Genomic DNA, 70,662 nt, shown 5'->3' with positions numbered 1-70,662 from the left:
TGGTCTCCGCTCCCGGATGGCTGAGTATATGAAGAAGGCAACTAAAAACCTGGAGGCAAGTCAGGAATTACAGAAAGCCTGGCATGACCAAAAGGCTGTCCTGGTGGTGTACCAGCCAGGACAGAAGGTATGGGTGTTGGAGCCAGTGGCCCCAGCAGCTCTCCAAGATAAGTGGAGTGGACCCCATACCATTTTGGAGAAAAAGGGAGAGGTTACCTACCTGGTAGACCTTGGCACTCCCAGAAGTCCCCACAGGGTACTTCATGTGAATAGATTGAAAGCATATGTGGACAGGGCTGACATGGGCTTGCTCATGGCAACAGATGAGGGACAGGAGGAAGAGAGTGACCCTCTCCCAGACCTGCTCTCTCAGAACCCTGACGATGGGTCAGTTGATGGAGTAGCCTTGGCAGGCAGCCTCACTGCCCAGCAGCAAGCAGATTGTAGACAGGTTCTACAAAGATACAGACATATGTTTTCTCTGACTCCTAGTCAGACCACCTGGTGCACTCACGAAGTGGACACTGGGGACAGTCTGCCTGTCAAGAATAAGATCTACAGGCAACCTGACCATGTCAGGGACTGCATACGGACTGAAGTCCAAAAGATGTTGGAGTTGGGAGTAATTGAGCCCTCAGATAGCCCTTGGGCTAGCCCAGTAGTCCTAGTACCAAAACCTCACACCCAGGGTGGTAAGAGAGAGATGAGGTTTTGTGTAGACTACAGGGGTCTCAATGCAGTCACTAAGACTGATGCTCATCCAATTCCCAGAGCAGATGAGCTCATAGATAGGTTGGCCTCAGCCAAATATCTGAGCACATTTGATCTGACAGCTGGCTACTGGCAGATAAGGTTAGCTGAGTCTGCAAAAGCCAAAACTGCATTTTCTACCCCTAGTGGGCATTATCAATTTATTGTGATGCCCTTTGGTTTGAAAAATGCACCTGCCACTTTTCAAAGGTTGGTGAACCAAGTCCTCTCAGGCCTGGAAGACTTTAGTGCAGCATATCTAGATGATATTGCTGTCTTTAGCTCCACCTGGGAAGATCACCTGATCCACCTGAGGGAAGTTTTAGAAGCCCTGCAGAAGGCTGGGCTCACTATCAAGGCTACTAAGTGCCAGATAGGGCAGAGTCAGGTTGTATACCTGGGACACCTTGTAGGAGGAGGCCAGGTTCAACCTTTACAGAGCAAAATCCAGACCATCATGGACTGGGTTGCTCCAACCACCCAGACTCAGGTTCGAGCTTTCTTGGGCCTGACTGGTTATTATAGGAGATTTGTGAAAGGATATGGATCCATAGTGACCCCCTTGAATGATCTCACCTCCAAGAGGATGCCCAAAAAGGTTCAGTGGACTGTCAGCTGTCAGAAAGCTTTTGATGACCTTAAACAGGCAATGTGCTCTGCTCCAGTGCTCCAAAGCCCCAACTACTCCAAAGAATTCATAGTTCAAACTGATGCTTCAGAGGTGGGGGTAGGTGCTGTGTTATCACAACTGAATGAGGAGGGCCAGGATCAACCAGTAGCTTTCATTAGCAGAAGGTTGACCCCCAGAGAGAAACGTTGGTCAGCCATAGAGAGGGAGGCCTTTGCTGTGGTCTGGGCCCTGAAGAAGCTGAGGCCATACTTGTTTGGTACTCACTTCATTGTTCAGACAGACCATAAGCCCCTCCTATGGCTAAAACAGATGAAGGGTGAAAACCCCAAACTACTCAGGTGGTCCATTTCCCTACAGGGGATGGACTATACAGTGGAACATAGACCTGGGAGCAACCATGCCAATGCAGATGGCCTCTCCAGATATTTCCACTTAGAACATGAAGACTCAACTGGTCAAGGTTAGTTTAATGTCCCTGCGTTTGGGGGGGGGTTGTGTAGGAGAGTGGCATCGACTGCATAGTTGCCCCCAACTTTTTGCTGATGTTTTGACTGTTTTTATGACTTTAGCCAGGCTGTGGCCCTGCTATCCAGGACCCCAGCCTATCTGCTTCCTCTGACAAACTATGTGGGTACCCCAGGTACCAACCAATTGGATGCTGGGCATGCCCTACCAGTCCCTTGTAGATGGTACCCTAGGTACCCAGGGCATGGGTCCCCCAGTAGGCCTACCAGGGCTGCAGCACTTATTGTGCCACCCTGGGACAGCCACCCAAACTGACACCACCAGGCCACTACTGTAGCCTGGGTAAGGTGGTGCTAGCACCCCTTACAGGGACGTAGGTACCCTATGTCCCATACCATACAACACATATACTCTCATAGGTCACCCCTATGGCAGGCCCTGGTAATCCTACAGGGCTGGGTGCTGAGGTATGTGTGAGGGGGGACCCCTACGTGAGTAGGACCTCTCTGCAACCTTCGTAAAATCGTTACTGGGTTGTTTGTAGTGTAGCCATACCATATACTCTTAACCGCATTATAAGTTATTGCGTCATCGCTGTAACTTTGGAATGGCTACACCGAACCATATCGTGTTTGGTGTCAAACATGAAGGAATCATACCCCCAGTCCAGCCATGGGCATGGGGGCACGATTCCCCCTTGCTAGGAGGGTGATATGGGAAAAGCGGTAGAATTTGGAAACCAATTTAAAAGTGCACATGTACCACAAAATGGCTACTGTTCGCCACCTACACGACTCTGGCTGGCTGTTGCTGGGGAAAACCCCAGCCTCGCCATCTGGACAATAGGGCTCCTGTGGCAGGGAGGTGCCAGCACCTCCCCAGACAGGATATGTGGATTGGAACAGGGTGGGTGCACCAAAAGTCCATTCAGAGTTGCACGTAGGCAGCTGCAGAGCCCCAATTCTGCATACACCGCCTGGAACCGGTTCAGGGGCATCCTGCCCCTCGCCCAGGCGGGAAACACACAAAGGGGAGTGGGTGTAGCCACCCTTTCCCGCCTCTACTCTGATTGGTAGGCTCTATTTTGGACCATCCCCTAATCTTGGGGATATATGGGAATAACTTTGCCCTAGAGCTTTAGATTCGTACAGGACTTCACAGAACTGACCTTCGACGAGCTGCTGCCCAGCTGACTGAAGAAATCTCCCTTGGGATAAAGGAGTTATCCCCCTGCTTGGCAGGCACCTAAAAGACTACAAGATACCCGGTTGGAACTTCGTTGCTCTCACGACCTTCGACGCCTTCCAGCAACCTCGAGGTGGGTCTCCAGTGCATCCCAGCGTCCTGTGAGCGTGCCCAGCAAGTCTGAGCACCCTGGACCACGTGGGTGCCGAGATCCCCGCATACCCCGAGACACCGGCCACCTCTTGTCCAGCACACGACCCCGACCAGTGGGGAAGTTGTGCTTTGGCCCATTTTTGAGCCAACCTTCACGCAGCATTTGTGCCGACCCTCAGCTCCCTGGCCCGCTCCGGTGGCCCGTGGGAGCCCTTTTACGCACTCCATTTTGCTGCCTTCCGCGGTCCCTTGTCTCTCGACTTGTGGGCCCTGACGGAGGACAATCTTCCTTTCTAAGAGTTCCCCTGGTTGCTCCAGGCCTGCTCTACGCTCCCTGCAAAGGAGAGCACCCTCAGACCACGTGGGTCTGCACCAGCAGCTGCTTCGTTCATCTTGCGTGGGTTGCGGTTGCCAATGCTTAGTGGATCCAATCGGGACACTAACACCGCAGCGACCCTCAGCCGACGTGGGACAGTCGCCCTCCAGAAGCTGGCCTTCCTTGAAGCCTCCCGGAGCCCGTGACTGCAGAGCCCAGCTGTACCTTCCACACCTGAAGCACCCGACATCCACGAGCTCCTTCCTGTGAGCTCCCTGGTCACTGTGCTGTGACCCAGACTCTGTCCCCTCTGCTTTCAGGTTCATCTTTGTCTTTTCTTCAACTTTAATCTTCACGACTTCAGCGACACTTCCAGCTAGCAGCAGTTTGGACTCCTTTTCCATAGAAAATCAGCCCGCGACCCGACACCAGAATCGACCTATGCACCCGGCTTCCCTGGGGCAGGTAACAGTGGTACTTCGGTACTTCCGTGGTGGTGGGCTCTCCAAAGCCTTAAGTCCCAAGCCTTAACTTTGTACTGTTGTTAGAAGTGTCCTTAAACCTTAATTATTCAACCGCGACATTCTCCATAGGCTAACATTGCGATCCCGACAGCAGCTTCTCGCACTGCACACGCCTCCCGTGGGTCCCCTTCCTCTTAACTGTGGGTGGATTCTTAAGGGGCCAGCGATCCTGAATGCCCTAGGCATTGCCTGTAGAATTGTCGTGGTTCTTATACCACTATTTTAGTATATGGTTTGGTCCCCCCCTGGGGCCCATTGATTTCTGTGCTATTTATTGTGTTTAGAAATGCTTGTTTGAATTGTAACTTTGCCACTAGCCACATAAAGTGTCTGTGGGATTCTGTCTAGAATAAATACATATATTTTATATATATACCTGTGTGGGCTACTCTTTCATTTGGTTATTCAAGAGGTTATTATGGTAAAACAATAAGCTTAACACTCCTTCAAGACTTAGCCTGAAGGCTGCTCTCCACAGCTACCACTAGGATAGCTTTCTTAAAGGTTGTCTTAAACCTATCATCAATAGGAGTCGAATTGGACTGGTGCAAGGTGTCCCTATAACTAGGAACAGCATATGCCAGGCCAACTTCTCACAGTAAGAGTTAAGACCTTATCTATTAGGCCAGAGTAAGAGTTAAGACCTTAGCTATTAGGCCAGAGTAAGAGTTAAGACCTTAACCAGTAGGCCAGAGTACGAGTTTAAGACCTTAGCTATTAGGCCAGAGTAAGAGTTAAGACCTTAACTATTAGGCCAGCGTACGAGTCTAAGACCTTAGTTATTAGGCCAGAGTAAGAGTTAAGACCTTAACCAGTAGGCCAGAGTAAGAGTTAAGACCTTAGCTATTAGGCCAGAGTAAGAGTTAAGACCTTAACCATTAGGCCAGAGTACGAGTCTAAGACCTTAAACTGTAGGCCAGAGTAAGAGTTAAGACCTTAACCTGTAGGCCATAGTACGAGTCTAAGACCTTAGCTATTAGGCCATAGTAAGAGTTAAGCCCTTAGCTATTAGGCCAGAGTAAGAGTTAAGACCTTAACCAGTAGGCCAGAGTAAGATTTAAGACCTTAACCAGTAGGCCAGAGTACGAGTCTAAGACCTTAGCTATTAGGCCAGATTAAGAGTTAAGACCTTAACCATTAGGCCAGAGTACGAGTCTAAGACCTTAGCTATTAGGCCAGAGTAAGAGTTAAGACCTTAACCATTAGGCCAGAGTACGAGTCTAAGGCCTGAACCAGTAGGCCAGAGTAGGAGTTAAGATCTTAACCTGTAGGCCATAGTAGGAGTCTAAGACCTTAGCTATTAGGCCAGAGTAAGAGTTAAGACCTTAACCATTAGGCCAGAGTACGAGTCTAAGACCTTAAACTGTAGGCCAGAGTAAGAGTTAAGACCTTAACCATTAGGCCAGAGTACGAGTCTAAGACCTTAGCTATTAGGCCAGAGTAAGAGTTAAGACCTTAACCAGTAGGCCAGAGTACGAGTCTAAGTTCTTAGCTATTAGGCCAGAGTAAGAGTTAAGACCTTAACCTGTAGGCCATAGTACGAGTCTAAGACCTTAGCTATTAGGACATAGTAAGAGTTAAGCCCTTAGCTATTAGGCCAGAGTAAGAGTTAAGACCTTAACCAGTAGGCCAGTGTAAGAGTTAGGACCTTAACCAGTAGGCCAGAGTACAAGTCTAAGACCTTAGCTATTAGGCCAGAGTAAGAGTTAAGACCTTAGCTATTAGGCCAGAGTACGAGTTAAGACCTTAACCATTAGGCCAGAGTACGAGTTAAGACCTTAACCATTAGGCCAGAGTACGAGTCTAAGACCTTAGCTATCAGACCAGAGTAAGAGTTAAGACCTTAACCAGTAGGCTAGAGTAATAGTTAAGACCTTAACCAGTAGGCCAGAGTAAGAGTTAAGACCTTAACCATTAGGCCAGAGTAAGAGTCTAAGACCTCAGCTATTAGGCCAGAGTAAGAGTTAAGACCTTAATCAGTAGGCCAGAGTACGAGTCTAAGTTCTTAGCTATTAGGCCAGAGTAAGAGTTAAGACCTTAACCTGTAGGCCATAGTATGAGTCTAAGATCTTAGCTATTAGGCCAGAGTAAGAGTTAAGACCTTAGCTATTAGGCCAGAGTAAGAGTTAAGACCTTAACCAGTAGGCCAGTGTAAGAGTTAAGACCTTAACCAGTAGGCCATAGTACGAGTCTAAGACCTTAGCTATTAGGCCAGAGTAAGAGTTAAGACCTTAGCTATTAGGCCAGAGTAAGAGTTAAGACCTTAACCATTAGGCCAGAGTATGAGTTAAGACCTTAACCATTAGGCCAGGGTACGAGTCTAAGACCTTAGCTATTAAGTCAGAGTAAGAGTTAAGACCTTAACCAGTAGGCCAGAGTAAGAGTTAAGACCTTAACCAGTAGGCCAGGGTACGAGTCTAAGACCTTAACAATTAGGCCAGAGTAAGAGTTAAGACCTTAACCAGTAGGCCAGAGTAAGAGTTACGACCTTAACCAGTAGGCCAGAGTACGAGTCTAAGACCTTAGCTATTAGGCCAGAGTAAGAGTTAAGACCTTAGCTATTAGGCCAGAGTAAGAGTTAAGACCTTAACCATTAGGCCAGAGTAAGAGTCTAAGACGTTAGCTCTTAGGCCAGAGTACAAGTCTAAGACCTTAGCTATTAGGCCAGACTAAGAGTTAAGACCTTATCTATTAGGCCAGAGTAAGAGTTAAGACCTTAGCTATTAGGCCAGAGTAAGAGTTAAGACCTTAACCAGTAGGCCAGAGTACGAGTTTAAGACCTTAGCTATTAGGCCAGAGTAAGAGTTAAGACCTTAACTATTAGGCCAGCGTACGAGTCTAAGACCTTAGCTATTAGGCCAGAGTAAGAGTTAAGACCTTAACCAGTAGGCCAGAGTAAGAGTTAAGACCTTAGCTATTAGGCCAGATTAAGAGTTAAGACCTTAACCAGTAGGCCAGAGTAAGAGTTAAGACCTTAACCAGTAGGCCAGAGTACGAGTCTAAGACCTTAGCTATTAGGCCAGAATAAGAGTTAAGACCTTAACCAGTAGGCCAGAGTAAGAGTTAAGACCTTAACCATTAGGCCATAGTACAAGTCTAAGACCTTAGCTATTAGGCCAGAGTAAGACTTAAGACCTTAACCATTAGGCCAGAGTACGAGTCTAAGACCTTAGCTATTAGGCCAGAGTAAGAGTTAAGAACTTAACTAGTAGGCCAGAGTAAGAGTTAAGACCTTAACCTGTAGGCCATAGTATGAGTCTAAGACCTTAGCTATTAGGCCAGAGTAAGAGTTAAGACCTTAGCTATTAGGCCAGAGTAAGAGTTAAGACCTTAACCTGTAGGCCATAGTACAAGTCTCAGACCTTAGCTATTAGGCCAGAGTAAGAGTTAAGACCTTAACCATTAGGCCAGAGTACGAGTCTAAGACCTTAGCTATTAGGCCAGAGTAAGAGTTAAGACCTTAACAAGTAGGCCAGAGTAAGAGTTAAGACCTTAACCAGTAGGCCAGAGTAAGAGTTAAGACCTTAGCTATTAGGCCAGAGTAAGAGTTAAGACCTTAACCAGTAGGCCAGAATAAGAGTTAAGACCTTAACCATTAGGCCAGAGTACGAGTTTAAGACCTTAGCTATTAAGCCAGAGTAGGAGTTAAGACCCTAACCAGTAGGCGAGAGTACGAGTCTAAGACCTTAGCTATTAGGCCAGAGTAAGAGTTAAGCCCTTAACCTGTAGGCCATAGTACAAGTCTAAGACCTTAGCTATTAGGCCAGAGTAAGAGTTAAGACCTTAGCTATTAGGCCAGAGTAAGAGTTAAGACCTTAACCATTAAGCCAGAGTACGAGTCTAAGACGTTAGCTATTAGGCCAGAGTACGAGTCTAAAACCTTAGCTATTAGGTCAGACTAAGAGTTAAGACCTTATCTATTAGGCCAGAGTAAGAGTTAAGACCTTAGCTATTAGGCCAGAGTAAGAGTTAAGACCTTATCTATTAGGCCAGAGTAAGAGTTAAGACCTTAGCTATTAGGCCAGAGTAAGAGTTAAGACCTTAACCAGTAGGCCAGAGTACGAGTTTAAGACCTTAGCTATTAGGCCAGAGTAAGAGTTAAGACCTTAACTATTAGGCCAGCGTACGAGTCTAAGACCTTAGCTATTAGGCCAGAGTAAGAGTTAAGACCTTAACCAGTAGGCCAGAGTAAGAGTTAAGACCTTAGCTATTAGGCCAGAGTAAGAGTTAAGACCTTAACCATTAGGCCAGAGTACGAGTCTAAGACCTTAGCTATCAGACCAGAGTAAGAGTTAAGACCTTAACCAGTAGGCTAGAGTAATAGTTAAGACCTTAACCAGTAGGCCAGAGTAAGAGTTAAGACCTTAACCATTAGGCCAGAGTAAGAGTCTAAGACCTTAGCTATTAGGCCAGAGTAAGAGTTAAGACCTTAATCAGTAGGCCAGAGTACGAGTCTAAGTTCTTAGCTATTAGGCCAGAGTAAGAGTTAAGACCTTAACCTGTAGGCCATAGTACGAGTCTAAGATCTTAGCTATTAGGCCAGAGTAAGAGTTAAGACCTTAGCTATTAGGCCAGAGTAAGAGTTAAGACCTTAACCAGTAGGCCAGTGTAAGAGTTAAGACCTTAACCAGTAGGCCAGAGTAAGAGTTAAGACCTTAGCTATTAGGCCAGAGTAAGAGTTAAGACCTTAACGATTAGGCCAGAGTACGAGTCTAAGACCTTAGTTATTAGGCCAGTTTAAGAGTTAAGACCTTAGCTATTAGGCCAGAGTAAGAGCTAAGACCTTAGCTATTAGGCCAGAGTAAGAGATAAGACCTTAGCTATTAGGCCAGAGGAAGAGTTAAGACCTTAACCAGTAGGCCAGAGTAAGAGTTAAGACCTTAACCATAAGGCCAGAGTATGAGTCTACAACATTAGCGATTAGGCCAGAGTATGAGTCTAAGACCTTAGCTATTAGGCCAGAGTAAGAGTTAAGACCTTAACCAGTAAGCCAGAGTAAGAGTTAAGACCTTAACCAGTAGGCCAGAGTAAGATTTAAGACCTTAACCAGTAGGCCAGAGTACGAGTCTAAGACCTTAGCTATTAGGCCAGATTAAGAGTTAAGACCTTAACCATTAGGCCAGAGTACGAGTCTAAGACCTTAGCTATTAGGCCAGAGTAAAAGTTAAGACCTTAACCATTAGGCCAGAGTACGAGTCTAAGACCTTAAACTGTAGGCCAGAGTAAGAGTTAAGACCTTAACCATTAGGCCAGAGTACGAGTCTAAGACCTTAGCTATTAGGCCAGAGTAAGAGTTAAGACCTTAACCAGTAGGCCAGAGTACGAGTCTAAGTTCTTAGCTATTAGGCCAGAGTAAGAGTTAAGACCTTAACCTGTAGGCCATAGTACGAGTCTAAGACCTTAGCTATTAGGACATAGTAAGATTTAAGCCCTTAGCTATTAGGCCAGAGTAAGAGTTAAGACCTTAACCAGTAGGCCAGTGTAAGAGTTAGGACCTTAACCAGTAGGCCAGAGTACAAGTCTAAGACCTTAGCTATTAGGCCAGAGTAAGAGTTAAGACCTTAGCTATTAGGCCAGAGTACGAGTTAAGACCTTAACCATTAGGCCAGAGTACGAGTTAAGACCTTAACCATTAGGCCAGAGTACGAGTCTAAGACCTTAGCTATCAGACCAGAGTAAGAGTTAAGACCTTAACCAGTAGGCTAGAGTAATAGTTAAGACCTTAACCAGTAGGCCAGAGTAAGAGTTAAGACCTTAACCATTAGGCCAGAGTAAGAGTCTAAGACCTCAGCTATTAGGCCAGAGTAAGAGTTAAGACCTTAATCAGTAGGCCAGAGTACGAGTCTAAGTTCTTAGCTATTAGGCCAGAGTAAGAGTTAAGACCTTAACCTGTAGGCCATAGTACGAGTCTAAGATCTTAGCTATTAGGCCAGAGTAAGAGTTAAGACCTTAGCTATTAGGCCAGAGTAAGAGTTAAGACCTTAACCAGTAGGCCAGTGTAAGAGTTAAGACCTTAACCAGTAGGCCATAGTACGAGTCTAAGACCTTAGCTATTAGGCCAGAGTAAGAGTTAAGACCTTAGCTATTAGGCCAGAGTAAGAGTTAAGACCTTAACCATTAGGCCAGAGTATGAGTTAAGACCTTAACCATTAGGCCAGGGTACGAGTCTAAGACCTTAGCTATTAAGTCAGAGTAAGAGTTAAGACCTTAACCAGTAGGCCAGAGTAAGAGTTAAGACCTTAACCAGTAGGCCAGGGTACGAGTCTAAGACCTTAACTATTAGGCCAGAGTAAGAGTTAAGACCTTAACCAGTAGGCCAGAGTAAGAGTTACGACCTTAACCAGTAGGCCAGAGTACGAGTCTAAGACCTTAGCTATTAGGCCAGAGTAAGAGTTAAGACCTTAGCTATTAGGCCAGAGTAAGAGTTAAGACCTTAACCATTAGGCCAGAGTAAGAGTCTAAGACGTTAGCTCTTAGGCCAGAGTACAAGTCTAAGACCTTAGCTATTAGGCCAGACTAAGAGTTAAGACCTTATCTATTAGGCCAGAGTAAGAGTTAAGACCTTAGCTATTAGGCCAGAGTAAGAGTTAAGACCTTAACCAGTAGGCCAGAGTACGAGTTTAAGACCTTAGCTATTAGGCCAGAGTAAGAGTTAAGACCTTAACTATTAGGCCAGCGTACGAGTCTAAGACCTTAGCTATTAGGCCAGAGTAAGAGTTAAGACCTTAACCAGTAGGCCAGAGTAAGAGTTAAGACCTTAGCTATTAGGCCAGAGTAAGAGTTAAGACCTTAACCATTAGGCCAGAGTACGAGTCTAAGACCTTAAACTGTAGGCCAGAGTAAGAGTTAAGACCTTAACCATTAGGCCAGAGTATGAGTCTAAGACCTTAGCTATTAGGCCAGAGTAAGAGTTAAGACCTTAACCAGTAGGCCAGAGTACGAGTCTAAGTTCTTAGCTATTAGGCCAGAGTAAGAGTTAAGACCTTAACCAGTAGGCCAGAGTAAGAGTTAAGACCTTAACCAGTAGGCCAGAGTACGAGTCTAAGACCTTAGCTATTAGGCCAGAGTAAGAGTTAAGACCTTAACCAGTAGGCCAGAGTAAGAGTTAAGACCTTAACCAGTAGGCCAGAGTACGAGTCTAAGACCTTAGCTATTAGGCCAGAGTAAGAGTTAAGACCTTAGCTATTAGGCCAGAGTAAGAGTTAAGACCTTAACCAGTAGGCCAGAGTAAGAGTTAAGACCTTAGCCATTATGCCAGAGTAAGAGTTAAAACCTTAGCTATTAGGCCAGAGTAAGAGTTAAGACCTTAACCAGTAGGCCATAGTACGAGTCTAAGACCTTAGCTATTAGGCCAGAGTAAGAGTTAAGACCTTAACCAGTAGGCCAGAGTAAGAGTTAAGACCTTAGCTATTAGGCCAGATTAAGAGTTAAGACCTTAACCAGTAGGCCAGAGTAAGAGTTAAGACCTTAACCAGTAGGCCAGAGTACGAGTCTAAGACCTTAGCTATTAGGCCAGAATAAGAGTTAAGACCTTAACCAGTAGGCCAGAGTAAGAGTTAAGACCTTAACCATTAGGCCATAGTACAAGTCTAAGACCTTAGCTATTAGGCCAGAGTAAGACTTAAGACCTTAACCATTAGGCCAGAGTACGAGTCTAAGACCTTAGCTATTAGGCCAGAGTAAGAGTTAAGAACTTAACTAGTAGGCCAGAGTAAGAGTTAAGACCTTAACCTGTAGGCCATAGTATGAGTCTAAGACCTTAGCTATTAGGCCAGAGTAAGAGTTAAGACCTTAGCTATTAGGCCAGAGTAAGAGTTAAGACCTTAACCTGTAGGCCATAGTACAAGTCTCAGACCTTAGCTATTAGGCCAGAGTAAGAGTTAAGACCTTAACCATTAGGCCAGAGTACGAGTCTAAGACCTTAGCTATTAGGCCAGAGTAAGAGTTAAGACCTTAACAAGTAGGCCAGAGTAAGAGTTAAGACCTTAACCAGTAGGCCAGAGTAAGAGTTAAGACCTTAGCTATTAGGCCAGAGTAAGAGTTAAGACCTTAACCAGTAGGCCAGAATAAGAGTTAAGACCTTAACCATTAGGCCAGAGTACGAGTTTAAGACCTTAGCTATTAAGCCAGAGTAGGAGTTAAGACCCTAACCAGTAGGCGAGAGTACGAGTCTAAGACCTTAGCTATTAGGCCAGAGTAAGAGTTAAGCCCTTAACCTGTAGGCCATAGTACAAGTCTAAGACCTTAGCTATTAGGCCAGAGTAAGAGTTAAGACCTTAGCTATTAGGCCAGAGTAAGAGTTAAGACCTTAACCATTAAGCCAGAGTACGAGTCTAAGACGTTAGCTATTAGGCCAGAGTACGAGTCTAAAACCTTAGCTATTAGGTCAGACTAAGAGTTAAGACCTTATCTATTAGGCCAGAGTAAGAGTTAAGACCTTAGCTATTAGGCCAGAGTAAGAGTTAAGACCTTATCTATTAGGCCAGAGTAAGAGTTAAGACCTTAGCTATTAGGCCAGAGTAAGAGTTAAGACCTTAACCAGTAGGCCAGAGTACGAGTTTAAGACCTTAGCTATTAGGCCAGAGTAAGAGTTAAGACCTTAACTATTAGGCCAGCGTACGAGTCTAAGACCTTAGCTATTAGGCCAGAGTAAGAGTTAAGACCTTAACCAGTAGGCCAGAGTAAGAGTTAAGACCTTAGCTATTAGGCCAGAGTAAGAGTTAAGACCTTAACCATTAGGCCAGAGTACGAGTCTAAGACCTTAAACTGTAGGCCAGAGTAAGAGTTAAGACCTTAACCATTAGGCCAGAGTACGAGTCTAAGACCTTAGCTATTAGGCCAGAGTAAGAGTTAAGACCTTAACCAGTAGGCCAGAGTACGAGTCTAAGTTCTTAGCTATTAGGCCAGAGTAAGAGTTAAGACCTTAACCTGTAGGCCATAGTACGAGTCTAAGACCTTAGCTATTAGGCCATAGTAAGAGTTAAGCCCTTAGCTATTAGGCCAGAGTAAGAGTTAAGACCTTAACCAGTAGGCCAGAGTAAGATTTAAGACCTTAACCAGTAGGCCAGAGTACGAGTCTAAGACCTTAGCTATTAGGCCAGATTAAGAGTTAAGACCTTAACCATTAGGCCAGAGTACGAGTCTAAGACCTTAGCTATTAGGCCAGAGTAAGAGTTAAGACCTTAACCATTAGGCCAGAGTACGAGTCTAAGGCCTGAACCAGTAGGCCAGAGTAGGAGTTAAGATCTTAACCTGTAGGCCATAGTAGGAGTCTAAGACCTTAGCTATTAGGCCAGAGTAAGAGTTAAGACCTTAACCATTAGGCCAGAGTACGAGTCTAAGACCTTAAACTGTAGGCCAGAGTAAGAGTTAAGACCTTAACCATTAGGCCAGAGTACGAGTCTAAGACCTTAGCTATTAGGCCAGAGTAAGAGTTAAGACCTTAACCAGTAGGCCAGAGTACGAGTCTAAGTTCTTAGCTATTAGGCCAGAGTAAGAGTTAAGACCTTAACCTGTAGGCCATAGTACGAGTCTAAGACCTTAGCTATTAGGACATAGTAAGAGTTAAGCCCTTAGCTATTAGGCCAGAGTAAGAGTTAAGACCTTAACCAGTAGGCCAGTGTAAGAGTTAAGACGTTAACCAGTAGGCCAGAGTACAAGTCTAAGACCTTAGCTATTAGGCCAGAGTAAGAGTTAAGACCTTAGCTATTAGGCCAGAGTAAGAGTTAAGACCTTAGCTATTAGGCCAGAGTACGAGTTAAGACCTTAACCATTAGGCCAGAGTACGAGTTAAGACCTTAACCATTAGGCCAGAGTACGAGTCTAAGACCTTAGCTATCAGACCAGAGTAAGAGTTAAGACCTTAACCAGTAGGCTAGAGTAATAGTTAAGACCTTAACCAGTAGGCCAGAGTAAGAGTTAAGACCTTAACCATTAGGCCAGAGTAAGAGTCTAAGACCTCAGCTATTAGGCCAGAGTAAGAGTTAAGACCTTAATCAGTAGGCCAGAGTACGAGTCTAAGTTCTTAGCTATTAGGCCAGAGTAAGAGTTAAGACCTTAACCTGTAGGCCATAGTACGAGTCTAAGATCTTAGCTATTAGGCCAGAGTAAGAGTTAAGACCTTAGCTATTAGGCCAGAGTAAGAGTTAAGACCTTAACCAGTAGGCCAGTGTAAGAGTTAAGACCTTAACCAGTAGGCCATAGTACGAGTCTAAGACCTTAGCTATTAGGCCAGAGTAAGAGTTAAGACCTTAGCTATTAGGCCAGAGTAAGAGTTAAGACCTTAACCATTAGGCCAGAGTATGAGTTAAGACCTTAACCATTAGGCCAGGGTACGAGTCTAAGACCTTAACCATTAAGCCAGAGTACGAGTCTAAGACGTTAGCTATTAGGCCAGAGTACGAGTCTAAAACCTTAGCTATTAGGTCAGACTAAGAGTTAAGACCTTATCTATTAGGCCAGAGTAAGAGTTAAGACCTTAGCTATTAGGCCAGAGTAAGAGTTAAGACCTTATCTATTAGGCCAGAGTAAGAGTTAAGACCTTAGCTATTAGGCCAGAGTAAGAGTTAAGACCTTAACCAGTAGGCCAGAGTACGAGTTTAAGACCTTAGCTATTAGGCCAGAGTAAGAGTTAAGACCTTAACTATTAGGCCAGCGTACGAGTCTAAGACCTTAGCTATTAGGCCAGAGTAAGAGTTAAGACCTTAACCAGTAGGCCAGAGTAAGAGTTAAGACCTTAGCTATTAGGCCAGAGTAAGAGTTAAGACCTTAACCATTAGGCCAGAGTACGAGTCTAAGACCTTAAACTGTAGGCCAGAGTAAGAGTTAAGACCTTAACCATTAGGCCAGAGTACGAGTCTAAGACCTTAGCTATTAGGCCAGAGTAAGAGTTAAGACCTTAACCAGTAGGCCAGAGTACGAGTCTAAGTTCTTAGCTATTAGGCCAGAGTAAGAGTTAAGACCTTAACCTGTAGGCCATAGTACGAGTCTAAGACCTTAGCTATTAGGCCATAGTAAGAGTTAAGCCCTTAGCTATTAGGCCAGAGTAAGAGTTAAGACCTTAACCAGTAGGCCAGAGTAAGATTTAAGACCTTAACCAGTAGGCCAGAGTACGAGTCTAAGACCTTAGCTATTAGGCCAGATTAAGAGTTAAGACCTTAACCATTAGGCCAGAGTACGAGTCTAAGACCTTAGCTATTAGGCCAGAGTAAGAGTTAAGACCTTAACCATTAGGCCAGAGTACGAGTCTAAGGCCTGAACCAGTAGGCCAGAGTAGGAGTTAAGATCTTAACCTGTAGGCCATAGTAGGAGTCTAAGACCTTAGCTATTAGGCCAGAGTAAGAGTTAAGACCTTAACCATTAGGCCAGAGTACGAGTCTAAGACCTTAAACTGTAGGCCAGAGTAAGAGTTAAGACCTTAACCATTAGGCCAGAGTACGAGTCTAAGACCTTAGCTATTAGGCCAGAGTAAGAGTTAAGACCTTAACCAGTAGGCCAGAGTACGAGTCTAAGTTCTTAGCTATTAGGCCAGAGTAAGAGTTAAGACCTTAACCTGTAGGCCATAGTATGAGTCTAAGACCTTAGCTATTAGGACATAGTAAGAGTTAAGCCCTTAGCTATTAGGCCAGAGTAAGAGTTAAGACCTTAACCAGTAGGCCAGTGTAAGAGTTAGGACCTTAACCAGTAGGCCAGAGTACAAGTCTAAGACCTTAGCTATTAGGCCAGAGTAAGAGTTAAGACCTTAGCTATTAGGCCAGAGTACGAGTTAAGACCTTAACCATTAGGCCAGAGTACGAGTTAAGACCTTAACCATTAGGCCAGAGTACGAGTCTAAGACCTTAGCTATCAGACCAGAGTAAGAGTTAAGACCTTAACCAGTAGGCTAGAGTAATAGTTAAGACCTTAACCAGTAGGCCAGAGTAAGAGTTAAGACCTTAACCATTAGGCCAGAGTAAGAGTCTAAGACCTCAGCTATTAGGCCAGAGTAAGAGTTAAGACCTTAATCAGTAGGCCAGAGTACGAGTCTAAGTTCTTAGCTATTAGGCCAGAGTAAGAGTTAAGACCTTAACCTGTAGGCCATAGTACGAGTCTAAGATCTTAGCTATTAGGCCAGAGTAAGAGTTAAGACCTTAGCTATTAGGCCAGAGTAAGAGTTAAGACCTTAACCAGTAGGCCAGTGTAAGAGTTAAGACCTTAACCAGTAGGCCATAGTACGAGTCTAAGACCTTAGCTATTAGGCCAGAGTAAGAGTTAAGACCTTAGCTATTAGGCCAGAGTAAGAGTTAAGACCTTAACCATTAGGCCAGAGTATGAGTTAAGACCTTAACCATTAGGCCAGGGTACGAGTCTAAGACCTTAGCTATTAAGTCAGAGTAAGAGTTAAGACCTTAACCAGTAGGCCAGAGTAAGAGTTAAGACCTTAACCAGTAGGCCAGGGTACGAGTCTAAGACCTTAACTATTAGGCCAGAGTAAGAGTTAAGACCTTAACCAGTAGGCCAGAGTAAGAGTTACGACCTTAACCAGTAGGCCAGAGTACGAGTCTAAGACCTTAGCTATTAGGCCAGAGTAAGAGTTAAGACCTTAGCTATTAGGCCAGAGTAAGAGTTAAGACCTTAACCATTAGGCCAGAGTAAGAGTCTAAGACGTTAGCTCTTAGGCCAGAGTACAAGTCTAAGACCTTAGCTATTAGGCCAGACTAAGAGTTAAGACCTTATCTATTAGGCCAGAGTAAGAGTTAAGACCTTAGCTATTAGGCCAGAGTAAGAGTTAAGACCTTAACCAGTAGGCCAGAGTACGAGTTTAAGACCTTAGCTATTAGGCCAGAGTAAGAGTTAAGACCTTAACTATTAGGCCAGCGTACGAGTCTAAGACCTTAGCTATTAGGCCAGAGTAAGAGTTAAGACCTTAACCAGTAGGCCAGAGTAAGAGTTAAGACCTTAGCTATTAGGCCAGAGTAAGAGTTAAGACCTTAACCATTAGGCCAGAGTACGAGTCTAAGACCTTAAACTGTAGGCCAGAGTAAGAGTTAAGACCTTAACCATTAGGCCAGAGTACGAGTCTAAGACCTTAGCTATTAGGCCAGAGTAAGAGTTAAGACCTTAACCAGTAGGCCAGAGTACGAGTCTAAGTTCTTAGCTATTAGGCCAGAGTAAGAGTTAAGACCTTAACCAGTAGGCCAGAGTAAGAGTTAAGACCTTAACCAGTAGGCCAGAGTACGAGTCTAAGACCTTAGCTATTAGGCCAGAGTAAGAGTTAAGACCTTAACCAGTAGGCCAGAGTAAGAGTTAAGACCTTAACCAGTAGGCCAGAGTACGAGTCTAAGACCTTAGCTATTAGGCCAGAGTAAGAGTTAAGACCTTAGCTATTAGGCCAGAGTAAGAGTTAAGACCTTAACCAGTAGGCCAGAGTAAGAGTTAAGACCTTAGCCATTAGGCCAGAGTAAGAGTTAAAACCTTAGCTATTAGGCCAGAGTAAGAGTTAAGACCTTAACCAGTAGGCCATAGTACGAGTCTAAGACCTTAACCAGTAGGCCAGAGTAAGAGTTAAGACCTTAGCTATTAGGCCAGATTAAGAGTTAAGACCTTAACCAGTAGGCCAGAGTAAGAGTTAAGACCTTAACCAGTAGGCCAGAGTACGAGTCTAAGACCTTATCTATTAGGCCAGAATAAGAGTTAAGACCTTAACCAGTAGGCCAGAGTATGAGTTAAGACCTTAACCATTAGGCCATAGTACAAGTCTAAGACCTTAGCTATTAGGCCAGAGTAAGACTTAAGACCTTAACCATTAGGCCAGAGTATGAGTCTAAGACCTTAGCTATTAGGCCAGAGTAAGAGTTAAGAACTTAACTAGTAGGCCAGAGTAAGAGTTAAGACCTTAACCTGTAGGCCATAGTATGAGTCTAAGACCTTAGCTATTAGGCCAGAGTAAGAGTTAAGACCTTAGCTATTAGGCCAGAGTAAGAGTTAAGACCTTAACCTGTAGGCCATAGTACAAGTCTCAGACCTTAGCTATTAGGCCAGAGTAAGAGTTAAGACCTTAACCATTAGGCCAGAGTACGAGTCTAAGACCTTAGCTATTAGGCCAGAGTAAGAGTTAAGACCTTAACAAGTAGGCCAGAGTAAGAGTTAAGACCTTAACCAGTAGGCCAGAGTAAGAGTTAAGACCTTAGCTATTAGGCCAGAGTAAGAGTTAAGACCTTAACCAGTAGGCCAGAATAAGAGTTAAGACCTTAACCATTAGGCCAGAGTACGAGTTTAAGACCTTAGCTATTAAGCCAGAGTAGGAGTTAAGACCCTAACCAGTAGGTGAGAGTACGAGTCTAAGACCTTAGCTATTAGGCCAGAGTAAGAGTTAAGCCCTTAACCTGTAGGCCATAGTACAAGTCTAAGACCTTAGCTATTAGGCCAGAGTAAGAGTTAAGACCTTAGCTATTAGGCCAGAGTAAGAGTTAAGACCTTAACCATTAAGCCAGAGTACGAGTCTAAGACGTTAGCTATTAGGCCAGAGTACGAGTCTAAAACCTTAGCTATTAGGTCAGACTAAGAGTTAAGACCTTATCTATTAGGCCAGAGTAAGAGTTAAGACCTTAGCTATTAGGCCAGAGTAAGAGTTAAGACCTTATCTATTAGGCCAGAGTAAGAGTTAAGACCTTAGCTATTAGGCCAGAGTAAGAGTTAAGACCTTACCCAGTAGGCCAGAGTACGAGTTTAAGACCTTAGCTATTAGGCCAGAGTAAGAGTTAAGACCTTAACTATTAGGCCAGCGTACGAGTCTAAGACCTTAGCTATTAGGCCAGAGTAAGAGTTAAGACCTTAACCAGTAGGCCAGAGTAAGAGTTAAGACCTTAGCTATTAGGCCAGAGTAAGAGTTAAGACCTTAACCAGTAGGCCAGAGTAAGATTTAAGACCTTAACCAGTAGGCCAGAGTACGAGTCTAAGACCTTAGCTATTAGGCCAGATTAAGAGTTAAGACCTTAACCATTAGGCCAGAGTACGAGTCTAAGACCTTAGCTATTAGGCCAGAGTAAGAGTTAAGACCTTAACCATTAGGCCAGAGTATGAGTCTAAGGCCTGAACCAGTAGGCCAGAGTAGGAGTTAAGATCTTAACCTGTAGGCCATAGTAGGAGTCTAAGACCTTAGCTATTAGGCCAGAGTAAGAGTTAAGACCTTAACCATTAGGCCAGAGTACGAGTCTAAGACCTTAAACTGTAGGCCAGAGTAAGAGTTAAGACCTTAACCATTAGGCCAGAGTACGAGTCTAAGACCTTAGCTATTAGGCCAGAGTAAGAGTTAAGACCTTAACCAGTAGGCCAGAGTACGAGTCTAAGTTCTTAGCTATTAGGCCAGAGTAAGAGTTAAGACCTTAACCTGTAGGCCATAGTACGAGTCTAAGACCTTAGCTATTAGGACATAGTAAGAGTTAAGCCCTTAGCTATTAGGCCAGAGTAAGAGTTAAGACCTTAACCAGTAGGCCAGTGTAAGAGTTAAGACCTTAACCAGTAGGCCAGAGTACAAGTCTAAGACCTTAGCTATTAGGCCAGAGTAAGAGTTAAGACCTTAGCTATTAGGCCAGAGTAAGAGTTAAGACCTTAGCTATTAGGCCAGAGTACGAGTTAAGACCTTAACCATTAGGCCAGAGTACGAGTTAAGACCTTAACCATTAGGCCAGAGTACGAGTCTAAGACCTTAGCTATCAGACCAGAGTAAGAGTTAAGACCTTAACCAGTAGGCTAGAGTAATAGTTAAGACCTTAACCAGTAGGCCAGAGTAAGAGTTAAGACCTTAACCATTAGGCCAGAGTAAGAGTCTAAGACCTCAGCTATTAGGCCAGAGTAAGAGTTAAGACCTTAATCAGTAGGCCAGAGTACGAGTCTAAGTTCTTAGCTATTAGGCCAGAGTAAGAGTTAAGACCTTAACCTGTAGGCCATAGTACGAGTCTAAGATCTTAGCTATTAGGCCAGAGTAAGAGTTAAGACCTTAGCTATTAGGCCAGAGTAAGAGTTAAGACCTTAACCAGTAGGCCAGTGTAAGAGTTAAGACCTTAACCAGTAGGCCATAGTACGAGTCTAAGACCTTAGCTATTAGGCCAGAGTAAGAGTTAAGACCTTAGCTATTAGGCCAGAGTAAGAGTTAAGACCTTAACCATTAGGCCAGAGTATGAGTTAAGACCTTAACCATTAGGCCAGGGTACGAGTCTAAGACCTTAGCTATTAAGTCAGAGTAAGAGTTAAGACCTTAACCAGTAGGCCAGAGTAAGAGTTAAGACCTTAACCAGTAGGCCAGGGTACGAGTCTAAGACCTTAACTATTAGGCCAGAGTAAGAGTTAAGACCTTAACCAGTAGGCCAGAGTAAGAGTTACGACCTTAACCAGTTGGCCAGAGTACGAGTCTAAGACCTTAGCTATTAGGCCAGAGTAAGAGTTAAGACCTTAGCTATTAGGCCAGAGTAAGAGTTAAGACCTTAACCATTAGGCCAGAGTAAGAGTCTAAGACGTTAGCTCTTAGGCCAGAGTACAAGTCTAAGACCTTAGCTATTAGGCCAGACTAAGAGTTAAGACCTTATCTATTAGGCCAGAGTAAGAGTTAAGACCTTAGCTATTAGGCCAGAGTAAGAGTTAAGACCTTAACAAGTAGGCCAGAGTAAGAGTTAAGACCTTAACCAGTAGGCCAGAGTAAGAGTTAAGACCTTAGCTATTAGGCCAGATTAAGAGTTAAGACCTTAGCTATTAGGCCAGAGTAAGAGTTAAGACCTTAACCATTAAGCCAGAGTACGAGTCTAAGACGTTAGCTATTAGGCCAGAGTACGAGTCTAAAACCTTAGCTATTAGGTCAGACTAGGAGTTAAGACCTTATCTATTAGGCCAGAGTAAGAGTTAAGACCTTAGCTATTAGGCCAGAGTAAGAGTTAAGACCTTATCTATTAGGCCAGAGTAAGAGTTAAAACCTTAGCTGTTAGGCCAGAGTAAGAGTTAAGACCTTAACCAGTAGGCCAGAGTACGAGTTTAAGACCTTAGCTATTAGGCCAGAGTAAGAGTTAAGACCTTAACTATTAGGCCAGCGTACGAGTCTAAGACCTTAGCTATTAGGCCAGAGTAAGAGTTAAGACCTTAACCAGTAGGCCAGAGTAAGAGTTAAGACCTTAGCTATTAGGCCAGAGTAAGAGTTAAGACCTTAACCATTAGGCCAGAGTACGAGTCTAAGACCTTAAACTGTAGGCCAGAGTAAGAGTTAAGACCTTAACCATTAGGCCAGAGTACGAGTCTAAGACCTTAACTATTTTAGGGAGAGTCAACCTGGTAAAAATGTGTATCCTGCCAAAAATTACTTTCATATTTAACTCATTGCCGTTACATTTTAACAATGCTACTATACACAGTATCCAGCAAGCAAGTAACTCCTTTATTTGGGCTAATAAAGGGATTAGGATTTCTTGGAAGAAGCTACGTAGAAGAAGGGAGAAGGGGGGTTTAACTTTACCCGACATTCAACTATATGCGTGGGCCTTCCAATTAAAAAACTCCAGAGTGCTGTTGAAGACCTCCGATAGATCTGTAATAGGTTCAATGTTTACAGCTATGCTAAAAGAGCAAAAAATTAAACCTGATGGCTTTCTTTTTAAATTTGGCGATCCTAAATTCTTCAAAAAAGTTAAATTGAAGGTACTGCACTCAATGGCATCAATGTGGTATCATATACGACGCTCGTTGAAAATGGACTATTATTCTTATTTTGCCCCGATTTGGGATTCCCCAGGGACCCCTGAGTGTCTTAATGATAAATTGGCACTATCAAATCAGAGAAGCCAAATTAAACATCTGGGGGGACCTGTTTAGAGATGGACAATTATTATCTTGGTATGACTTAAATGGATTGATGATGGGCTCCCTCTCAAAATTTAAGTATCTACAATTAAAAAGTTGGGCGCAAAGTAAGACATCGACATTGGGTACTAATTACACCCTGGAAGATCAACTGATAAGTAAGCCACCGGGAAGTAAAGAAATATCTCTTTGGTACTGGCACCTTCAAGACAGCATGGATGGAGAATTCACTTTGGCGGAGAAGCTGTGGGGAAAATACTTGCCTGGCAACCAGTTACAGAATATTTGGCAAGTATCTATGCGCACTCTTTATAACACAGTTAAACCCGCCTTTTTAAGAAGAAACCATCTCTTTTCACTTCATAGGGCTTATATATCACCAGAGAAACTTTCCAAGATGGGGAAAGGAACCCAATCCAGTTGTGCAAAATGTGGGTTGGAAAAGGCAGCCGATGTCCATATGTTCCTCTTATGTCCAGAAATTAGAGAGTTCTGGAACAAAGTAGAAACAACCATGACAGGCATTTTGGGTCGGCCAATAAAGGTAAGCCTCTCTCTGGTTATTTTTGGAGTGGATGATGAGATAACAGGTACTTCTAGAGATCTGCTGTTTTATGCTGTATTATTGGCCAGAAGGGAAATCTGTCGTAAATGGGTAAGCAATATAAACCCACAGCATTCGGATTGGTTGGAATCCCTAACATATATGTCTCGAATGGATCTCTCTGGGAAAATGTCAAAAAAGAAGGCCTTCTGGAATCTATTAACTGTCGGGTTGGAGGGTGAATGAAGTATTGGTTGAGGCTATATTTTACGATATTAGTATGATTTCACGTCCAATGATTACACCGGCTAACACTCCTGCACTGCTTTAGGGCCGGTAACGTTTGTTTTCTTGCAGTACCGGTATAATACCGGGTATGAGATACAGCCGCAGAAAGGTCGGTGTTTATTGGAGTATGCCCGTTAAGAGGCCAGTAACCAAAACAAACGATAAGGGCAGAAAAAATGGACATCTTTCTCTTTTACTGAGGTGAATGAGGACAAAAAAAAAAAAAAAAAAAAAAAAAAAAAAAAAAAAAGAGTTAAGACCTTAACCAGTAGGCCAGAGTACGAGTCTAAGACCTTAGCTATTAGGCCAGAGTAAGAGTTAAGACCTTAGCTATTAGGCCAGAGTAAGAGTTAAGACCTTAACCAGTAGGCCAGAGTAAGAGTTAAGACCTTAGCCATTAGGCCAGAGTAAGAGTTAAAACCTTAGCTATTAGGCCAGAGTAAGAGTTAAGACCTTAACCAGTAGGCCATAGTACGAGTCTAAGACCTTAGCTATTAGGCCAGAGTAAGAGTTAAGACCTTAACCAGTAGGCCAGAGTAAGAGTTAAGACCTTAGCTATTAGGCCAGATTAAGAGTTAAGACCTTAACCAGTAGGCCAGAGTAAGAGTTAAGACCTTAACCAGTAGGCCAGAGTACGAGTCTAAGACCTTAGCTATTAGGCCAGAATAAGAGTTAAGACCTTAACCAGTAGGCCAGAGTAAGAGTTAAGACCTTAACCATTAGGCCAGGGTACGAGTCTAAGACCTTAGCTATTAGGTCAGAGTAAGAGTTAAGAACTTAACTAGTAGGCCAGAGTAAGAGTTAAGACCTTAACCTGTAGGCCATAGTATGAGTCTAAGACCTTAGCTATTAGGCCAGAGTAAGAGTTAAGACCTTAGCTATTAGGCCAGAGTAAGAGTTAAGACCTTAACCTGTAGGCCATAGTACAAGTCTTAGACCTTAGCTATTAGGCCAGAGTAAGAGTTAAGACCTTAACCATTAGGCCAGAGTACGAGTCTAAGACCTTAGCTATTAGGCCAGAGTAAGAGTTAGGACCTTAACAAGTAGGCCAGAGTAAGAGTTAAGACCTTAGCTATTAGGCCAGAGTAAGAGTTAAGACCTTAACCAGTAGGCCAGAATAAGAGTTAAGACCTTAACCATTAGGCCAGAGTACGAGTTTAAGACCTTAGCTATTAAGCCAGAGTAGGAGTTAAGACCCTAACCAGTAGGCGAGAGTACGAGTCTAAGACCTTAGCTATTAGGCCAGAGTAAGAGTTAAGCCCTTAACCTGTAGGCCATAGTACAAGTCTAAGACCTTAGCTATTAGGCCAGAGTAAGAGTTAAGACCTTAGCTATTAGGCCAGAGTAAGAGTTAAGACCTTAACCATTAAGCCAGAGTACGAGTCTAAGACGTTAACTATTAGGCCAGAGTACGAGTCTAAAACCTTAGCTATTAGGTCAGACTAAGAGTTAAGACCTTATCTATTAGGCCAGAGTAAGAGTTAAGACCTTAGCTATTAGGCCAGAGTAAGAGTTAAGACCTTATCTATTAGGCCAGAGTAAGAGTTAAGACCTTAGCTATTAGGCCAGAGTAAGAGTTAAGACCTTAACCAGTAGGCCAGAGTACGAGTTTAAGACCTTAGCTATTAGGCCAGAGTAAGAGTTAAGACCTTAACTATTAGGCCAGCGTACGAGTCTAAGACCTTAGCTATTAGGCCAGAGTAAGAGTTAAGACCTTAACCAGTAGGCCAGAGTAAGAGTTAAGACCTTAGCTATTAGGCCAGAGTAAGAGTTAAGACCTTAACCATTAGGCCAGAGTACGAGTCTAAGACCTTAAACTGTAGGCCAGAGTAAGAGTTAAGACCTTAACCATTAGGCCAGAGTACGAGTCTAAGACCTTAGCTATTAGGCCAGAGTAAGAGTTAAGACCTTAACCAGTAGGCCAGAGTACGAGTCTAAGTTCTTAGCTATTAGGCCAGAGTAAGAGTTAAGACCTTAACCTGTAGGCCATAGTACGAGTCTAAGACCTTAGCTATTAGGCCATAGTAAGAGTTAAGCCCTTAGCTATTAGGCCAGAGTAAGAGTTAAGACCTTAACCAGTAGGCCAGTGTAAGAGTTAAGACCTTAACCAGTAGGCCAGAGTACAAGTCTAAGACCTTAGCTATTAGGCCAGAGTAAGAGTTAGGACCTTAGCTATTAGGCCAGAGTAAGAGTTAAGACCTTAACCATTAGGCCAGAGTACGAGTTAAGACCTTAACCATTAGGCCAGGGTACGAGTCTAAGACCTTAGCTATTAGGTCAGAGTAAGAGTTAAGACCTTAACCAGTAGGCCAGAGTAAGAGTTAAGACCTTAACCAGTAGGCCAGAGTACGAGTCTAAGACCTTAGCTATTAGGCCAGAGTAAGAGTTAAGACCTTAACCAGTAGGCCAGAGTAAGAGTTAAGACCTTAACCAGTAGGCCAGAGTACGAGTCTAAGACCTTAGCTATTAGGCCAGAGTAAGAGTTAAGACCTTAGCTATTAGGCCAGAGTAAGAGTTAAGACCTTAACCAGTAGGCCAGAGTAAGAGTTAAGGCCTTAGCCATTAGGCCAGAGTAAGAGTTAAAACCTTAGCTATTAGGCCAGAGTAAGAGTTAAGACCTTAACCAGTAGGCCATAGTACAAGTCTAAGACCTTAGCTATTAGGCCAGAGTAAGAGTTAAGACCTTAACCAGTAGGCCAGAGTAAGAGTTAAGACCTTAGCTATTAGGCCAGATTAAGAGTTAAGACCTTAACCAGTAGGCCAGAGTAAGAGTTAAGACCTTAACCAGTAGGCCAGAGTACGAGTCTAAGACCTTAGCTATTAGGCCAGAATAATAGTTAAGACCTTAACCAGAAGGCCAGAGTAAGAGTTAAGACCTTAACCATTAGGCCATAGTACAAGTCTAAGACCTTAGCTATTAGGCCAGAGTAAGACTTAAGACCTTAACCATTAGGCCAGAGTACGAGTCTAAGACCTTAGCTATTAGGCCAGAGTAAGAGTTAAGAACTTAACTAGTAGGCCAGAGTAAGAGTTAAGACCTTAACCTGTAGGCCATAGTATGAGTCTAAGACCTTAGCTATTAGGCCAGAGTAAGAGTTAAGACCTTAGCTATTAGGCCAGAGTAAGAGTTAAGACCTTAACCTGTAGGCCATAGTACAAGTCTCAGACCTTAGCTATTAGGCCAGAGTAAGAGTTAAGACCTTAACCATTAGGCCAGAGTACGAGTCTAAGACCTTAGCTATTAGGCCAGAGTAAGAGTTAAGACCTTAACAAGTAGGCCAGAGTAAGAGTTTAGACCTTAACCAGTAGGCCAGAGTAAGAGTTAAGACCTTAGCTATTAGGCCAGAGTAAGAGTTAAGACCTTAACCAGTAGGCCAGAATAAGAGTTAAGACCTTAACCATTAGGCCAGAGTACGAGTTTAAGACCTTAGCTATTAAGCCAGAGTAGGAGTTAAGACCCTAACCAGTAGGCAAGAGTACGAGTCTAAGACCTTAGCTATTAGGCCAGAGTAAGAGTTAAGCCGTTAACCTGTAAGCCATAGTACAAGTCTAAGACCTTAGCTATTAGGCCAGAGTAAGAGTTAAGACCTTAACCATTAAGCCAGAGTACGAGTCTAAGACGTTAGCTATTAGGCCAGAGTACGAGTCTAAAACCTTAGCTATTAGGTCAGACTAAGAGTTAAGACCTTATCTATTAGGCCAGAGTAAGAGTTAAGACCTTAGCTATTAGGCCAGAGTAAGAGTTAAGACCTTATCTATTAGGCCAGAGTAAGAGTTAAGACCTTAGCTATTAGGCCAGAGTAAGAGTTAAGACCTTAACCAGTAGGCCAGAGTACGAGTTTAAGACCTTAGCTATTAGGCCAGAGTAAGAGTTAAGACCTTAACTATTAGGCCAGCGTACGAGTCTAAGACCTTAGCTATTAGGCCAGAGTAAGAGTTAAGACCTTAACCAGTAGGCCAGAGTAAGAGTTAAGACCTTAGCTATTAGGCCAGAGTAAGAGTTAAGACCTTAACCATTAGGCCAGAGTACGAGTCTAAGACCTTAAACTGTAGGCCAGAGTAAGAGTTAAGACCTTAACCATTAGGCCAGAGTACGAGTCTAAGACCTTAGCTATTAGGCCAGAGTAAGAGTTAAGACCTTAACCAGTAGGCCAGAGTACGAGTCTAAGTTCTTAGCTATTAGGCCAGAGTAAGAGTTAAGACCTTAACCTGTAGGCCATAGTACGAGTCTAAGACCTTAGCTATTAGGACATAGTAAGAGTTAAGCCCTTAGCTATTAGGCCAGAGTAAGAGTTAGGACCTTAACCAGTAGGCCAGTGTAAGAGTTAAGACCTTAACCAGTAGGCCAGAGTACAAGTCTAAGACCTTAGCTATTAGGCCAGAGTAAGAGTTAAGACCTTAGCTATTAGGCCAGAGTAAGAGTTAAGACCTTAGCTATTAGGCCAGAGTACGAGTTAAGACCTTAACCATTAGGCCAGAGTACGAGTTAAGACCTTAACCATTAGGCCAGAGTACGAGTCTAAGACCTTAGCTATCAGACCAGAGTAAGAGTTAAGACCTTAACCAGTAGGCTAGAGTAATAGTTAAGACCTTAACCAGTAGGCCAGAGTAAGAGTTAAGACCTTAACCATTAGGCCAGAGTAAGAGTCTAAGACCTCAGCTATTAGGCCAGAGTAAGAGTTAAGACCTTAATCAGTAGGCCAGAGTACGAGTCTAAGTTCTTAGCTATTAGGCCAGAGTAAGAGTTAAGACCTTAACCTGTAGGCCATAGTACGAGTCTAAGACCTTAGCTATTAGGCCAGAGTAAGAGTTAAGACCTTAGCTATTAGGCCAGAGTAAGAGTTAAGACCTTAACCATTAGGCCAGAGTATGAGTTAAGACCTTAACCATTAGGCCAGGGTACGAGTCTAAGACCTTAACCATTAAGCCAGAGTACGAGTCTAAGACGTTAGCTATTAGGCCAGAGTACGAGTCTAAAACCTTAGCTATTAGGTCAGACTAAGAGTTAAGACCTTATCTATTAGGCCAGAGTAAGAGTTAAGACCTTAGCTATTAGGCCAGAGTAAGAGTTAAGACCTTATCTATTAGGCCAGAGTAAGAGTTAAGACCTTAGCTATTAGGCCAGAGTAAGAGTTAAGACCTTAACCAGTAGGCCAGAGTACGAGTTTAAGACCTTAGCTATTAGGCCAGAGTAAGAGTTAAGACCTTAACTATTAGGCCAGCGTACGAGTCTAAGACCTTAGCTATTAGGCCAGAGTAAGAGTTAAGACCTTAACCAGTAGGCCAGAGTAAGAGTTAAGACCTTAGCTATTAGGCCAGAGTAAGAGTTAAGACCTTAACCATTAGGCCAGAGTACGAGTCTAAGACCTTAAACTGTAGGCCAGAGTAAGAGTTAAGACCTTAACCATTAGGCCAGAGTACGAGTCTAAGACCTTAGCTATTAGGCCAGAGTAAGAGTTAAGACCTTAACCAGTAGGCCAGAGTATGAGTCTAAGTTCTTAGCTATTAGGCCAGAGTAAGAGTTAAGACCTTAACCTGTAGGCCATAGTACGAGTCTAAGACCTTAGCTATTAGGACATAGTAAGAGTTAAGCCCTTAGCTATTAGGCCAGAGTAAGAGTTAAGACCTTAACCAGTAGGCCAGTGTAAGAGTTAAGACCTTAACCAGTAGGCCAGAGTACAAGTCTAAGACCTTAGCTATTAGGCCAGAGTAAGAGTTAAGACCTTAGCTATTAGGCCAGAGTAAGAGTTAAGACCTTAGCTATTAGGCCAGAGTACGAGTTAAGACCTTAACCATTAGGCCAGAGTACGAGTTAAGACCTTAACCATTAGGCCAGAGTACGAGTCTAAGACCTTAGCTATCAGACCAGAGTAAGAGTTAAGACCTTAACCAGTAGGCTAGAGTAATAGTTAAGACCTTAACCAGTAGGCCAGAGTAAGAGTTAAGACCTTAACCATTAGGCCAGAGTAAGAGTCTAAGACCTCAGCTATTAGGCCAGAGTAAGAGTTAAGACCTTAATCAGTAGGCCAGAGTACGAGTCTAAGTTCTTAGCTATTAGGCCAGAGTAAGAGTTAAGACCTTAACCTGTAGGCCATAGTACGAGTCTAAGATCTTAGCTATTAGGCCAGAGTAAGAGTTAAGACCTTAGCTATTAGGCCAGAGTAAGAGTTAAGACCTTAACCAGTAGGCCAGTGTAAGAGTTAAGACCTTAACCAGTAGGCCATAGTACGAGTCTAAGACCTTAGCTATTAGGCCAGAGTAAGAGTTAAGACCTTAGCTATTAGGCCAGAGTAAGAGTTAAGACCTTAACCATTAGGCCAGAGTATGAGTTAAGACCTTAACCATTAGGCCAGGGTACGAGTCTAAGACCTTAGCTATTAAGTCAGAGTAAGAGTTAAGACCTTAACCAGTAGGCCAGAGTAAGAGTTAAGACCTTAACCAGTAGGCCAGGGTACGAGTCTAAGACCTTAACTATTAGGCCAGAGTAAGAGTTAAGACCTTAACCAGTAGGCCAGAGTAAGAGTTACGACCTTAACCAGTTGGCCAGAGTACGAGTCTAAGACCTTAGCTATTAGGCCAGAGTAAGAGTTAAGACCTTAGCTATTAGGCCAGAGTAAGAGTTAAGACCTTAACCATTAGGCCAGAGTAAGAGTCTAAGACGTTAGCTCTTAGGCCAGAGTACAAGTCTAAGACCTTAGCTATTAGGCCAGACTAAGAGTTAAGACCTTATCTATTAGGCCAGAGTAAGAGTTAAGACCTTAGCTATTAGGCCAGAGTAAGAGTTAAGACCTTAACAAGTAGGCCAGAGTAAGAGTTAAGACCTTAACCAGTAGGCCAGAGTAAGAGTTAAGACCTTAGCTATTAGGCCAGAGTAAGAGTTAAGACCTTAGCTATTAGGCCAGAGTAAGAGTTAAGACCTTAACCATTAAGCCAGAGTACGAGTCTAAGACGTTAGCTATTAGGCCAGAGTACGAGTCTAAAACCTTAGCTATTAGGTCAGACTAGGAGTTAAGACCTTATCTATTAGGCCAGAGTAAGAGTTAAGACCTTAGCTATTAGGCCAGAGTAAGAGTTAAGACCTTATCTATTAGGCCAGAGTAAGAGTTAAAACCTTAGCTGTTAGGCCAGAGTAAGAGTTAAGACCTTAACCAGTAGGCCAGAGTACGAGTTTAAGACCTTAGCTATTAGGCCAGAGTAAGAGTTAAGACCTTAACTATTAGGCCAGCGTACGAGTCTAAGACCTTAGCTATTAGGCCAGAGTAAGAGTTAAGACCTTAACCAGTAGGCCAGAGTAAGAGTTAAGACCTTAGCTATTAGGCCAGAGTAAGAGTTAAGACCTTAACCATTAGGCCAGAGTACGAGTCTAAGACCTTAAACTGTAGGCCAGAGTAAGAGTTAAGACCTTAACCATTAGGCCAGAGTACGAGTCTAAGACCTTAACTATTTTAGGGAGAGTCAACCTGGTAAAAATGTGTATCCTGCCAAAAATTACTTTCATATTTAACTCATTGCCGTTACATTTTAACAATGCTACTATACACAGTATCCAGCAAGCAAGTAACTCCTTTATTTGGGCTAATAAAGGGATTAGGATTTCTTGGAAGAAGCTACGTAGAAGAAGGGAGAAGGGGGGTTTAACTTTACCCGACATTCAACTATATGCGTGGGCCTTCCAATTAAAAAACTCCAGAGTGCTGTTGAAGACCTCCGATAGATCTGTAATAGGTTCAATGTTTACAGCTATGCTAAAAGAGCAAAAAATTAAACCTGATGGCTTTCTTTTTAAATTTGGCGATCCTAAATTCTTCAAAAAAGTTAAATTGAAGGTACTGCACTCAATGGCATCAATGTGGTATCATATACGACGCTCGTTGAAAATGGACTATTATTCTTATTTTGCCCCGATTTGGGATTCCCCAGGGACCCCTGAGTGTCTTAATGATAAATTGGCACTATCAAATCAGAGAAGCCAAATTAAACATCTGGGGGGACCTGTTTAGAGATGGACAATTATTATCTTGGTATGACTTAAATGGATTGATGATGGGCTCCCTCTCAAAATTTAAGTATCTACAATTAAAAAGTTGGGCGCAAAGTAAGACATCGACATTGGGTACTAATTACACCCTGGAAGATCAACTGATAAGTAAGCCACCGGGAAGTAAAGAAATATCTCTTTGGTACTGGCACCTTCAAGACAGCATGGATGGAGAATTCACTTTGGCGGAGAAGCTGTGGGGAAAATACTTGCCTGGCAACCAGTTACAGAATATTTGGCAAGTATCTATGCGCACTCTTTATAACACAGTTAAACCCGCCTTTTTAAGAAGAAACCATCTCTTTTCACTTCATAGGGCTTATATATCACCAGAGAAACTTTCCAAGATGGGGAAAGGAACCCAATCCAGTTGTGCAAAATGTGGGTTGGAAAAGGCAGCCGATGTCCATATGTTCCTCTTATGTCCAGAAATTAGAGAGTTCTGGAACAAAGTAGAAACAACCATGACAGGCATTTTGGGTCGGCCAATAAAGGTAAGCCTCTCTCTGGTTATTTTTGGAGTGGATGATGAGATAACAGGTACTTCTAGAGATCTGCTGTTTTATGCTGTATTATTGGCCAGAAGGGAAATCTGTCGTAAATGGGTAAGCAATATAAACCCACAGCATTCGGATTGGTTGGAATCCCTAACATATATGTCTCGAATGGATCTCTCTGGGAAAATGTCAAAAAAGAAGGCCTTCTGGAATCTATTAACTGTCGGGTTGGAGGGTGAATGAAGTATTGGTTGAGGCTATATTTTACGATATTAGTATGATTTCACGTCCAATGATTACACCGGCTAACACTCCTGCACTGCTTTAGGGCCGGTAACGTTTGTTTTCTTGCAGTACCGGTATAATACCGGGTATGAGATACAGCCGCAGAAAGGTCGGTGTTTATTGGAGTATGCCCGTTAAGAGGCCAGTAACCAAAACAAACGATAAGGGCAGAAAAAATGGACATCTTTCTCTTTTACTGAGGTGAATGAGGACAAAAAAAAAAAAAAAAAAAAAAAAAAAGAGTTAAGACCTTAACCAGTAGGCCAGAGTACGAGTCTAAGACCTTAGCTATTAGGCCAGAGTAAGAGTTAAGACCTTAGCTATTAGGCCAGAGTAAGAGTTAAGACCTTAACCAGTAGGCCAGAGTAAGAGTTAAGACCTTAGCCATTAGGCCAGAGTAAGAGTTAAAACCTTAGCTATTAGGCCAGAGTAAGAGTTAAGACCTTAACCAGTAGGCCATAGTACGAGTCTAAGACCTTAGCTATTAGGCCAGAGTAAGAGTTAAGACCTTAACCAGTAGGCCAGAGTAAGAGTTAAGACCTTAGCTATTAGGCCAGATTAAGAGTTAAGACCTTAACCAGTAGGCCAGAGTAAGAGTTAAGACCTTAACCAGTAGGCCAGAGTACGAGTCTAAGACCTTAGCTATTAGGCCAGAATAAGAGTTAAGACCTTAACCAGTAGGCCAGAGTAAGAGTTAAGACCTTAACCATTAGGCCAGGGTACGAGTCTAAGACCTTAGCTATTAGGTCAGAGTAAGAGTTAAGAACTTAACTAGTAGGCCAGAGTAAGAGTTAAGACCTTAACCTGTAGGCCATAGTATGAGTCTAAGACCTTAGCTATTAGGCCAGAGTAAGAGTTAAGACCTTAGCTATTAGGCCAGAGTAAGAGTTAAGACCTTAACCTGTAGGCCATAGTACAAGTCTTAGACCTTAGCTATTAGGCCAGAGTAAGAGTTAAGACCTTAACCATTAGGCCAGAGTACGAGTCTAAGACCTTAGCTATTAGGCCAGAGTAAGAGTTAGGACCTTAACAAGTAGGCCAGAGTAAGAGTTAAGACCTTAGCTATTAGGCCAGAGTAAGAGTTAAGACCTTAACCAGTAGGCCAGAATAAGAGTTAAGACCTTAACCATTAGGCCAGAGTACGAGTTTAAGACCTTAGCTATTAAGCCAGAGTAGGAGTTAAGACCCTAACCAGTAGGCGAGAGTACGAGTCTAAGACCTTAGCTATTAGGCCAGAGTAAGAGTTAAGCCCTTAACCTGTAGGCCATAGTACAAGTCTAAGACCTTAGCTATTAGGCCAGAGTAAGAGTTAAGACCTTAGCTATTAGGCCAGAGTAAGAGTTAAGACCTTAACCATTAAGCCAGAGTACGAGTCTAAGACGTTAACTATTAGGCCAGAGTACGAGTCTAAAACCTTAGCTATTAGGTCAGACTAAGAGTTAAGACCTTATCTATTAGGCCAGAGTAAGAGTTAAGACCTTAGCTATTAGGCCAGAGTAAGAGTTAAGACCTTATCTATTAGGCCAGAGTAAGAGTTAAGACCTTAGCTATTAGGCCAGAGTAAGAGTTAAGACCTTAACCAGTAGGCCAGAGTACGAGTTTAAGACCTTAGCTATTAGGCCAGAGTAAGAGTTAAGACCTTAACTATTAGGCCAGCGTACGAGTCTAAGACCTTAGCTATTAGGCCAGAGTAAGAGTTAAGACCTTAACCAGTAGGCCAGAGTAAGAGTTAAGACCTTAGCTATTAGGCCAGAGTAAGAGTTAAGACCTTAACCATTAGGCCAGAGTACGAGTCTAAGACCTTAAACTGTAGGCCAGAGTAAGAGTTAAGACCTTAACCATTAGGCCAGAGTACGAGTCTAAGACCTTAGCTATTAGGCCAGAGTAAGAGTTAAGACCTTAACCAGTAGGCCAGAGTACGAGTCTAAGTTCTTAGCTATTAGGCCAGAGTAAGAGTTAAGACCTTAACCTGTAGGCCATAGTACGAGTCTAAGACCTTAGCTATTAGGCCATAGTAAGAGTTAAGCCCTTAGCTATTAGGCCAGAGTAAGAGTTAAGACCTTAACCAGTAGGCCAGTGTAAGAGTTAAGACCTTAACCAGTAGGCCAGAGTACAAGTCTAAGACCTTAGCTATTAGGCCAGAGTAAGAGTTAGGACCTTAGCTATTAGGCCAGAGTAAGAGTTAAGACCTTAACCATTAGGCCAGAGTACGAGTTAAGACCTTAACCATTAGGCCAGGGTACGAGTCTAAGACCTTAGCTATTAGGTCAGAGTAAGAGTTAAGACCTTAACCAGTAGGCCAGAGTAAGAGTTAAGACCTTAACCAGTAGGCCAGAGTACGAGTCTAAGACCTTAGCTATTAGGCCAGAGTAAGAGTTAAGACCTTAACCAGTAGGCCAGAGTAAGAGTTAAGACCTTAACCAGTAGGCCAGAGTACGAGTCTAAGACCTTAGCTATTAGGCCAGAGTAAGAGTTAAGACCTTAGCTATTAGGCCAGAGTAAGAGTTAAGACCTTAACCAGTAGGCCAGAGTAAGAGTTAAGGCCTTAGCCATTAGGCCAGAGTAAGAGTTAAAACCTTAGCTATTAGGCCAGAGTAAGAGTTAAGACCTTAACCAGTAGGCCATAGTACAAGTCTAAGACCTTAGCTATTAGGCCAGAGTAAGAGTTAAGACCTTAACCAGTAGGCCAGAGTAAGAGTTAAGACCTTAGCTATTAGGCCAGATTAAGAGTTAAGACCTTAACCAGTAGGCCAGAGTAAGAGTTAAGACCTTAACCAGTAGGCCAGAGTACGAGTCTAAGACCTTAGCTATTAGGCCAGAATAAGAGTTAAGACCTTAACCAGAAGGCCAGAGTAAGAGTTAAGACCTTAACCATTAGGCCATAGTACAAGTCTAAGACCTTAGCTATTAGGCCAGAGTAAGACTTAAGACCTTAACCATTAGGCCAGAGTACGAGTCTAAGACCTTAGCTATTAGGCCAGAGTAAGAGTTAAGAACTTAACTAGTAGGCCAGAGTAAGAGTTAAGACCTTAACCTGTAGGCCATAGTATGAGTCTAAGACCTTAGCTATTAGGCCAGAGTAAGAGTTAAGACCTTAGCTATTAGGCCAGAGTAAGAGTTAAGACCTTAACCTGTAGGCCATAGTACAAGTCTCAGACCTTAGCTATTAGGCCAGAGTAAGAGTTAAGACCTTAACCATTAGGCCAGAGTACGAGTCTAAGACCTTAGCTATTAGGCCAGAGTAAGAGTTAAGACCTTAACAAGTAGGCCAGAGTAAGAGTTTAGACCTTAACCAGTAGGCCAGAGTAAGAGTTAAGACCTTAGCTATTAGGCCAGAGTAAGAGTTAAGACCTTAACCAGTAGGCCAGAATAAGAGTTAAGACCTTAACCATTAGGCCAGAGTACGAGTTTAAGACCTTAGCTATTAAGCCAGAGTAGGAGTTAAGACCCTAACCAGTAGGCAAGAGTACGAGTCTAAGACCTTAGCTATTAGGCCAGAGTAAGAGTTAAGCCGTTAACCTGTAAGCCATAGTACAAGTCTAAGACCTTAGCTATTAGGCCAGAGTAAGAGTTAAGACCTTAGCTATTAGGCCAGAGTAAGAGTTAAGACCTTAACCATTAAGCCAGAGTACGAGTCTAAGACGTTAGCTATTAGGCCAGAGTACGAGTCTAAAACCTTAGCTATTAGGTCAGACTAAGAGTTAAGACCTTATCTATTAGGCCAGAGTAAGAGTTAAGACCTTAGCTATTAGGCCAGAGTAAGAGTTAAGACCTTATCTATTAGGCCAGAGTAAGAGTTAAGACCTTAGCTATTAGGCCAGAGTAAGAGTTAAGACCTTAACCAGTAGGCCAGAGTACGAGTTTAAGACCTTAGCTATTAGGCCAGAGTAAGAGTTAAGACCTTAACTATTAGGCCAGCGTACGAGTCTAAGACCTTAGCTATTAGGCCAGAGTAAGAGTTAAGACCTTAACCAGTAGGCCAGAGTAAGAGTTAAGACCTTAGCTATTAGGCCAGAGTAAGAGTTAAGACCTTAACCATTAGGCCAGAGTACGAGTCTAAGACCTTAAACTGTAGGCCAGAGTAAGAGTTAAGACCTTAACCATTAGGCCAGAGTACGAGTCTAAGACCTTAGCTATTAGGCCAGAGTAAGAGTTAAGACCTTAACCAGTAGGCCAGAGTACGAGTCTAAGTTCTTAGCTATTATGCCAGAGTAAGAGTTAAGACCTTAACCTGTAGGCCATAGTACGAGTCTAAGACCTTAGCTATTAGGCCATAGTAAGAGTTAAGCCCTTAGCTATTAGGCCAGAGTAAGAGTTAAGACCTTAACCAGTAGGCCAGTGTAAGAGTTAAGACCTTAACCAGTAGGCCAGAGTACAAGTCTAAGACCTTAGCTATTAGGCCAGAGTAAGAGTTAGGACCTTAGCTATTAGGCCAGAGTAAGAGTTAAGACCTTAACCATTAGGCCAGAGTACGAGTTAAGACCTTAACCATTAGGCCAGGGTACGAGTCTAAGACCTTAGCTATTAGGTCAGAGTAAGAGTTAAGACCTTAACCAGTAGGCCAGAGTAAGAGTTAAGACCTTAACCAGTAGGCCAGAGTACAAGTCTAAGACCTTAGCTATTAGGCCAGAGTAAGAGTTAGGACCTTAGCTATTAGGCCAGAGTAAGAGTTAAGACCTTAACCATTAGGCCAGAGTACGAGTTAAGACCTTAACCATTAGGCCAGGGTACGAGTCTAAGACCTTAGCTATTAGGTCAGAGTAAGAGTTAAGACCTTAACCAGTAGGCCAGAGTAAGAGTTAAGACCTTAACCAGTAGGCCAGAGTACGAGTCTAAGACCTTAGCTATTAGGCCAGAGTAAGAGTTAAGACCTTAACCAGTAGGCCAGAGTAAGAGTTAAGACCTTAACCAGTAGGCCAGAGTACGAGTCTAAGACCTTAGCTATTAGGCCAGAGTAAGAGTTAAGACCTTAGCTATTAGGCCAGAGTAAGAGTTAAGACCTTAACCAGTAGGCCAGAGTAAGAGTTAAGACCTTAGCCATTAGGCCAGAGTAAGAGTTAAAACCTTAGCTATTAGGCCAGAGTAAGAGTTAAGACCTTAACCAGTAGGCCAGAGTAAGAGTTAAGACATTAGCTATTAGGCCAGATTAAGAGTTAAGACCTTAACCAGTAGGCCAGAGTAAGAGTTAAGACCTTAACCAGTAGGCCAGAGTACGAGTCTAAGACCTTGGCTATTAGGCCAGAATAAGAGTTAAGACCTTAACCAGTAGGCCAGAGTAAGAGTTAAGACCTTAACCATTAGGCCATAGTACAAGTCTAAGACCTTAGCTATTAGGCCAGAGTAAGACTTAAGACCTTAACCATTAGGCCAGAGTACGAGTCTAAGACCTTAGCTATTAGGCCAGAGTAAGAGTTAAGAACTTAACTAGTAGGCCAGAGTAAGAGTTAAGACCTTAACCTGTAGGCCATAGTATGAGTCTAAGACCTTAGCTATTAGGCCAGAGTAAGAGTTAAGACCTTAGCTATTAGGCCAGAGTAAGAGTTAAGACCTTAACCTGTAGGCCATAGTACAAGTCTCAGACCTTAGCTATTAGGCCAGAGTAAGTGTTAAGACCTTAACCATTAGGCCAGAGTACGAGTCTAAGACCTTAGCTATTAGGCCAGAGTAAGAGTTAAGACCTTAACAAGTAGGCCAGAGTAAGAGTTAAGACCTTAACCAGTAGGCCAGAGTAAGAGTTAAGACCTTAGCTATTAGGCCAGAGTAAGAGTTAAGACCTTAACCAGTAGGCCAGAATAAGAGTTAAGACCTTAACCATTAGGCCAGAGTACGAGTTTAAGACCTTAGCTATTAAGCCAGAGTAGGAGTTAAGACCCTAACCAGTAGGCGAGAGTACGAGTCTAAGACCTTAGCTATTAGGCCAGAGTAAGAGTTAAGCCCTTAACCTGTAGGCCATAGTACAAGTCTAAGACCTTAACTATTAGGCCAGAGTAAGAGGTAAGACCTTAGCTATTAGGCCAGAGTAAGAGTTAAGACCTTAACCATTAAGCCAGAGTACGAGTCTAAGACGTTAGCTATTAGGCCAGAGTACGAGTCTAAAACCTAAGCTATTAGGTCAGACTAAGAGTTAAGACCTTATCTATTAGGCCAGAGTAAGAGTTAAGACCTTAGCTATTAGGCCAGAGTAAGAGTTAAGACCTTAACTAGTAGGCCAGAGTACGAGTCTAAGACCTTAGCTATTAGGCCAGAGTAAGAGTTAAGACATTAACTATTAGGCCAGCGTACGAGTCTAAGACCTTAGCTATTAGGCCAGAGTAAGAGTTAAGACCTTAACCAGTAGGCCAGAGTAAGAGTTAAGACCTTAGCTATTAGGTCAGAGTAAGAGTTAAGACCTTAACCATTAGGCCAGAGTACGAGTCTAAGACCTTAGCTATTAGGCCAGAGTAAGAGTTAAGAACTTAACTAGTAGGCCAGAGTAAGAGTTAAGACCTTAACCTGTAGGCCATAGTATGAGTCTAAGACCTTAGCTATTAGGCCAGAGTAAGAGTTAAGACCTTAGCTATTAGGCCAGAGTAAGAGTTAAGACCTTAACCAGTAGGCCAGAATAAGAGTTAAGACCTTAACCATTAGGCCAGAGTACGAGTTTAAGACCTTAGCTATTAAGCCAGAGTAGGAGTTAAGACCCTAACCAGTAGGCGAGAGTACGAGTCTAAGACCTTAGCTATTAGGCCAGAGTAAGAGTTAAGCCCTTAACCTGTAGGCCATAGTACAAGTCTAAGACCTTAGCTATTAGGCCAGAGTAAGAGTTAAGACCTTAGCTATTAGGCCAGAGTAAGAGTTAAGACCTTAACCATTAAGCCAGAGTACGAGTCTAAGACGTTAACTATTAGGCCAGAGTACGAGTCTAAAACCTTAGCTATTAGGTCAGACTAAGAGTTAAGACCTTATCTATTAGGCCAGAGTAAGAGTTAAGACCTTAGCTATTAGGCCAGAGTAAGAGTTAAGACCTTATCTATTAGGCCAGAGTAAGAGTTAAGACCTTAGCTATTAGGCCAGAGTAAGAGTTAAGACCTTAACCAGTAGGCCAGAGTACGAGTTTAAGACCTTAGCTATTAGGCCAGAGTAAGAGTTAAGACCTTAACTATTAGGCCAGCGTACGAGTCTAAGACCTTAGCTATTAGGCCAGAGTAAGAGTTAAGACCTTAACCAGTAGGCCAGAGTAAGAGTTAAGACCTTAGCTATTAGGCCAGAGTAAGAGTTAAGACCTTAACCATTAGGCCAGAGTACGAGTCTAAGACCTTAAACTGTAGGCCAGAGTAAGAGTTAAGACCTTAACCATTAGGCCAGAGTACGAGTCTAAGACCTTAGCTATTAGGCCAGAGTAAGAGTTAAGACCTTAACCAGTAGGCCAGAGTACGAGTCTAAGTTCTTAGCTATTAGGCCAGAGTAAGAGTTAAGACCTTAACCTGTAGGCCATAGTACGAGTCTAAGACCTTAGCTATTAGGCCATAGTAAGAGTTAAGCCCTTAGCTATTAGGCCAGAGTAAGAGTTAAGACCTTAACCAGTAGGCCAGTGTAAGAGTTAAGACCTTAACCAGTAGGCCAGAGTACAAGTCTAAGACCTTAGCTATTAGGCCAGAGTAAGAGTTAGGACCTTAGCTATTAGGCCAGAGTAAGAGTTAAGACCTTAACCATTAGGCCAGAGTACGAGTTAAGACCTTAACCATTAGGCCAGGGTACGAGTCTAAGACCTTAGCTATTAGGTCAGAGTAAGAGTTAAGACCTTAACCAGTAGGCCAGAGTAAGAGTTAAGACCTTAACCAGTAGGCCAGAGTACGAGTCTAAGACCTTAGCTATTAGGCCAGAGTAAGAGTTAAGACCTTAACCAGTAGGCCAGAGTAAGAGTTAAGACCTTAACCAGTAGGCCAGAGTACGAGTCTAAGACCTTAGCTATTAGGCCAGAGTAAGAGTTAAGACCTTAGCTATTAGGCCAGAGTAAGAGTTAAGACCTTAACCAGTAGGCCAGAGTAAGAGTTAAGGCCTTAGCCATTAGGCCAGAGTAAGAGTTAAAACCTTAGCTATTAGGCCAGAGTAAGAGTTAAGACCTTAACCAGTAGGCCATAGTACAAGTCTAAGACCTTAGCTATTAGGCCAGAGTAAGAGTTAAGACCTTAACCAGTAGGCCAGAGTAAGAGTTAAGACCTTAGCTATTAGGCCAGATTAAGAGTTAAGACCTTAACCAGTAGGCCAGAGTAAGAGTTAAGACCTTAACCAGTAGGCCAGAGTACGAGTCTAAGACCTTAGCTATTAGGCCAGAATAAGAGTTAAGACCTTAACCAGAAGGCCAGAGTAAGAGTTAAGACCTTAACCATTAGGCCATAGTACAAGTCTAAGACCTTAGCTATTAGGCCAGAGTAAGACTTAAGACCTTAACCATTAGGCCAGAGTACGAGTCTAAGACCTTAGCTATTAGGCCAGAGTAAGAGTTAAGAACTTAACTAGTAGGCCAGAGTAAGAGATAAGACCTTAACCTGTAGGCCATAGTATGAGTCTAAGACCTTAGCTATTAGGCCAGAGTAAGAGTTAAGACCTTAGCTATTAGGCCAGAGTAAGAGTTAAGACCTTAACCTGTAGGCCATAGTACAAGTCTCAGACCTTAGCTATTAGGCCAGAGTAAGAGTTAAGACCTTAACCATTAGGCCAGAGTACGAGTCTAAGACCTTAGCTATTAGGCCAGAGTAAGAGTTAAGACCTTAACAAGTAGGCCAGAGTAAGAGTTTAGACCTTAACCAGTAGGCCAGAGTAAGAGTTAAGACCTTAGCTATTAGGCCAGAGTAAGAGTTAAGACCTTAACCAGTAGGCCAGAATAAGAGTTAAGACCTTAACCATTAGGCCAGAGTACAAGTTTAAGACCTTAGCTATTAAGCCAGAGTAGGAGTTAAGACCCTAACCAGTAGGCAAGAGTACGAGTCTAAGACCTTAGCTATTAGGCCAGAGTAAGAGTTAAGCCGTTAACCTGTAAGCCATAGTACAAGTCTAAGACCTTAGCTATTAGGCCAGAGTAAGAGTTAAGACCTTAGCTATTAGGCCAGAGTAAGAGTTAAGACCTTAACCATTAAGCCAGAGTACGAGTCTAAGACGTTAGCTATTAGGCCAGAGTACGAGTCTAAAACCTTAGCTATTAGGTCAGACTAAGAGTTAAGACCTTATCTATTAGGCCAGAGTAAGAGTTAAGACCTTAGCTATTAGGCCAGAGTAAGAGTTAAGACCTTATCTATTAGGCCAGAGTAAGAGTTAAGACCTTAGCTATTAGGCCAGAGTAAGAGTTAAGACCTTAACCAGTAGGCCAGAGTACGAGTTTAAGACCTTAGCTATTAGGCCAGAGTAAGAGTTAAGACCTTAACTATTAGGCCAGCGTACGAGTCTAAGACCTTAGCTATTAAGCCAGAGTAAGAGTTAAGACCTTAACCAGTAGGCCAGAGTAAGAGTTAAGACCTTAGCTATTAGGCCAGAGTAAGAGTTAAGACCTTAACCATTAGGCCAGAGTACGAGTCTAAGACCTTAAACTGTAGGCCAGAGTAAGAGTTAAGACCTTAACCATTAGGCCAGAGTACGAGTCTAAGACCTTAGCTATTAGGCCAGAGTAAGAGTTAAGACCTTAACCAGTAGGCCAGAGTACGAGTCTAAGTTCTTAGCTATTATGCCAGAGTAAGAGTTAAGACCTTAACCTGTAGGCCATAGTACGAGTCTAAGACCTTAGCTATTAGGCCATAGTAAGAGTTAAGCCCTTAGCTATTAGGCCAGAGTAAGAGTTAAGACCTTAACCAGTAGGCCAGTGTAAGAGTTAAGACCTTAACCAGTAGGCCAGAGTACAAGTCTAAGACCTTAGCTATTAGGCCAGAGTAAGAGTTAGGACCTTAGCTATTAGGCCAGAGTAAGAGTTAAGACCTTAACCATTAGGCCAGAGTACGAGTTAAGACCTTAACCATTAGGCCAGGGTACGAGTCTAAGACCTTAGCTATTAGGTCAGAGTAAGAGTTAAGACCTTAACCAGTAGGCCAGAGTAAGAGTTAAGACCTTAACCAGTAGGCCAGAGTACAAGTCTAAGACCTTAGCTATTAGGCCAGAGTAAGAGTTAGGACCTTAGCTATTAGGCCAGAGTAAGAGTTAAGACCTTAACCATTAGGCCAGAGTACGAGTTAAGACCTTAACCATTAGGCCAGGGTACGAGTCTAAGACCTTAGCTATTAGGTCAGAGTAAGAGTTAAGACCTTAACCAGTAGGCCAGAGTAAGAGTTAAGACCTTAACCAGTAGGCCAGAGTACGAGTCTAAGACCTTAGCTATTAGGCCAGAGTAAGAGTTAAGACCTTAACCAGTAGGCCAGAGTAAGAGTTAAGACCTTAACCAGTAGGCCAGAGTACGAGTCTAAGACCTTAGCTATTAGGCCAGAGTAAGAGTTAAGACCTTAGCTATTAGGCCAGAGTAAGAGTTAAGACCTTAACCAGTAGGCCAGAGTAAGAGTTAAGACCTTAGCCATTAGGCCAGAGTAAGAGTTAAAACCTTAGCTATTAGGCCAGAGTAAGAGTTAAGACCTTAACCAGTAGGCCAGAGTAAGAGTTAAGACCTTAGCTATTAGGCCAGATTAAGAGTTAAGACCTTAACCAGTAGGCCAGAGTAAGAGTTAAGACCTTAACCAGTAGGCCAGAGTACGAGTCTAAGACCTTGGCTATTAGGCCAGAATAAGAGTTAAGACCTTAACCAGTAGGCCAGAGTAAGAGTTAAGACCTTAACCATTAGGCCATAGTACAAGTCTAAGACCTTAGCTATTAGGCCAGAGTAAGACTTAAGACCTTAACCATTAGGCCAGAGTACGAGTCTAAGACCTTAGCTATTAGGCCAGAGTAAGAGTTAAGAACTTAACTAGTAGGCCAGAGTAAGAGTTAAGACCTTAACCTGTAGGCCATAGTATGAGTCTAAGACCTTAGCTATTAGGCCAGAGTAAGAGTTAAGACCTTAGCTATTAGGCCAGAGTAAGAGTTAAGACCTTAACCTGTAGGCCATAGTACAAGTCTCAGACCTTAGCTATTAGGCCAGAGTAAGTGTTAAGACCTTAACCATTAGGCCAGAGTACGAGTCTAAGACCTTAGCTATTAGGCCAGAGTAAGAGTTAAGACCTTAACAAGTAGGCCAGAGTAAGAGTTAAGACCTTAACCAGTAGGCCAGAGTAAGAGTTAAGACCTTAGCTATTAGGCCAGAGTAAGAGTTAAGACCTTAACCAGTAGGCCAGAATAAGAGTTAAGACCTTAACCATTAGGCCAGAGTACGAGTTTAAGACCTTAGCTATTAAGCCAGAGTAGGAGTTAAGACCCTAACCAGTAGGCGAGAGTACGAGTCTAAGACCTTAGCTATTAGGCCAGAGTAAGAGTTAAGCCCTTAACCTGTAGGCCATAGTACAAGTCTAAGACCTTAACTATTAGGCCAGAGTAAGAGGTAAGACCTTAGCTATTAGGCCAGAGTAAGAGTTAAGACCTTAACCATTAAGCCAGAGTACGAGTCTAAGACGTTAGCTATTAGGCCAGAGTACGAGTCTAAAACCTAAGCTATTAGGTCAGACTAAGAGTTAAGACCTTATCTATTAGGCCAGAGTAAGAGTTAAGACCTTAGCTATTAGGCCAGAGTAAGAGTTAAGACCTTAACTAGTAGGCCAGAGTACGAGTCTAAGACCTTAGCTATTAGGCCAGAGTAAGAGTTAAGACATTAACTATTAGGCCAGCGTACGAGTCTAAGACCTTAGCTATTAGGCCAGAGTAAGAGTTAAGACCTTAACCAGTAGGCCAGAGTAAGAGTTAAGACCTTAGCTATTAGGTCAGAGTAAGAGTTAAGACCTTAACCATTAGGCCAGAGTACGAGTCTAAGACCTTAGCTATTAGGCCAGAGTAAGAGTTAAGAACTTAACTAGTAGGCCAGAGTAAGAGTTAAGACCTTAACCTGTAGGCCATAGTATGAGTCTAAGACCTTAGCTATTAGGCCAGAGTAAGAGTTAAGACCTTAGCTATTAGGCCAGAGTAAGAGTTAAGACCTTAACCATTAGGCCATAGTACAAGTCACAGACCTTAGCTATTAGGCCAGAGTAAGAGTTAAGACTTTAACCATTAGGCCAGAGTACGAGTCTAAGACCTTAGCTATTAGGCCAGTGTAAGAGTTAAGACCTTAACAAGTAGGCCAGAGTAAGAGTTAAGACCTTAACCAGTAGGCCAGAGTAAGAGTTAAGACCTTAGCTATTAGGCCAGAGTAAGAGTTAAGACCTTAACCAGTAGGCCGGAATAAGAGTTAAGACCTTAACCATTAGGCCAGAGTACGAGTTTAAGACCTTAGCTATTAGGCCAGAGTAGGAGTTAAGACCCTAACCAGTAGGCGAGAGTACGAGTCTAAGACCTTAGCTATTAGGCCAGAGTAAGAGTTAAGCACTTAACCTGTAGGCCATAGTACAAGTCTAAGACCTTAGCTATTAGGCCAGAGTAACAGTTAAGACCTTAGCTATTAGGCCAGAGTAAGAGTTAAGACCTTAACCATTAAGCCAGAGTACGAGTCTAAGACGTTAGCTATTAGGCCAGAGTACGAGTCTAAAACCTTAGCTATTAGGTCAGACTAAGAGTTAAGACCTTATCTATTAGGCCAGAGTAAGAGTTAAGACCTTAGCTATTAGGCCAGAGTAAGAGTTAAGACCTTAACCAGTAGGCCAGAGTACGAGTTTAAGACCTTAGCTATTAGGCCAGAGTAAGAGTTAAGACCTTAACTATTAGGCCAGCGTACGAGTCTAAGACCTTAGCTATTAGGCCAGAGTAAGAGTTAAGACCTTAACCAGTAGGCCAGAGTAAGAGTTAAGACCTTAGCTATTAGGCCAGAGTAAGAGTTATGACCTTAACCATTAGGCCAGAGTACGAGTCTAAGACCTTAGCTATTAGGCCAGAGTAAGAGTTAAGACCTTAGCTATTAGGCCAGAGTAAGAGTTAAGACCTTAGCTATCAGGCCAGAGTAAGAGTTAAGACCTTAACCTGTAGGCCATATTACAAGTCTAAGACCTTAGCTATTAGGCCAGAGTAAGAGTTAAGACCTTAACCAATAGGCCAGAGTAAGAGTTAAGACCTTAGCTATTAGGCCAGAGTAAGAGTTAAGACTTTAACCAGTAGGCCAGAGTAAGAGTTAAGACCTTAGCTATTAGGCCAGAGTAAGAGTTAAGACCTTAACCAGTAGGCCAGAGTACGAGTCTAAGACCTTAGCTATTAGGCCAGAGTAAGAGTTAAGACCTTAGCTATTAGGCCAGAGTAAGAGTTAAGACCTTCACCATTAGGCCAGAGTACAAGTGTAAGACGTTAGCTATTAGGCCAGAGTACGAGTCTAAGACCTTAGCTATTAGGCCAGACTAAGTGTTAAGACCTTATCTATTAGGCCAGAGTAAGAGTTAAGACCTTAGCTATTAGGCCAGAGTAAGAGTTAAGACCTTAACCAGTAGGCCAGAGTACGAGTCTAAGACCTTAGCTATTAGGCCAGAGTAAGAGTTAAGACCTTAACCATTAGGACAGTGTACGAGTTAAGACCTTAACCATTAGGCCAGGGTACGAGTCTAAGACCTTAGCTATTAGGTCAGAGTAAGAGTTAAGACCTTAACCAGTAGGCCAGAGTAAGAGTTAAGACCTTAACCAGTAGGCCAGAGTACGAGTCTAAGACCTTAGCTATTAGGCCAGAGTAAGAGTTAAGACCTTAACCAGTAGGCCAGAGTAAGAGTTAAGACCTTAACCAGTAGGCCAGAGTACGAGTCTAAGACCTTAGCTATTAGGCCAGAGTAAGAGTTAAGACCTTAGCTATTAGGCCAGAGTAAGAGTTAAGACCTTAACCAGTAGGCCAGAGTAAGAGTTAAGACCTTAGCCATTAGGCCAGAGTAAGAGTTAAAACCTTAGCTATTAGGCCAGAGTAAGAGTTAAGACCTTAACCAGTAGGCCAGAGTAAGAGTTAAGACCTTAGCTATTAGGCCAGATTAAGAGTTAAGACCTTAACCAGTAGGCCAGAGTAAGAGTTAAGACCTTAACCAGTAGGCCAGAGTACGAGTCTAAGACCTTGGCTATTAGGCCAGAATAAGAGTTAAGACCTTAACCAGTAGGCCAGAGTAAGAGTTAAGACCTTAACCATTAGGCCATAGTACAAGTCTAAGACCTTAGCTATTAGGCCAGAGTAAGACTTAAGACCTTAACCATTAGGCCAGAGTACGAGTCTAAGACCTTAGCTATTAGGCCAGAGTAAGAGTTAAGAACTTAACTAGTAGGCCAGAGTAAGAGTTAAGACCTTAACCTGTAGGCCATAGTATGAGTCTAAGACCTTAGCTATTAGGCCAGAGTAAGAGTTAAGACCTTAGCTATTAGGCCAGAGTAAGAGTTAAGACCTTAACCTGTAGGCCATAGTACAAGTCTCAGACCTTAGCTATTAGGCCAGAGTAAGTGTTAAGACCTTAACCATTAGGCCAGAGTACGAGTCTAAGACCTTAGCTATTAGGCCAGAGTAAGAGTTAAGACCTTAACAAGTAGGCCAGAGTAAGAGTTAAGACCTTAACCAGTAGGCCAGAGTAAGAGTTAAGACCTTAGCTATTAGGCCAGAGTAAGAGTTAAGACCTTAACCAGTAGGCCAGAATAAGAGTTAAGACCTTAACCATTAGGCCAGAGTACGAGTTTAAGACCTTAGCTATTAAGCCAGAGTAGGAGTTAAGACCCTAACCAGTAGGCGAGAGTACGAGTCTAAGACCTTAGCTATTAGGCCAGAGTAAGAGTTAAGCCCTTAACCTGTAGGCCATAGTACAAGTCTAAGACCTTAACTATTAGGCCAGAGTAAGAGGTAAGACCTTAGCTATTAGGCCAGAGTAAGAGTTAAGACCTTAACCATTAAGCCAGAGTACGAGTCTAAGACGTTAGCTATTAGGCCAGAGTACGAGTCTAAAACCTAAGCTATTAGGTCAGACTAAGAGTTAAGACCTTATCTATTAGGCCAGAGTAAGAGTTAAGACCTTAGCTATTAGGCCAGAGTAAGAGTTAAGACCTTAACCAGTAGGCCAGAGTACGAGTCTAAGACCTTAGCTATTAGGCCAGAGTAAGAGTTAAGACATTAACTATTAGGCCAGCGTACGAGTCTAAGACCTTAGCTATTAGGCCAGAGTAAGAGTTAAGACCTTAACCAGTAGGCCAGAGTAAGAGTTAAGACCTTAGCTATTAGGTCAGAGTAAGAGTTAAGACCTTAACCATTAGGCCAGAGTACGAGTCTAAGACCTTAGCTATTAGGCCAGAGTAAGAGTTAAGAACTTAACTAGTAGGCCAGAGTAAGAGTTAAGACCTTAACCTGTAGGCCATAGTATGAGTCTAAGACCTTAGCTATTAGGCCAGAGTAAGAGTTAAGACCTTAGCTATTAGGCCAGAGTAAGAGTTAAGACCTTAACCATTAGGCCATAGTACAAGTCACAGACCTTAGCTATTAGGCCAGAGTAAGAGTTAAGACTTTAACCATTAGGCCAGAGTACGAGTCTAAGACCTTAGCTATTAGGCCAGTGTAAGAGTTAAGACCTTAACAAGTAGGCCAGAGTAAGAGTTAAGACCTTAACCAGTAGGCCAGAGTAAGAGTTAAGACCTTAGCTATTAGGCCAGAGTAAGAGTTAAGACCTTAACCAGTAGGCCAGAATAAGAGTTAAGACCTTAACCATTAGGCCAGAGTACGAGTTTAAGACCTTAGCTATTAGGCCAGAGTAGGAGTTAAGACCCTAACCAGTAGGCGAGAGTACGAGTCTAAGACCTTAGCTATTAGGCCAGAGTAAGAGTTAAGCACTTAACCTGTAGGCCATAGTACAAGTCTAAGACCTTAGCTATTAGGCCAGAGTAACAGTTAAGACCTTAGCTATTAGGCCAGAGTAAGAGTTAAGACCTTAACCATTAAGCCAGAGTACGAGTCTAAGACGTTAGCTATTAGGCCAGAGTACGAGTCTAAAACCTTAGCTATTAGGTCAGACTAAGAGTTAAGACCTTATCTATTAGGCCAGAGTAAGAGTTAAGACCTTAGCTATTAGGCCAGAGTAAGAGTTAAGACCTTAACCAGTAGGCCAGAGTACGAGTTTAAGACCTTAGCTATTAGGCCAGAGTAAGAGTTAAGACCTTAACTATTAGGCCAGCGTACGAGTCTAAGACCTTAGCTATTAGGCCAGAGTAAGAGTTAAGACCTTAACCAGTAGGCCAGAGTAAGAGTTAAGACCTTAGCTATTAGGCCAGAGTAAGAGTTATGACCTTAACCATTAGGCCAGAGTACGAGTCTAAGACCTTAGCTATTAGGCCAGAGTAAGAGTTAAGACCTTAGCTATTAGGCCAGAGTAAGAGTTAAGACCTTAGCTATCAGGCCAGAGTAAGAGTTAAGACCTTAACCTGTAGGCCATATTACAAGTCTAAGACCTTAGCTATTAGGCCAGAGTAAGAGTTAAGACCTTAACCAATAGGCCAGAGTAAGAGTTAAGACCTTAGCTATTAGGCCAGAGTAAGAGTTAAGACTTTAACCAGTAGGCCAGAGTAAGAGTTAAGACCTTAGCTATTAGGCCAGAGTAAGAGTTAAGACCTTAACCAGTAGGCCAGAGTACGAGTCTAAGACCTTAGCTATTAGGCCAGAGTAAGAGTTAAGACCTTAGCTATTAGGCCAGAGTAAGAGTTAAGACCTTCACCATTAGGCCAGAGTACAAGTGTAAGACGTTAGCTATTAGGCCAGAGTACGAGTCTAAGACCTTAGCTATTAGGCCAGACTAAGTGTTAAGACCTTATCTATTAGGCCAGAGTAAGAGTTAAGACCTTAGCTATTAGGCCAGAGTAAGAGTTAAGACCTTAACCAGTAGGCCAGAGTACGAGTCTAAGACCTTAGCTATTAGGCCAGAGTAAGAGTTAAGACCTTAACCATTAGGACAGTGTACGAGTCTAAGACCTTAGCTGAAAGGCCAGAGTAAGAGTTAAGACCTTAACCTGTAGGCCATAGTACGAGTCTAAGACCTTAGCTATTAGGCCAGAGTAGGATTCTAAGACCTTAGCTATTAGGCCAGACTAAGAGTTAAGACCTTAACCAGTAGGCCAGAGGAACAGTTAAGACCTTAACCAGTAGGCCAGAGTAAGAGTCTAAGACCTTAGCTATTAGGCCAGAGTAAGAGTTAAGACCTTAGCTTTTAGGCCAGAGTAAGAGTTAAGACCTTAGCTATTAGGCCAGAGTAAGAGTTAAGACCTTAACCAGTAGGCCAGAGTACGAGTCTAAGACCTTGGCTATTAGGCCAGTGTAAGAGTTAAGACCTTAACCTGTAGGCCATAGTACGAGTCTAAGACCTTAGCTATTAGGCCAGAGTAAGAGTTAAGACCTTAACCTGTAGTCCAGAGAAAGAGTTAGGACCTTAACCTGTAGGCCATAGTACGAGTCTCAGACCTTAGCTATTAGGCCAGAGTAAGAGTTAAGACCTTAACCATTAGGCCAGAGTACGAGTCTAAGACCTTAGCTATTAGGCCAGAGTAAGAGTTAAGACCTTAACTAGTAGGCCAGAGTAAGAGTTAAGACCTTAACCAGTAGGCCAGAGTAAGAGTTAAGACCTTAGCTATTAGGCCAGAGTAAGAGTTAAGACCTTAACCAGTAGGCCAGAATAAGAGTTAAGACCTTAACCATTAGGCCAGAGTACGAGTCAAAGACCTTAGCTATTAGGCCAGAGTAGGAGTTAAGACCTTAACCAGTAGGCGAGAGTACGAGTCTAAGACCTTAGCTATTAGGCCAGAGTAAGAGTTAAGCCCTTATCCTGTAGGCCATAGTACAAGTCTAAGACCTTAGCTATTAGGCCAGAGTAAGAGTTAAGACCTTAGCTGTTAGGCCAGAGTAAGAGTTAAGACCTTAACCATTAGGCCAGAGTACGAGTCTAAGACGTTAGCAATTAGGCCAGAGTACGAGTCTAAGACCTTAGCTATTAGGCCAGACTAAGAGTTAAGACCTTATCTATTAGGCCAGAGTAAGAGTTAAGACCTTAGCTATTAGGCCAGAGTAAGAGTTAAGACCTTAACCAGTAGGCCAGAGTACGAGTCTAAGACCTTAGCTATTAGGCCAGAGTAAGAGTTAAGACCTTAACTATTAGGCCAGCGTACGAGTCTAAGACCTTAGCTATTAGGCCAGAGTAAGAGTTAAGACCTTAACCAGTAGGCCAGAGTAAGAGTTAAGACCTTAGCTATTAGGCCAGAGTAAGAGTTATGACCTTAACCATTAGGCCAGAGTACGAGTCTAAGACCTTAGCTATTAGGCCAGAGTAAGAGTTAAGACCATAGCTATTAGGCCAGAGTAAGAGTTAAGACCTTAGCTATTAGGCCAGAGTAAGAGTTAAGACCTTAACCTGTAGGCCATATTACAAGTCTAAGACCTTAGCTATTAGGCCAGAGTAAGAGTTAAGACCTTAACCACTAGGCCAGAGTAAGAGTTAAGACCTTAGCTATTAGGCCAGAGTAAGAGTTAAGACTTTAACCAGTAGGCCAGAGTAAGAGTTAAGACCTTAGCTATTAGGCCAGAGTAAGAGTTAAGACCTTAACCAGTAGGCCAGAGTATGAGTCTAAGACCTTAGCTGTTAGGCCATAGTAAGAGTTAAGACCTTAGCTATTAGGCCAGAGTAAGAGTTAAGACCTTCACCATTAGGCCAGAGTACAAGTCTAAGACGTTAGCTATTAGGCCAGAGTACGAGTCTAAGACCTTAGCTATTAGGCCAGACTAAGTGTTAAGACCTTATCTATTAGGCCAGAGTAAGAGTTAAGACCTTAGCTATTCGGCCAGAGTAAGAGTTAAGACCTTAACCATTAGGACAGTGTACGAGTCTAAGACCTTAGCTATAAGGCCAGAGTAAGAGTTAAGACCTTAACCTGTAGGCCATAGTACGAGTCTAAGACCTTAGCTATTAGGCCAGAGTAGGATTCTAAGACCTTAGCTATTAGGCCAGACTAAGAGTTAAGACCTTAACCAGTAGGCCAGAGTAAGAGTTAAGACCTTAACCAGTAGGCCAGAGTAAGAGTCTAAGACCTTGGCTATTAGGCCAGAGTAAGAGTTAAGACCTTAACCTGTACGCCATAGTACGAGTCTAAGACCTTAGCTATTAGGCCAGAGTAAGAGTTAAGACCTTAACCTGTAGGCCAGAGTAAGAGTTAAGACCTTAACCTGTAGGCCATAGTACTAGTCTAAGACATTAGCTATTAGGCCAGAGTATGAGTTAAGACCTTAGCTATTAGGCCAGAGTAAGAGTTAAGACCTTAACCAGTAGGCCAGAGTAAGAGTTAAGACCTTAACCAGTAGGCCAGAGTAAGAGTTAAGACCTTAACCATTAGGCCAGAGTAAGAGTCTAAGACCTTAGCTATTAGGCCAGAGTAAGAGTTAAGACCTTAACCATTAGGCCAGAGTAAGAGTCTAAGACCTTAGCTATTAGGCCAGAGTAAGAGTTAAGAACTTAACCAGTAGGCCAGAGTAAGAGTTAAGACCTTAAACTGTAGGCAATAGTATGAGTCTAAGACCTTAGCTATTAGGCCAGAGTAAGTGTTAAGACCTTAGCTATTAGGCCAGAGTAAGAGTTAAGACCTTAACCTGGAGGCCATAGTACGAGTCTCAGACCTTAGCTATTAAGCCAGAGTAAGAGTTAAGACCTTAACCATTAGGCCAGAGTACGAGTCTAAGACCTTAGCTATTAGGCCAGAGTAAGAGTTAAGACCTTAACAAGTAGGCCAGAGTAAGAGTTAAGACCTTAACCAGTAGGACAGAGTAAGAGTTAAGACCTTAGCTATTAGGCCAGAGTAAGAGTTAAGACCTTAACCAGTAGGCCAGAATAAGAGTTAAGACCTTAACCATTAGGCCAGAGTACGAGTCTAAGACCTTAGCTATTAGGCCAGAGTAGGAGTTAAGAACTTAACCAGTAGGCGAGAGTACGAGTCTAAGACCTTAGCTATTAGGCCAGAGTAAGAGTTAAGCCCTTAACCTGTAGGCCATAGTACAAGTCTAAGACCTTAGCTATTAGGCCAGAGTAAGAGTTAAGACCTTAGCTATTAGGCCAGAGTAAGAGTTAAGACCTTAACCATTAGGCCAGAGTACGAGTCTAAGACGTTAGCTATTAGGCCAGAGTACGAGTCTAAGACCTTAGCTATTAGGCCAGACTAAGAGTTAAGACCTTATCTATTAGGCCAGAGTAAGAGTTAAGACCTTAACCAGTAGGCCAGAGTACGAGTCTAAGACCTTAGCTATTAGGCCAGAGTAAGAGTTAAGACCTTAACTATTAGGCCAGAGTAAGAGTTAAGACCTTAGCTATTAGGCCAGAGTAAGAGCTAAGACCTTAACCATTAGGCCAGAGTAAGAGTTAAGACCTTAGCTATTAGGCCAGAGTAAGAGTTAAGACCTTAACCAGTAGGCCAGGGTGAGAGTTAAGACCTTAACCATTAGGCCAGAGTACGAGTTAAGACCTTAACCTGTAGGCCATAGTACGAGTCTAAGACCTTAGCTATTAGGCCAGAGTAAGAGTTAAGACCTTAACCAGTAGGCCAGAGTAAGAGTTAAGACCTTAGCTATTAGGCCAGATTAAGAGTTAAGACCTTAACCAGTAGGCCAGAGTAAGAGTTAAGACCTTAACCAGTAGGCCAGAGAACGAGTCTAAGACCTTAGCTATTAGGCCAGAATAAGAGTTAAGACCTTAACCAGTAGGCCAGAGTAAGAGTTAAGACCTTAACCAGTAGGCCAGAGTAAGAGTTAAGACCTTAACCATTAGGCCAGAGTACGAGTCTAAGACCTTAGCTATTAGTCCAGAGTAAGAGTTAAGACCTTAACAAGTAGGCCAGAGTAAGAGTTAAGACCTTAACCAGTAGGACAGAGTAAGAGTTAAGACCTTAGCTATTAGGCCAGAGTAGGAGTTAAGACCTTAACCAGTAGGCCAGAATAAGAGTTAATACCTTAACCATTAGGCCAGAGTACGAGTCTAAGACCTTAGCTATTAGGCCAGAGTAGGAGTTAAGACCTTAACCAATAGGCGAGAGTACGAGTCTAAGACCTTAGCTATTAGGCCAGAGTAAGAGTTAAGCCCTTAACCTGTAGGCCATAGTACAAGTCTAAGACCTTAGCTATTAGGCCAGAGTAAGAGTTAAGACCTTAGCTATTAGGCCAGAGTAAGAGTTAAGACCTTAACCATTAGGCCAGAGTACGAGTCTAAGACCTTAGCTATTAGGCCAGAGTACGAGTCTAAGACCTTAGCTATTAGGCCAGACTAAGAGTTAAGACCTTATCTATTAGGCCAGAGTAAGAGTTAAAACCTTAGCTATTAGGCCAGAGTAAGAGTTAAGACCTTAACCAGTAGGCCAGAGTACGAGTCTAAGGCCTTAGCTATTAGGCCAGAGTAAGAGTTAAGACCTTAACTATTAGGCCAGAGTAAGAGTTAAGACCTTAGCTATTAGGCCAGAGTAAGAGCTAAGACCTTAACCATTAGGCCAGAGTAAGAGTTAAGACCTTAGCTATTAGGCCAGAGTAAGAGTTAAGACCTTAACCAGTAGGCCAGAGTAAGAGTTAAGACCTTAGCTATTAGGCCAGATTAAGAGTTAAGACCTTAACCTGTAGGCCATAGTACGAGTCTAAGACCTTAGCTATTAGGCCAGAGTAGGATTCTAAGACCTTAGCTATTAGGCCAGACTAAGAGTTAAGACCTTAACCAGTAGGCCAGAGTAAGAGTTAAGACCTTAACCAGTAGGCCAGAGTAAGAGTCTAAGACCTTGGCTATTAGGCCAGAGTAAGAGTTAAGACCTTAACCTGTAGGCCATAGTACGAGTCTAAGACCTTAGCTATTAGGCCAGAGTAAGAGTTAAGACCTTAACCTGTAGGCCAGAGTAAGAGTTAAGACCTTAACCTGTAGGCCATAGTACTAGTCTAAGACATTAGCTATTAGGCCAGAGTATGAGTTAAGACCTTAGCTATTAGGCCAGAGTAAGAGTTAAGACCTTAACCAGTAGGCCAGAGTAAGAGTTAAGACCTTAACCAGTAGGCCAGAGTAAGAGTTAAGACCTTAACCATTAGGCCAGAGTAAGAGTCTAAGACCTTAGCTATTAGGCCAGAGTAAGAGTTAAGACCTTAACCATTAGGCCAGAGTACGAGTCTAAGACCTTAGCTATTAGGCCAGAGTAAGAGTTAAGAACTTAACCAGTAGGCCAGAGTAAGAGTTAAGACCTTAAACTGTAGGCAATAGTATGAGTCTAAGACCTTAGCTATTAGGCCAGAGTAAGTGTTAAGACCTTAGCTATTAGGCCAGAGTAAGAGTTAAGACCTTAACCTGGAGGCCATAGTACGAGTCTCAGACCTTAGCTATTAAGCCAGAGTAAGAGTTAAGACCTTAACCATTAGGCCAGAGTACGAGTCTAAGACCTTAGCTATTAGGCCAGAGTAAGAGTTAAGACCTTAACAAGTAGGCCAGAGTAAGAGTTAAGACCTTAACCAGTAGGACAGAGTAAGAGTTAAGACCTTAGCTATTAGGCCAGAGTAAGAGTTAAGACCTTAACCAGTAGGCCAGAATAAGAGTTAAGACCTTAACCATTAGGCCAGAGTACGAGTCTAAGACCTTAGCTATTAGGCCAGAGTAGGAGTTAAGAACTTAACCAGTAGGCGAGAGTACGAGTCTAAGACCTTAGCTATTAGGCCAGAGTAAGAGTTAAGCCCTTAACCTGTAGGCCATAGTACAAGTCTAAGACCTTAGCTATTAGGCCAGAGTAAGAGTTAAGACCTTAGCTATTAGGCCAGAGTAAGAGTTAAGACCTTAACCATTAGGCCAGAGTACGAGTCTAAGACGTTAGCTATTAGGCCAGAGTACGAGTCTAAGACCTTAGCTATTAGGCCAGACTAAGAGTTAAGACCTTATCTATTAGGCCAGAGTAAGAGTTAAGACCTTAACCAGTAGGCCAGAGTACGAGTCTAAGACCTTAGCTATTAGGCCAGAGTAAGAGTTAAGACCTTAACTATTAGGCCAGAGTAAGAGTTAAGACCTTAGCTATTAGGCCAGAGTAAGAGCTAAGACCTTAACCATTAGGCCAGAGTAAGAGTTAAGACCTTAGCTATTAGGCCAGATTAAGAGTTAAGACCTTAACCAGTAGGCCAGAGTACGAGTCTAAGACCTTAGCTATTAGGCCAGAGTAAGAGTTAAGACCTTAACTATTAGGCCAGAGTAAGAGTTAAGACCTTAGCTATTAGGCCAGAGTAAGAGCTAAGACCTTAACCTGTAGGCCATAGTACGAGTCTAAGACCTTAGCTATTAGGCCAGAGTAAGAGTTAAGACCTTAACCAGTAGGCCAGAGTAAGAGTTAAGACCTTAGCTATTAGGCCAGATTAAGAGTTAAGACCTTAACCAGTAGGCCAGAGTAAAAGTTAAGACCTTAACCAGTAGGCCAGAGAACGAGTCTAAGACCTTAGCTATTAGGCCAGAATAAGAGTTAAGACCTTAACCAGTAGGCCAGAGTAAGAGTTAAGACCTTAACCAGTAGGCCAGAGTAAGAGTTAAGACCTTAACCATTAGGCCAGAGTACGAGTCTAAGACCTTAGCTATTAGTCCAGAGTAAGAGTTAAGACCTTAACAAGTAGGCCAGAGTAAGAGTTAAGACCTTAACCAGTAGGACAGAGTAAGAGTTAAGACCTTAGCTATTAGGCCAGAGTAGGAGTTAAGACCTTAACCAGTAGGCCAGAATAAGAGTTAATACCTTAACCATTAGGCCAGAGTACGAGTCTAAGACCTTAGCTATTAGGCCAGAGTAGGAGTTAAGACCTTAACCAGTAGGCGAGAGTACGAGTCTAAGACCTTAGCTATTAGGCCAGAGTAAGAGTTAAGCCCTTAACCTGTAGGCCATAGTACAAGTCTAAGACCTTAGCTATTAGGCCAGAGTAAGAGTTAAGACCTTAGCTATTAGGCCAGAGTAAGAGTTAAGACCTTAACCATTAGGCCAGAGTACGAGTCTAAGACCTTAGCTATTAGGCCAGAGTACGAGTCTAAGACCTTAGCTATTAGGCCAGACTAAGAGTTAAGACCTTATCTATTAGGCCAGAGTAAGAGTTAAAACCTTAGCTATTAGGCCAGAGTAAGAGTTAAGACCTTAACCAGTAGGCCAGAGTACGAGTCTAAGGCCTTAGCTATTAGGCCAGAGTAAGAGTTAAGACCTTAACTATTAGGCCAGAGTAAGAGTTAAGACCTTAGCTATTAGGCCAGAGTAAGAGCTAAGACCTTAACCATTAGGCCAGAGTAAGAGTTAAGACCTTAGCTATTAGGCCAGAGTAAGAGTTAAGACCTTAACCAGTAGGCCAGAGTGAGAGGTAATACCTTAACCATTAGGCCAGAGTACGAGTTAAGACCTTAACCTGTAGGCCATAGTACGAGTCTAGACCTTAGCTATTAGGCCAGAGTAAGAGTTAAGACCTTAACCAGTAGGCCAGAGTAAGAGTTAAGACCTTAGCTATTAGGCCAGATTAAGAGTTAAGACCTTAACCAGTAGGCCAGAGTAAGATTTAAGACCTTAACCAGTAGGCCAGAGTACGAGTCTAAGACCTTAGCTATTAGGCCAGAGTAAGAGTTAAGACCTTAGCTATTAGGCCAGAGTAAGAGCTAAGACCTTAACCATTAGGCCAGAGTAAGAGTTAAGACCTTAGCTATTAGGCCAGAGTAAGAGTTAAGACCTTAACCAGTAGGCCAGGGTGAGAGTTAAGACCTTAACCATTAGGCCAGAGTACGAGTTAAGACCTTAACCTGTAGGCCATAGTACGAGTCTAAGACCTTAGCTATTAGGCCAGAGTAAGAGTTAAGACCTTAACCAGTAGGCCAGAGTAAGAGTTAAGACCTTAGCTATTAGGCCAGATTAAGAGTTAAGACCTTAACCAGTAGGCCAGAGTAAGAGTTAAGACCTTAACCAGTAGGCCAGAGAACGAGTCTAAGACCTTAGCTATTAGGCCAGAATAAGAGTTAAGACCTTAACCAGTAGGCCAGAGTAAGAGTTAAGACCTTAACCAGTAGGCCAGAGTAAGAGTTAAGACCTTAACCATTAGGCCAGAGTACGAGTCTAAGACCTTAGCTATTAGTCCAGAGTAAGAGTTAAGACCTTAACAAGTAGGCCAGAGTAAGAGTTAAGACCTTAACCAGTAGGACAGAGTAAGAGTTAAGACCTTAGCTATTAGGCCAGAGTAGGAGTTAAGACCTTAACCAGTAGGCCAGAATAAGAGTTAATACCTTAACCATTAGGCCAGAGTACGAGTCTAAGACCTTAGCTATTAGGCCAGAGTAGGAGTTAAGACCTTAACCAGTAGGCGAGAGTACGAGTCTAAGACCTTAGCTATTAGGCCAGAGTAAGAGTTAAGCCCTTAACCTGTAGGCCATAGTACAAGTCTAAGACCTTAGCTATTAGGCCAGAGTAAGAGTTAAGACCTTAGCTATTAGGCCAGAGTAAGAGTTAAGACCTTAACCATTAGGCCAGAGTACGAGTCTAAGACCTTAGCTATTAGGCCAGAGTACGAGTCTAAGACCTTAGCTATTAGGCCAGACTAAGAGTTAAGACCTTATCTATTAGGCCAGAGTAAGAGTTAAAACCTTAGCTATTAGGCCAGAGTAAGAGTTAAGACCTTAACCAGTAGGCCAGAGTACGAGTCTAAGGCCTTAGCTATTAGGCCAGAGTAAGAGTTAAGACCTTAACTATTAGGCCAGAGTAAGAGTTAAGACCTTAGCTATTAGGCCAGAGTAAGAGCTAAGACCTTAACCATTAGGCCAGAGTAAGAGTTAAGACCTTAGCTATTAGGCCAGAGTAAGAGTTAAGACCTTAACCAGTAGGCCAGAGTGAGAGGTAATACCTTAACCATTAGGCCAGAGTACGAGTTAAGACCTTAACCTGTAGGCCATAGTACGAGTCTAGACCTTAGCTATTAGGCCAGAGTAAGAGTTAAGACCTTAACCAGTAGGCCAGAGTTAGAGTTAAGACCTTAGCTATTAGGCCAGATTAAGAGTTAAGACCTTAACCAGTAGGCCAGAGTAAGATTTAAGACCTTAACCAGTAGGCCAGAGTACGAGTCTAAGACCTTAGCTATTAGGCCAGAATAAGAGTTAAGACCTTAACCAGTAGGCCAGAGTAAGAGTTAAGACCTTAACCATTAGGCCATAGTACGAGTCTAAGACCTTAGCTATAAGGCCAGAGTAAGAGTTAAGACCTTAGCTATTAGGCCAGAGTAAGAGTTAAGACCTTAACCAGTAGGCCAGAGTAAGAGTTAAGACCTTAGCCATTAGGCCAGAGTAAGAGTTAAAACCTTAGCTTCTAGGCCAGAGTAAGAGTTAAGACCTTAGCTATTAGGCCAGATTAAGAGTTAAGACCTTAACCAGTAGGCCAGAGTAAGAGTCTAAGACCTTAGCTATTAGGCCAGAGTAAGAGCTAAGACCTTAACCATTATGCCAGAGTTAGAGTTAAGACCTTAGCTATTAGGCCAGAGTAAGAGTTAAGACCTTAACCAGTAGGCCAGAGTGAGAGTTAATACCTTAACCATTAGGCCAGAGTACGAGTTAAGACCTTAACCTGTAGGCCATAGTACGAGTCTAGACCTTAGCTATTAGGCCAGAGTAAGAGTTAAGACCTTAACCAGTAGGCCTGAGTAAGAGTTAAGACCTTAGCTATTAGGCCAGATTAAGAGTTAAGACCTTAACCAGTAGGCCAGAGTAAGAGTTAAGACCTTAACCAGTAGGCCAGAGTACGAGTCTAAGACCTTAGCTATTAGGCCAGAATAAGAGTTAAGACCTTAACCAGTAGGCCAGAGTAAGAGTTAAGACCTTAACCATTAGGCCATAGTACGAGTTTAAGACCTTAGCTATTAGGCCAGAGTAAGAGTTAAGACCTTAACCATTAGGCCAGCGTACGAGTCTAAGACCTTAGCTATTAGGCCAGAGTAAGAGTTAAGAACTTAACCAGTAGGCCAGAGTAAGAGTTAAGACCTTAACCTGTAGGCCATAGTATGAGTCTAAGACCTTAGCTAATAGGCCAGAGTAAGTGTTAAGACATTAGCTATTAGGCCAGAGTAAGAGTTAAGACCTTAACCTGTAGGCATAGTACGAGTCTCAGACCTTAGCTATTAGGCCAGAGTAAGAGTTAAGACCTTAACCATTAGGCCAGAGTACGAGTCTAAGACCTTAGCTATTAGGCCAGAGTAAGAGTTAAGACCTTAACAAGTAGGCCAGAGTAATAGTTAAGACCTTAGCTATTAGGCCAGAGTAAGAGCTAAGACCCTAACCATTAGGCCAGAGTAAGAGTTAAGACCTTAGCTATTAGGCCAGAGTAAGAGTTAAGACCTTAACCAGTAGGACAGAGTAAGAGTTAAGACCTTAGCTATTAGGCCAGAGTAGGAGTTAGGACCTTAACCAGTAGGCCAGAATAAGAGTTAAGACCTTAACCATTAGGCCAGAGTACGAGTCTAAGACCTTAGCTATTAGGCCAGAGTAGGAGTTAAGAACTTAACCAGTAGGCGAGAGTACGAGTCTAAGACCTTAGCTATTAGGCCAGAGTAAGAGTTAAGCCCTTAACCTGTAGGCCATAGTACAAGTCTAAGACCTTAGCTATTAGGCCAGAGTAAGAGTTAAGACCTTAGCTATTAGGCCAGAGTAAGAGTTAAGACCTTAACCATTAGGCCAGAGTACGAGTCTAAGACGTTAGCTATTAGGCCAGAGTACGAGTCTAAGACCTTAGCTATTAGGCCAGACTAAGAGTTAAGACCTTATCTATTAGGCCAGAGTAAGAGTTAAGACCTTAGCTATTAGGCCAGAGTAAGAGTTAAGACCTTAACCAGTAGGCCACAGTACGAGTCTAAGACCTTAGCTATTAGGCCAGAGTAAGAGTTAAGACCTTAACTATTAGGCCAGAGTAAGAGTTAAGACCTTAGCTATTAGGCCAGAGTAAGAGCTAAGACCCTAACCATTAGGCCAGAGTAAGAGTTAAGACCTTAGCTATTAGGCCAGAGTAAGAGTTAAGACCTTAACCAGTAGGCCAGGGTGAGAGTTAAGACCTTAACCATTAGGCCAGAGTACGAGTTAAGACCTTAACCTGTAGGCCATAGTACGAGTCTAAGACCTTAGCTATTAGGCCAGAGTAAGAGTTAAGACCTTAACCAGTAGGCCAGAGTAAGAGTTAAGACCTTAGCTATTAGGCCAGATTAAGAGTTAAGACCTTAACCAGTAGGCCAGAGTAAGAGTTAAGACCTTAACCAGTAGGCCAGAGTACGAGTCTAAGACCTTAGCTATTAGGCCAGAATAAGAGTTAAGACCTTAACCAGTAGGCCAGAGTAAGAGTTAAGACCTTAACCAGTAGGCCAGAGTAAGAGTTAAGACCTTAACCATTAGGCCAGAGTACGAGTCTAAGACCTTAGCTATTAGGCCAGAGTAAGAGTTAAGACCTTAACAAGTAGGCCAGAGTAAGAGTTAAGACCTTAACCAGTAGTACAGAGTAAGAGTTAAGACCTTAACCATTAGGCCAGAGTACGAGTCTAAGACCTTAGCTATTAGGCCAGAGTAGGAGTTAAGACCTTAACCAGTAGGCGAGAGTTCGAGTCTAAGACCTTAGCTATTAGGCCAGAGTAAGAGTTAAGCCCTTAACCTGTAGGCCATAGTACAAGTCTAAGACCTTAGCTATTAGGCCAGAGTAAGAGTTAAGACCTTAGCTATTAGGCCAGAGTAAGAGTTAAGACCTTAACCATTAGGCCAGAGTACGAGTCTAAGACGTTAGCTATTAGGCCAGAGTAAGAGTCTAAGACCTTAGCTATTAGGCCAGACTAAGAGTTAAGACCTTATCTATTAGGCCAGAGTGAGAGTTAAAACCTTAGCTATTAGGCCAGAGTAAGAGTTAAGACCTTAACCAGTAGGCCAGAGTACGAGTCTAAGACCTTAGCTATTAGGCCAGAGTAAGAGTTAAGACCTTAACTATTAGGCCAGAGTAAGAGTTAAGACCTTAGCTATTAGGCCAGAGTAAGAGCTAAGACCTTAACCATTAGGCCAGAGTAAGAGTTAAGACCTTAGCTATTAGGCCAGAGTAAGAGTTAAGACCTTAACCAGTAGGCCAGAGTGAGAGTTAATACCTTTACCATTAGGCCAGAGTACGAGTTAAGACCTTAACCTGTAGGCCATAGTACGAGTCTAGACCTTAGCTATTAGGCCAGAGTAAGAGTTAAGACCTTAACCAGTAGGCCAGAGTAGGAGTTAAGACCTTAGCTATTACGCCAGATTAAGAGTTAAGACCTTAACCAGTAGGCCAGAGTAAGAGTTAAGACCTTAACCAGTAGGCCAGAGTACGAGTCTAAGACCTTAGCTATTAGGCCAGAATAAGAGTTAAGACCTTAACCAGTAGGCCAGAGTAAGAGTTAAGACCTTAACCATTAGGCCATAGTACGAGTCTAAGACCTTAGCTATTAGGCCAGAGTAAGAGTTAAGACCTTAACCATTAGGCCAGAGTACGAGTCTAAGACCTTAGCTATTAGGCCAGAGTAAGAGTTAAGAACTTAACCAGTAGGCCAGAGTAAGAGTTAAGACCTTAACCTGTAGGCCATATTATGAGTCTAAGACCTTAGCTATTAGGCCAGAGTAAGAGTTAAGACCTTAGCTATTAGGCCAGAGTAAGAGTTAAGACCTTAACCTGTAGGCCATAGTACGAGTCTCAGACCTTAGCTATTAGGCCAGAGTAAGAGTTAAGACCTTAACCATTAGGCCAGAATACGAGTCTAAGACCTTAGCTATTAGGCCAGAGTAAGAGTTAAGACCTTAACAAGTAGGCCAGAGTAAGAGTTAAGACCTTAACCAGTAGGACAGAGTAAGAGTTAAGACCTTAGCTATTAGGCCAGAGTAAGAGTTAAGACCTTAACCAGTAGGCCAGAATAAGAGTTAAGACCCTAACCATTAGGCCAGAGTACGAGTCTAAGACCTTAGCTATTAGGCCAGAGTAGGAGTTAAGACCTTAACCAGTAGGCGAGAGTACGAGTCTAAGACCTTAGCTATTAGGCCATTGTAAGAGTTAAGCCCTTAACCTGTAGGCCATAGTACAAGTCTAAGACCTTAGCTATTTGGCCAGAGTAAGAGTTAAGACCTTAGCTATTAGGCCAGAGTAAGAGTTAAGACCTTAACCATTAGGCCAGAGTATGAGTCTAAGACGTTAGCTATTAGGCCAGAAAACGAGTCTAAGACCTTAGCTATTAGGCCAGACTAAGAGTTAAGACCTTATCTATTAGGCCAGAGTAAGAGTTAAGACCATAGCTATTAGGCCAGAGTAAGAGTTAAGACCTTAACCAGTAGGCCAGAGTACGAGTCTAAGACCTTAGCTATTAGGCCAGAGTAAGAGTTAAGACCTTAACTATTAGGCCAGAGTAAGAGTTAAGACCTTAGCTATTAGGCCAGAGTAAGAGCTAAGACCTTAACCATTAGGCCAGAGTAAGAGTTAAGACCTTAGCTATTAGGCCAGAGTAAGAGTTAAGACCTTAACCAGTAGGCCAGAGTGAGAGTTAAGACCTTAACCAATAGGCCAGAGTACGAGTTAAGACCTTAACCTGTAGGCCATAGTACAAGTCTAAGACCTTAGCTATTAGGCCAGAGTAAGAGTTAAGACCTTAACCAGTAGGCCAGAGTAAGAGTTAAGACCTTAGCTATTAGGCCAGATTAAGAGTTAAGACCTCAACCAGTAGGCCAGAGTAAGAGTTAAGACCTTAACCAGTAGGCCAGAGTACGAGTCTAAGACCTTAGCTATTAGGCCAGAATAAGAGTTAAGACCTTAACCAGTAGGCCAGAGTAAGAGTTAAGACCTTAACCATTAGGCCAGAGTACGAGTCTAAGACCTTAGCTATTAGGCCAGAGTAAGAGTTAAGACCTTAACAAGTAGGCCAGAGGAAGAGTTAAGACCTTAACCAGTAGGACAGAGTAAGAGTTAAGACCTTAGCTATTAGGCCAGAGTAGGAGTTAAGACCTTAACCAGTAGGCCAGAATAAGAGTTAAGACCTTAACCATTAGGCCAGAGTACGAGTCTAAGACCTTAGCTATTAGGCCAGAGTAGGAGTTAAGACCTTAACCAGTAGGCGAGAGTACGAGTCTAAGACCTTAGCTATTAGGCCAGAGTAAGAGTTAAGCCCTTAACCTGTAGGCCATAGTACAAGTCGAAGACCTTAGCTATTAGGCCAGAGTAAGAGTTAAGACCTTAGCTATTAGGCCAGAGTAAGAGTTAAGACCTTAACCATTAGGCCAGAGTACGAGTCTAAGACATTAGCTATTAGGCCAGAGTACGAGTCTAAGACCTTAGCTATTAGGCCAGACTAAGAGTTAAGACCATATCTATTAGGCCAGAGTAAGAGTTAAAACCTTAGCTATTAGGCCAGAGTAAGAGTTAAGACCTTAGCTATTAGGTCAGATTAAGAGTTAAGACCTTAACCAGTAGGCCAGAGTAAGAGTTAAGACTTTAACCAGTAGGCCAGAGTACGAGTCTAAGACCTTAGCTATTAGGCCAGAATAAGAGTTAAGACCTTAACCAGTAGGCCAGAGTAAGAGTTAAGACCTTAACCATTAGGCCAGAGTACGAGTCTAAGACCTTAGCTATTAGTCCAGAGTAAGAGTTAAGACCTTAACAAGTAGGCCAGAGTAAGAGTTAAGACCTTAACCAGTAGGACAGAGTAAGAGTTAAGACCTTAGCTATTAGGCCAGAGTAGGAGTTAAGACCTTAACCAGTAGGCCAGAATAAGAGTTAATACCTTAACCATTAGGCCAGAGTACGAGTCTAAGACCTTAGCTATTAGGCCAGAGTAGGAGTTAAGACCTTAACCAGTAGTCGAGAGTACGAGTCTAAGACCTTAGCTATTAGGCCAGAGTAAGAGTTAAGCCCTTAACCTGTAGGCCATAGTACAAGTCTAAGACCTTAGCTATTAGGCCAGAGTAAGAGTTAAGACCTTAGCTATTAGGCCAGAGTAAGAGTTAAGACCTTAACCATTAGGCCAGAGTACGAGTCTAAGACCTTAGCTATTAGGCCAGAGTACGAGTCTAAGACCTTAGCTATTAGGCCAGACTAAGAGTTAAGACCATATCTATTAGGCCAGAGTAAGAGTTAAAACCTTAGCTATTAGGCCAGAGTAAGAGTTAAGACCTTAGCTATTAGGTCAGATTAAGAGTTAAGACCTTAACCAGTAGGCCAGAGTAAGAGTTAAGACTTTAACCAGTAGGCCAGAGTACGAGTCTAAGACCTTAGCTATTAGGCCAGAATAAGAGTTAAGACCTTAACCAGTAGGCCAGAGTAAGAGTTAAGACCTTAACCATTAGGCCAGAGTACGAGTCTAAGACCTTAGCTATTAGTCCAGAGTAAGAGTTAAGACCTTAACAAGTAGGCCAGAGTAAGAGTTAAGACCTTAACCAGTAGGACAGAGTAAGAGTTAAGACCTTAGCTATTAGGCCAGAGTAGGAGTTAAGACCTTAACCAGTAGGCCAGAATAAGAGTTAAGACCTTAACCATTAGGCCAGAGTACGAGTCTAAGACATTAGCTATTAGGCCAGAGTACGAGTCTAAGACCTTAGCTATTAGGCCAGAGTAAGAGTTAAGACCTTAGCTATTAGGCCAGAGTAAGAGTTAAGACCTTGACCATTAGGCCAGAGTATGAGTCTAAGACCTTAGCTATTAGGCCAGAGTACGAGTCTAAGACCTTAGCTATTAGGCCAGACTAAGAGTTAAGACCATATCTATTAGGCCAGAGTAAGAGTTAAAACCTTAGCTATTAGGCCAGAGTAAGAGTTAAGACCTTAGCTATTAGGTCAGATTAAGAGTTAAGACCTTAACCAGTAGGCCAGAGTAAGAGTTAAGACTTTAACCAGTAGGCCAGAGTACGAGTCTAAGACCTTAGCTATTAGGCCAGAATAAGAGTTAAGACCTTAACCAGTAGGCCAGAGTAAGAGTTAAGACCTTAACCATTAGGCCAGAGTACGAGTCTAAGACCTTAGCTATTAGTCCAGAGTAAGAGTTAAGACCTTAACAAGTAGGCCAGAGTAAGAGTTAAGACCTTAACCAGTAGGACAGAGTAAGAGTTAAGACCTTAGCTATTAGGCCAGAGTAGGAGTTAAGACCTTAACCAGTAGGCCAGAATAAGAGTTAATACCTTAACCATTAGGCCAGAGTACGAGTCTAAGACCTTAGCTATTAGGCCAGAGTAGGAGTTAAGACCTTAACCAGTAGGCGAGAGTACGAGTCTAAGACCTTAGCTATTAGGCCAGAGTAAGAGTTAAGCCCTTAACCTGTAGGCCATAGTACAAGTCTAAGACCTTAGCTATTAGGCCAGAGTAAGAGTTAAGACCTTAGCTATTAGGCCAGAGTAAGAGTTAAGACCTTAACCATTAGGCCAGAGTACGAGTCTAAGACCTTAGCTATTAGGCCAGAGTACGAGTCTAAGACCTTAGCTATTAGGCCAGACTAAGAGTTAAGACCATATCTATTAGGCCAGAGTAAGAGTTAAAACCTTATCTATTAGGCCAGAGTAAGAGTTAAGACCTTAGCTATTAGGTCAGATTAAGAGTTAAGACCTTAACCAGTAGGCCAGAGTAAGAGTTAAGACTTTAACCAGTAGGCCAGAGTACGAGTCTAAGACCTTAGCTATTAGGCCAGAATAAGAGTTAAGACCTTAACCAGTAGGCCAGAGTAAGAGTTAAGACCTTAACCATTAGGCCAGAGTACGAGTCTAAGACCTTAGCTATTAGTCCAGAGTAAGAGTTAAGACCTTAACAAGTAGGCCAGAGTAAGAGTTAAGACCTTAACCAGTAGGACAGAGTAAGAGTTAAGACCTTAGCTATTAGGCCAGAGTAGGAGTTAAGACCTTAACCAGTAGGCCAGAATAAGAGTTAAGACCTTAACCATTAGGCCAGAGTACGAGTCTAAGACATTAGCTATTAGGCCAGAGTACGAGTCTAAGACCTTAGCTATTAGGCCAGAGTAAGAGTTAAGACCTTAGCTATTAGGCCAGAGTAAGAGTTAAGACCTTAACCATTAGGCCAGAGTACGAGTCTAAGACCTTAGCTATTAGGCCAGAGTACGAGTCTAAGACCTTAGCTATTAGGCCAGACTAAGAGTTAAGACCATATCTATTAGGCCAGAGTAAGAGTTAAAACCTTAGCTATTAGGCCAGAGTAAGAGTTAAGACCTTAGCTATTAGGTCAGATTAAGAGTTAAGACCTTAACCAGTAGGCCAGAGTAAGAGTTAAGACTTTAACCAGTAGGCCAGAGTACGAGTCTAAGACCTTAGCTATTAGGCCAGAATAAGAGTTAAGACCTTAACCAGTAGGCCAGAGTAAGAGTTAAGACCTTAACCATTAGGCCAGAGTACGAGTCTAAGACCTTAGCTATTAGTCCAGAGTAAGAGTTAAGACCTTAACAAGTAGGCCAGAGTAAGAGTTAAGACCTTAACCAGTAGGACAGAGTAAGAGTTAAGACCTTAGCTATTAGGCCAGAGTAGGAGTTAAGACCTTAACCAGTAGGCCAGAATAAGAGTTAAGACCTTAACCATTAGGCCAGAGTACGAGTCTAAGACATTAGCTATTAGGCCAGAGTACGAGTCTAAGACCTTAGCTATTAGGCCAGACTAAGAGTTAAGACCATATCTATTAGGCCAGAGTAAGAGTTAAAACCTTAGCTATTAGGCCAGAGTAAGAGTTAAGACCTTAGCTATTAGGCCAGAGTAGGAGTTAAGACCTTAACCAGTAGGCGAGAGTACGAGTCTAAGACCTTAGCTATTAGGCCAGAGTAAGAGTTAAGCCCTTAACCTGTAGGCCATAGTACAATTGAAGACCTTAGCTATTAGGCCAGAGTAAGAGTTAAGACCTTAGCTATTAGGCCAGAGTAAGAGTTAAGACCTTAACCATTAGGCCAGAGTACGAGTCTAAGACATTAGCTATTAGGCCAGAGTACGAGTCTAAGACCTTAGCTATTAGGCCAGACTAAGAGTTAAGACCATATCTATTAGGCCAGAGTAAGAGTTAAAACCTTAGCTATTAGGCCAGAGTAAGAGTTAAGACCTTAGCTATTAGGTCAGATTAAGAGTTAAGACCTTAACCAGTAGGCCAGAGTAAGAGTTAAGACTTTAACCAGTAGGCCAGAGTACGAGTCTAAGACCTTAGCTATTAGGCCAGAATAAGAGTTAAGACCTTAACCAGTAGGCCAGAGTAAGAGTTAAGACCTTAACCATTAGGCCAGAGTACGAGTCTAAGACCTTAGCTATTAGTCCAGAGTAAGAGTTAAGACCTTAACAAGTAGGCCAGAGTAAGAGTTAAGACCTTAACCAGTAGGACAGAGTAAGAGTTAAGACCTTAGCTATTAGGCCAGAGTAGGAGTTAAGACCTTGACCAGTAGGCCAGAATAAGAGTTAATACCTTAACCATTAGGCCAGAGTACGAGTCTAAGACCTTAGCTATTAGGCCAGAGTAGGAGTTAAGACCTTAACCAGTAGGCGAGAGTACGAGTCTAAGACCTTAGCTATTAGGCCAGAGTAAGAGTTAAGCCCTTAACCTGTAGGCCATAGTACAAGTCTAAGACCTTAGCTATTAGGCCAGAGTAAGAGTTAAGACCTTAGCTATTAGGCCAGAGTAAGAGTTAAGACCTTAACCATTAGGCCAGAGTACGAGTCTAAGACCTTAGCTATTAGGCCAGAGTACGAGTCTAAGACCTTAGCTATTAGGCCAGACTAAGAGTTAAGACCATATCTATTAGGCCAGAGTAAGAGTTAAAACCTTAGCTATTAGGCCAGAGTAAGAGTTAAGACCTTAGCTATTAGGTCAGATTAAGAGTTAAGACCTTAACCAGTAGGCCAGAGTAAGAGTTAAGACTTTAACCAGTAGGCCAGAGTACGAGTCTAAGACCTTAGCTATTAGGCCAGAATAAGAGTTAAGACCTTAACCAGTAGGCCAGAGTAAGAGTTAAGACCTTAACCATTAGGCCAGAGTACGAGTCTAAGACCTTAGCTATTAGTCCAGAGTAAGAGTTAAGACCTTAACAAGTAGGCCAGAGTAAGAGTTAAGACCTTAACCAGTAGGACAGAGTAAGAGTTAAGACCTTAGCTATTAGGCCAGAGTAGGAGTTAAGACCTTAACCAGTAGGCCAGAATAAGAGTTAATACCTTAACCATTAGGCCAGAGTACGAGTCTAAGACCTTAGCTATTAGGCCAGAGTAGGAGTTAAGACCTTAACCAGTAGGCGAGAGTACGAGTCTAAGACCTTAGTTATTAGGCCAGAGTAAGAGTTAAGCCCTTAACCTGTAGGCCATAGTACAAGTCTAAGACCTTAGCTATTAGGCCAGAGTAAGAGTTAAGACCTTAGCTATTAGGCCAGAGTAAGAGTTAAGACCTTAACCATTAGGCCAGAGTATGAGTCTAAGACCTTAGCTATTAGGCCAGAGTACGAGTCTAAGACCTTAGCTATTAGGCCAGACTAAGAGTTAAGACCTTATCTATTAGGCCAGAGTAAGAGTTAAAACCTTAGCTATTAGGCCAGAGTAAGAGTTAAGACCTTAACCAGTAGGCCAGAGTACGAGTCTAAGGCCTTAGCTATTAGGCCAGAGTAAGAGTTAAGACCTTAACTATTAGGCCAGAGTAAGAGTTAAGACCTTAGCTATTAGGCCAGAGTAAGAGCTAAGACCTTAACCATTAGGCCAGAGTAAGAGTTAAGACCTTAGCTATTAGGCCAGAGTAAGAGTTAAGACCTTAACCAGTAGGCCAGAGTGAGAGGTAATACCTTAACCATTAGGCCAGAGTACGAGTTAAGACCTTAACCTGTAGGCCATAGTACGAGTCTAGACCTTAGCTATTAGGCCAGAGTAAGAGTTAAGACCTTAACCAGTAGGCCAGAGTAAGAGTTAAGACCTTAGCTATTAGGCCAGATTAAGAGTTAAGACCTTAACCAGTAGGCCAGAGTAAGATTTAAGACCTTAACCAGTAGGCCAGAGTACGAGTCTAAGACCTTAGCTATTAGGCCAGAGTAAGAGTTAAGACCTTAGCTATTAGGCCAGAGTAAGAGCTAAGACCTTAACCATTAGGCCAGAGTAAGAGTTAAGACCTTAGCTATTAGGCCAGAGTAAGAGTTAAGACCTTAACCAGTAGGCCAGGGTGAGAGTTAAGACCTTAACCATTAGGCCAGAGTACGAGTTAAGACCTTAACCTGTAGGCCATAGTACGAGTCTAAGACCTTAGCTATTAGGCCAGAGTAAGAGTTAAGACCTTAACCAGTAGGCCAGAGTAAGAGTTAAGACCTTAGCTATTAGGCCAGATTAAGAGTTAAGACCTTAACCAGTAGGCCAGAGTAAGAGTTAAGACCTTAACCAGTAGGCCAGAGAACGAGTCTAAGACCTTAGCTATTAGGCCAGAATAAGAGTTAAGACCTTAACCAGTAGGCCAGAGTAAGAGTTAAGACCTTAACCAGTAGGCCAGAGTAAGAGTTAAGACCTTAACCATTAGGCCAGAGTACGAGTCTAAGACCTTAGCTATTAGTCCAGAGTAAGAGTTAAGACCTTAACAAGTAGGCCAGAGTAAGAGTTAAGACCTTAACCAGTAGGACAGAGTAAGAGTTAAGACCTTAGCTATTAGGCCAGAGTAGGAGTTAAGACCTTAACCAGTAGGCCAGAATAAGAGTTAATACCTTAACCATTAGGCCAGAGTACGAGTCTAAGACCTTAGCTATTAGGCCAGAGTAGGAGTTAAGACCTTAACCAGTAGGCGAGAGTACGAGTCTAAGACCTTAGCTATTAGGCCAGAGTAAGAGTTAAGCCCTTAACCTGTAGGCCATAGTACAAGTCTAAGACCTTAGCTATTAGGCCAGAGTAAGAGTTAAGACCTTAGCTATTAGGCCAGAGTAAGAGTTAAGACCTTAACCATTAGGCCAGAGTACGAGTCTAAGACCTTAGCTATTAGGCCAGAGTACGAGTCTAAGACCTTAGCTATTAGGCCAGACTAAGAGTTAAGACCTTATCTATTAGGCCAGAGTAAGAGTTAAAACCTTAGCTATTAGGCCAGAGTAAGAGTTAAGACCTTAACCAGTAGGCCAGAGTACGAGTCTAAGGCCTTAGCTATTAGGCCAGAGTAAGAGTTAAGACCTTAACTATTAGGCCAGAGTAAGAGTTAAGACCTTAGCTATTAGGCCAGAGTAAGAGCTAAGACCTTAACCATGAGGCCAGAGTAAGAGTTAAGACCTTAGCTATTAGGCCAGAGTAAGAGTTAAGACCTTAACCAGTAGGCCAGAGTGAGAGGTAATACCTTAACCATTAGGCCAGAGTACGAGTTAAGACCTTAACCTGTAGGCCATAGTACGAGTCTAGACCTTAGCTATTAGGCCAGAGTAAGAGTTAAGACCTTAACCAGTAGGCCAGAGTAAAAGTTAAGACCTTAGCTATTAGGCCAGATTAAGAGTTAAGACCTTAACCAGTAGGCCAGAGTAAGATTTAAGACCTTAACCAGTAGGCCAGAGTACGAGTCTAAGACCTTAGCTATTAGGCCAGAATAAGAGTTAAGACCTTAACCAGTAGGCCAGAGTAAGAGTTAAGACCTTAACCATTAGGCCAGAGTACGAGTCTAAGACCTTAGCTATAAGGCCAGAGTAAGAGTTAAGACCTTAGCTATTAGGCCAGAGTAAGAGTTAAGACCTTAACCAGTAGGCCAGAGTAAGAGTTAAGACCTTAGCCATTAGGCCAGAGTAAGAGTTAAAACCTTAGCTTCTAGGCCAGAGTAAGAGTTAAGACCTTAGCTATTAGGCCAGATTAAGAGTTAAGACCTTAACCAGTAGGCCAGAGTAAGAGTCTAAGACCTTAGCTATTAGGCCAGAGTAAGAGCTAAGACCTTAACCATTATGCCAGAGTTAGAGTTAAGACCTTAGCTATTAGGCCAGAGTAAGAGTTAAGACCTTAACCAGTAGGCCAGAGTGAGAGTTAATACCTTAACCATTAGGCCAGAGTACGAGTTAAGACCTTAACCTGTAGGCCATAGTACGAGTCTAGACCTTAGCTATTAGGCCAGAGTAAGAGTTAAGACCTTAACCAGTAGGCCTGAGTAAGAGTTAAGACCTTAGCTATTAGGCCAGATTAAGAGTTAAGACCTTAACC

The sequence above is a fragment of the Triturus cristatus genome, chromosome 9 (assembly GCF_964204655.1).
Source record: "Triturus cristatus chromosome 9, aTriCri1.1, whole genome shotgun sequence".
Classification (NCBI taxonomy): domain Eukaryota; kingdom Metazoa; phylum Chordata; class Amphibia; order Caudata; family Salamandridae; genus Triturus; species Triturus cristatus.
Note: the sequence above shows the minus strand (reverse complement) of the source record.